At 35.7% G+C, this 72,089-nt stretch overlaps 4 protein-coding genes across 7 annotated transcripts; 2 read left to right on the top strand and 2 right to left on the bottom strand.

Annotated features, from left to right (window-relative positions):
• The first annotated feature begins 18,692 nt into the window (after positions 1 to 18,692).
• LOC138891811 (uncharacterized) lies at positions 18,693 to 24,429 on the top strand. Its single transcript, XM_070175524.1, has 8 exons — positions 18,693 to 18,959; positions 19,278 to 19,511; positions 20,912 to 21,137; positions 21,279 to 21,702; positions 21,763 to 22,131; positions 22,543 to 22,699; positions 23,339 to 23,550; positions 24,399 to 24,429. Exons 1-8 carry the CDS (start codon positions 18,693 to 18,695, stop codon positions 24,427 to 24,429), a joined length of 1,920 nt encoding a protein of 639 aa, XP_070031625.1.
• A 10,799-nt stretch (positions 24,430 to 35,228) lies between these two features.
• LOC104091314 (clathrin interactor EPSIN 1-like) lies at positions 35,229 to 43,645 on the top strand. Of its 2 annotated transcripts, none has more exons than XM_009596628.4 (12): positions 35,229 to 35,333; positions 35,470 to 35,517; positions 35,652 to 35,703; positions 37,561 to 37,640; positions 37,750 to 37,828; positions 38,032 to 38,115; positions 38,251 to 38,396; positions 38,499 to 38,711; positions 40,284 to 40,444; positions 42,059 to 42,231; positions 42,339 to 42,735; positions 43,127 to 43,645. In XM_009596628.4, the coding sequence occupies exons 2-12, from the start codon at positions 35,477 to 35,479 to the stop codon at positions 43,336 to 43,338; spliced, it is 1,638 nt and encodes a 545-aa protein (XP_009594923.1). In that variant the 5' UTR covers positions 35,229 to 35,333; positions 35,470 to 35,476; the 3' UTR covers positions 43,339 to 43,645. The 2 variants fall into 2 exon arrangements, with proteins under 2 accessions (XP_009594923.1, XP_009594924.1); XM_009596629.4 differs by lacking the exon at positions 35,229 to 35,333 and adding an exon at positions 35,358 to 35,375.
• Positions 43,646 to 44,864: 1,219 nt separating this feature from the next.
• On the bottom strand, positions 44,865 to 50,360 carry LOC104091313 (protein EARLY FLOWERING 3-like). 2 transcript variants are annotated; one of them, XM_009596625.4, is made up of 6 exons: positions 48,937 to 50,360; positions 48,048 to 48,092; positions 47,237 to 47,780; positions 46,987 to 47,161; positions 46,190 to 46,241; positions 44,865 to 46,074 (listed from the first exon to the last, which is right to left on the bottom strand). In XM_009596625.4, the coding sequence occupies exons 1-6, from the start codon at positions 49,141 to 49,143 to the stop codon at positions 45,133 to 45,135; spliced, it is 1,965 nt and encodes a 654-aa protein (XP_009594920.1). In that variant the 5' UTR covers positions 49,144 to 50,360; the 3' UTR covers positions 44,865 to 45,132. The 2 variants fall into 2 exon arrangements, with proteins under 2 accessions (XP_009594920.1, XP_009594922.1); XM_009596627.4 differs by lacking the exon at positions 48,048 to 48,092.
• A 6,185-nt stretch (positions 50,361 to 56,545) lies between these two features.
• LOC104091326 (protein neprosin-like) lies at positions 56,546 to 62,157 on the bottom strand. 2 transcript variants are annotated; one of them, XM_009596649.4, is made up of 7 exons: positions 61,991 to 62,157; positions 61,439 to 61,525; positions 60,512 to 60,760; positions 59,646 to 59,807; positions 58,987 to 59,040; positions 58,269 to 58,415; positions 56,546 to 57,138 (listed from the first exon to the last, which is right to left on the bottom strand). In XM_009596649.4, exons 1-7 carry the CDS (start codon positions 62,087 to 62,089, stop codon positions 56,755 to 56,757), a joined length of 1,182 nt encoding a protein of 393 aa, XP_009594944.1. In that variant the 5' UTR covers positions 62,090 to 62,157; the 3' UTR covers positions 56,546 to 56,754. The 2 variants fall into 2 exon arrangements, with proteins under 2 accessions (XP_009594944.1, XP_070035932.1); XM_070179831.1 differs by lacking the exon at positions 60,512 to 60,760.
• Between the last annotated feature and the right edge of the window lie 9,932 nt (positions 62,158 to 72,089).

The raw sequence follows: 72,089 nt of genomic DNA, 5'->3' as shown, positions 1-72,089 counted from the left end.
TTATTGGGTCTAGGTTTTCGTGTACATCTTCTGTATGTATGTATATATATTATGGGTGGGTCGGGGCCCTGTTCCGATCACAATATATCTATCAGTATAGGCTTGTAGAAATATCATGTTGGTTAGTGCAGTATGTTGGGTTTGTAGGCCTGGTATGTATATTTTGGTGGTTTGTCAGCTGTAGTAGTTATGACGGTCTTGTCGGCCTAGCTTTATATTGATGTTTAGTTAACGCTAGTTTCTATTCAGTTTTATAGTTTGCTTCGTAAATTATCTTGCAAGGTGGCCCCATGGACAAATTATGACATTATATGTTCAGAGTCCCTTAGTCGCAATTTGGTACGCCAGGTTAGGTGAAGCACCGGGTGCTGGTCTCGCTCTAAGTTCGGGGTGTGACAAACTTGGTATCAGAGCAGTTCTATCCTAGGGAGTCTATAAGTCGTGTCTAGTAGGATCTTGTTTATAGATGTGTTGTGCACCACATTATACAAGCAGGGAGCTACAGGGAATTTAGGAGTTGGTTACCCTTCTTTCAAATATAAATCGTGTTGTAGAACTGAGTTATAGGAAATTTGAGCTAAACTTACGTGTTGGTATTTTCATACACAAATGACGGTGACTAGGAAGACTATGACTATCCATAGGGGAGATACAACAACATGTGAGGGGACTAACAGGGTACCTCCAGTAGATTGGTCCCAGTCTGAGGCCCAAGCCGAGACCCCTACTCAGCCATTACCGGCTCCTCCACCACCTGAGGAGATTCCTAGGGATACCGCACATCCAGTTCCCCCTCCACTTCCACCATATCAGGAATTGAGTAGTGCGGTGTATTTGTTGACACAATTGGTAGCTACCTGGCAACAAGCTAGGGCATCAGCTAGTGGAGGATCTTCTGAGGGGTCTGGGAGTTCAAGGGTCCGAGAGTTTATTGCTTTGAGTCCCCAGAGTTTATGTGGTCAGATCAGAGGGAGGACCCGCAGGATTTCATAGATCAACTTCACAGGATCCCTCGGGTTATACATGTCACAGAGAAAGAAGCAGTTGAGCTGGCAGCTTTTTGACTTTGATATATAGCCACCCTTTGGTACAAGGGATGAGAGAGTTCCAGGGCACGTGATGCACCTCCAGCTAGTTGGGAGAATTTTTTAGATGCTTTCCTTGAACAGTACTTACCGCGAGAGATCCAACAGGCTCGAGTCGATCAGTTTCTAGCCCTTAAGCAGGGCAATATGAGTGTTCGAGAGTATAGTCTCCATTTTGACTCATTAGCTGGATATGCACCATCCATAGTTGCTACTATGCATGATAGGATCCACAGGCTTATAGCAGGGTTAGCCCCAGAGTTGACCGAGGCATGTGCCACCGCTGCATTGCATGATAATATGGATATCTCCTGGATTCAGGCATTCGCTTAGAATATAGAAAGGGGTAGGTGTCAACAACAGGGTACATAGAGGAATGAGCAAGGGCAACGTAAGAGGATGAGATTTCCTAGGTCTCAGGGTAGTTATAGGCCCCAGTACTTCATACGGCCACTTAGGCCTCTGCCACCTCAGTTACAGGTATAACCGCTATACTCAGTCAGGACCAGGTGAGAGCTCACATACGTCGGTTTTGCAATGACAACGAGGTTCAAGGCGGACATGGTCATTTCCGTCGCGGTGTGACATCTGTGGTAGAGGACACTTGGGCCAATGCTGAGTAGGTTCTGATGTTTGTTATACATGTGGGCGTCTGGGGCATATGGTGTGAGATAGCCCAAATAGAGATTCTGGGGGTATGGCACAACCAACAAGTTCAGCGACACGATCATCTATGTCTGTGCATCCTTCTGGGCGCGAGTCTCAATCTTCGGCTGGTAGAGGTCGAGACAGAGGTAGAGGTTCCAATTCAGGTGTTAATCAGAACCGTATCTATGCTTTAGCGGGTCGACAGGACCAAGAGTCTTCACCAGACATTGTGACATGTATATTGACCATATGCTCTCACGATGCTTATGCCTTGATAGACCCAAGATCTACTTTATCATATATTACCCCATTTGTCGCGAGGAAGTTTGGTATAGTGCCTGAAATACTAAGTGATCCTTTTGCGGTATCTACACCGGTTGGAGAATCGATTATTGCTAGACGAGTTTACCGAGGTTGTACGGTGACAGTTTGTAGTCGTCAGACCTCAGCCGACCTAGTTGTGCTAGAGATGATGGATTTTGATACTATCATAGGCATGGATTGGTTGGAAACTTGCTATGCCACAGTTGATTGCCGAGCAAAGGCAGCCAGATTTCATTTTTTGGGTGAGGCAGTCCTTGTGGGTAGGTAATACAGTGACACCCAGAGGTAGGTTTATTTCCTATCTGAAGGCAAGGAAAATGATTGAAAAAGGATGCATTTATCATATTGTGCGAGTTAGAGATGCAGATGCTGAGATACCTACACTTCAGTCTATTCTCATAGTCAAAGAGTATGCATATGTGTTTCCAGATGAGCTTCCAAGTATTCCTCCAGAGCGAGAGATTGATTTTAGCATTAATTTGCTTCCAGGAACTCAACCAATATCCATCCCTCCGTATATAATGGCACCTTCCGAATTAAAGGAGTTGAAGGAGCAGTTAAAAGATTTGCTGGAGAAAGGTTTCATCATGCCCAGTACCTCACCTTGGGGTGCACCGATACTCTTTGTGCGAAAGAAAGACGGCTCGTTGAGGATGTGTATCGATTATAGGCAGCTGAACAAGGTAACTATTAAGAATAAGTATCCACTTCCAAGGATCGATGACTTGTTTGATCAGTTGCAGAGGGCTAGATTCTTTTCAAAGATAGATTTGAGGTCGAGGTACCACGAGGTCAGAGTTCGGGAAAAAGATATTCCGAAGACAGCCTTCAAGACCGGATATGGCCACTTCGAGTTCCTTGTCATGTACTTTGGGTTGACGAATGCACCCACCGTATTTATGGACTTGATGAATAGCCTATTCTGTCCATTTTTAGATATGTTCGTGATAGTATTTATTGATGATATTCTAGTCTATTCAAGTTCAGAGGATGAGCATGTGGACCAATTGCGAGCGGTACTCCAAACCCTCTGTGATCGTAAGTTGTATGCTAAGTTTTCTAAATGTGAGTTCTGGTTGAAGTCTATAGCATTATTGGGGCATATTGTATCCGATAAAGGTATAAAGGTAGACACTCAAAAGATTGAGGCCGTAAAATCTTGGCCTAGACCTACCACTCTCACAGAGGTTCATAACTTTCTAGGCTTAGCAGGATACTATCAGAGGTTCGTAGAGGGTTTTTCTTCCCTTTCAGCACCATTGACGAAGTTGACGCAGAAATCAACTAAGTTTCAGTGGACGGAGGCTTGTGAGCGGAGTTTCTAAGAGCTTAAGAACAGGTTGACCTCAAGGCCAGTTCTAACACTTCCAGAGGGTCTAGAGGGTTATGCCGTGTATTGTCATGCCTCAGGTGTCGGGTTAGGATGTGTCCTGATGAAACATGGGAACGTAATTGCGTATGCTTCAAGGCAGTTAAGGAAGCACGAGAAGAATTATCCAACCCACGATCTCGAGTTAGCTGCGGTTGTCCATGCACTTAAGATATGACAGCATTATTTATATGGTGTTCATGTTGATGTATTTACAGATCATAAAAATCTACAATATATATTCAAGAAAACAGAGTTGAATTTGCGACAGAAGCGATGACTTGAGTTATTGAAAGTTTATGATGTTAACATTCTCTACCATCCAGGGAAAGCTAATGTTGTAGCAGACGCCTTAAGCCGCCGATCTATGGGTAGCTTAGCATATGTAAAGGCCGAGAAAAGACAATTAACTAGAGAGATTCATCAATTAGCTTCTTTGGGGGTTCGGTAAGTAGATTCTGACGATGGTGGACTTGTACTCCAAAACACTGCAAAATCATCTCTCATAGCTGAAGTCAAGGAAAGGCAGTACGAGGACCCAGAGTTGGTCGAGTTGAGAGAGCGAGTTCCACAGTAAAAGAATCCATTGTTAGAGCTCAAGAGAGATGGGGTTCTCATATACAGGGGTCATTTATGTGTTCCAGATATAGCAGGGTTACGAGACAGGATTATGTCAGAGGCACATTATTCGTGGTACTCCATTCATCCTGGGTCGACGAAGATGTATCATGATATTAAGGATGTGTACTGGTGGAACGATATGAAGAAGAACATTATTGAGTTTGTCGCCTAGTGTCCAAGTTGCCAGCAGGTGAAAATAGAGCATTAGAAGCCCGGAGGGCTAATGCAGACTATAGAGATCCCGATATGGAAATGAGAGGCGATAAACATGGACTTTGTTACGGGTTTAACTCGTTCTCATCGTAAGTTCGATTCTATATGGGTGATAGTTGATAGGCTCACTAAATCAGCTCATTTTCTACCGGTCAGATCTATATATACAGCAGAAGATTATGCCAAGTTATATATTAAGGAGATAGTGCGGCTACACGGAGTACCAGTATCTATTATATCTGACAGTGGGGCTCAGTTTACAGCACATTTTTGGAGGTCATTTCAGAGAGGTCTAGGGACTCAGGTGAATCTCAGCACAACTTTTCATCCACAGATTGATAGACAAGCCGAGCGCACAATTCAGACGCTTGAGGATATGTTACCAGTATGTGTGTTGGATTTTAAAAGAAGTTGGGATGAACATCTACCTCTTTTTGAGTTTTCATATAATAACAGTTACCACTCCAGTATCCAGATGGCTCTGTACGAGGCTTTGTATGGGCGTACGTGCAAATCTCATATAGGGTGGTTTGATGTTGGAGAATCTGGGGTTACATGGGCCAGACCTAGTTCAGCAGGCCGTAGAGAAAGTAAAGCTTATCCGGGAGCGATTATTGACAGCTTAGAGTCGCCAGAAGTCATATTCTGACGTGTGGCGACGAGACTTAAAGTTCGAGGTTAATGACTGGGTATTCTTAAAGGTATCCCCTATGAAGGGCGTGATAAGGTTTGGCAAGAAAGGCAAGCTTAGCCCACGGTATATTGGGCCTTACAGGATTATTCGGAGAGTGGACAAATAGCTTATGAGTTAGAATTGCCCTCATAATTGGAGTCAGTTCATCCGGTTTTTCACGTATCTATGCTACGGAAGTGCATTGGCGATCCTACCAGAGTGGTGTCCACGGATGATGTACAGATTATGGAGGACTTGTCATACAAGGAAATTCCAGTTGCCATTTTAGACCGACAAATTCGCAAGCTACGAAATAAGGAGGTAACCTCCGTGAAGGTTTATGGAGAAGCAATAATGTGGAAGAGATGACATGGGAAGCGGAGGAAGAAATGAAGTATAAATACCCCCCGCCTATTTCAAACTGAAGATATGGCTCGAGATGGGATGCTACAACACAACTCTATTCAGGCTAGTAGGTCATCAGGTAAGCTCTTATTTTCTGACTTTCAGTATTTATGATTTATGACTCTTTGAAGCAAAGTATTAATATTTATAGACATTGGCCATGTGTGGCATGCATAGTATATTTTCTGGTTGCATGCAGGTTGGTTATAGTCTAGTGTATGGAGGAAACTCTAGCAAAGTTTTTCCAAAGTCTCTAAAAGTAAACATTCGAGGACGAATGTTCTCAAAGGGGGAATGATGTTACACCCTATATTTTCGTACACAAAACTGCGTCGTGAGCAAACTAATGTAGGACCCAAAAAAAAAGATTATCTTTGAAAATATATAAATCAAGTTAATCATGTTACCTTGGAAGTTAAAAATATTGAATATCATCAACAAGTACAAAGAGGGTTGGAAGGTTCAGAAGCTAAAGGAATTGAAGAAAATAATGTTTCGTCGAAAGCCGACAAGTTGGGAATGTTATAGCATGTACTTTTGGGGTGAGACCAGGGTGTTTAACATGATAAGGAGGTTATATTATGATTTATGTTATTCGTATGATAGTCGTGTGTTATATTTTTAAGTCAAGCGAGTGGTGGAACAAAAGTCGATGAAAGTCATCACAAGTTACGTTCATACGTTTTGCTGAAAATTTGGGTCACATGTAACTGCAATTTTCTCCCAATATAATTAGTGTTATGGGGTGTTCCACACATAAAATTAAAGAACTATGAGTCTGGTTTCCAAATCATTAAACCGTTTGTCAATACGATATCTGAGTAGAGAGATATGGGCGTGTTTGTGAGACTGCGCACTGTTACCTACTTGGTTAAACGAGAATCCAAAACTGGGCCAATTCGGGTCGTCCAAAATGGGCCAGTTCGGCTCGTTCAAAGAGGCCTTTTTAAAGTCCTATCCCCTTCATATATTAGGATGATAATAGGGCAAAATAACCAGACTTAATCTCTGTAAAAATCCTCCCAAAACTTCCCCACAAACCCCAATTGATTTTCTCTCCCTTTCAAGTTCTAATTGGAGGTAAAGGCTAGAGTTTGAAGAACCAAGATAGGAGGTGAGTTATCCCACAAATAAGGTAGGTTTAATTCTCTATTTCATCCATTCTTTATAGTTGTAAATGCTTGGTAAGTTGTTCTATATTTGTAAGAACTCACCGGACGGTGATCGAAAGCCGTGAGTTCGAGTTATTCACTTGTAGCAGATTGTATTGTGGATTGGTTGGTGTTGTTGTTGGGCTGCGTGATTTACTTTTTTTTGTGGAGTTTTGGAGGATTAAGGGTGTGGGAAAACACCACATAAATGCAGGATGTTGGGCTGGTCATTTGTCGTAACATTTTCGGGTTATTGACACTACTCCGGTGGTCGTTTTGTGTATGAAAAGATTGGGGTGTGTTAGGATATTTTGTAGTATTGTGTGGTGTACATAAGGTTGGAAAATAAAATATATATGTTGTTATTGTTGTTTTTGGTGTTGTTGGTGTTATATTGAATTTGGAGGAAGTAAGGATTATAGGGGAAATGCTATCCGTTTTAATACAAAATAAGCATGTTGTTCTTTGTGCGATAGTTATACGTTTCGTAACTTAATGATAGTATTATTATCGTTGTTGTAGATTAAGGTGAGAAGAGGCGAGTTCAACTTGGTGATTGGAAATATTGTGATAAGGTATGTTAAGGCTAAACCTTTCCTTCGTAGCTGAGGATGGTCTGGACCAACTCTACACTGCCTCAATCTTCTTCGGATCTACCTTGATCCCCTCGCTCGATACTATATGACCCAAGAATGCCGCTGAATCTAGCCAGAATTCACACTTTGAAAATTTTTCATATAACTTCTTTTCTCTCAAGGTCTAAAGCACATTCATCAAGTGTTTCTCATGATCCTCTCGACTCCGGGAATACACCATAATGTCATCAATAAACACAATGGCGAAAGAATCGAGATATGGGCTGAAATACATTGTTCATCAAGTGCATAAATGTTGCTAGGGCATTAGTCAGCCCAAAAGACATCACAAGGAACTTGTAATGACCGTACCGAGTCCTGAAAGCAGTCTTCGGGATATCTGGCTCCCGAATCTTTAATTGATGATAGCCTGAATGCAAGTCGATCTTAGAGAATACTCTGGCACCCTGAAGCTGATCAAATAGGTCATCAATATATGACAATGGATACATGTTCTTCACTGTAACCTTGTTCAACTGGCGATAATCAATACACATCCGCATAGAACCATCCTTCTTCTTCATAAATAAGACAGGAGCACCCCAAGGCGACACACTGGGCTGAATGAATCCCTTATCAAGCAACTCTTGCAACTGCTCATTTAATTCTATCAACTATGTTGGGGCCATATGATAAGGTGGAATAGAAATGGGTTGGGTGTCCGGTAACAAATGAATGCCAAAGTCAATATCTTTGTCGGGCAGCATGCCGGAAGATCTGCCGGGAATACATCTGAACTGACTCGATGGTAGGAGTATCAACACTAACATCTCTCACATAGGCCAGATACACATCACACCCCTTCTTAACCATTCGTTGAGCCTTAAGAAATGAAACAAACCTGCTCGGAACATAATCTAAGGTACCTCTCCACTCTAGCTGCGGTAGACCTAGCATAGCCAACGTCACCGTCTGCGGGAAACAACCAGTCCATGCCCAAAATAACATCGAAATCTACCATACTAAGCAATAATAAGTCATCTCCGGTCTCAAAACCACTAATAATAATCAAACACGGTTAATACATGCAGTCAACAATAATAGAATCACCCACGGGTGTCATTACATAAATAGAAGAACTCAAAGAATCATGGAATACGCCCATTTACGGGGCAAAATAAGATGAGACATAAGAATAAGTGGAGCTTAGATCAAATAAGACTAATGCATCTCTATGACAGACCGAACAATACATGTGATAACAGAATCGGATGAAACTGCCTCCATCTTAGCAAGAAGGGCATAATATGTCATGTCCCGAACCTAGGAGCGAGACCAGCACCCGGTGCTTCACCTAACCTGGCGTACCAAATTGCGACTAAGGGACTCTGAACATATAATGTCATAATTTGGCCATGGGGCCACCTTGCAAGACAATTTGTGAAGCAAAATATAAAACTGAATGAAAACTAGCGCTAACTAAACATCAATATAAAGCTAGGCCGACAAGGCCGTCATAACTACTACAGTTGACAAACCACCAAAATATACATACCAGGCATACAAACCCAACATACTGCACTAACCAATAGGATATGTCTACAAGCCTCTACTGATAGATATATTATGATAGGAATAGGGGCCCGACCTACCCATAATATACATACATACATACAGAAGATGTACACTAAAACCTAGACCAAATAACTCCGAAGGATGTGGAGCTTACCGATCAGGCTGAACTCTGGAAACACCTACTGAGGAGGTCTACCTGTCTGTCTATCTGAACCTGCATGCATGAAATGCAGCGTCCCCAGAAAAGGGACGTCAGTACGAAATAATGTACCGAGTATGTAACGCAATAACATAACTGAAAACTGAAACTGAACTGATAATATAATAGCTGGAAGTAACTAGGAGTCAAAGATGATATGGAGAGATACTTACCTGCTGATACTGACTCAACTCCTTCAATATATTAAGTAAGATAAATGTTCGACCCTATAAGTCTCGGTACATGTAATTGCTCGGCCGTAGTAGTCTCGCTCATAGGCGATTGGCCATACTAGGCTCTGTATCTCGACCATCATGGGCTTGCTCATAGGCGCTCGGCCACATTAAGCTCGGTATATAACTTACCATCTGATCAGAGGTTGCCCAATAGGGGCCTGCCCACCGATTATAGCTCGATGGTGGTAAAAATACTGTAATACTGTATATGTATAGGCCCTCTTCTCTCTTGACTGGAAGAAGACAGTACTAAATTGAATATAGAGTCCCGATAAGGGATAATACTGTAACTTATGAGACTAGGATAATGTATATAAATTCATGAATACGAACTTCCCTTTATGTCTCGTTATCAAACATATGTAGTTACGGGATCATGCCAAAATAGAGTATTACCGTCGATTTGTAGAGGGTTTTTCGTCTATTGCAGCACCTATGACCAGACTAACCCAGAAAGGTGCTTCGTTCACGTGGACCGAGGAGTGTGACGAGAGCTTTCAAAAGCTCAAGACTGCTTTGACTACAACACCAGTGTTGGTATTGCCTACAGGTTCAGGATCATATATGGTGTATTGTGATGCGTCGCGCATTGGTCTTGGCATAGTGTTGATGCAGGATGATAGGGTGATTGCCTATGCGTCTAGACAACTGAAGGTACATGAGAAGAAATATCATGTCCATGACCTCGAGTTAGCATCTATTGTTCATGCCTTGAAGATCTAGCGGCACTATTTATATGGTGTCCCTTGTGAGGTATACATCGATCACCAGAGCCTACAACATTTGTTTAAGCAGAAAGATCTTAATTTGCGGCAGCGGAGATGGTTGAAGTTCCTTAAGGATTATGACATCACCATTCTTTATCTTCCCGGGAAGTCCAATGCAGTGGCCGACGCCCTGAGTCGCAAGGCATAGAGTTTGGGCAGCTTAGCATATCTACCGGTAGCAGAGAGGCCTTTAGCGTTGGATGTCCAAGCCTTGGCCAACCAGTTCACTAGATTGGATGTTTCTAAGCCGAGTTTTGGCTTGTATGGTTTCTCAGTCTTCTCTTTATGATCGTATCAGGGAGCATCAGTATGATGACCCTCATATGTTTGTCTTAAAGACATGGTTCAGTACGGTGATGCTAAGGAAGTCACTATTGGAGATGACGATGTATTATGGATGCATGACAGGCTTTGTGTGCCTAATTTAGATGGATTACCTGAGTTGATTCTCCAGGAGGCTCACAGTTCGCGGTACTCCATTCATCTAGGTGTCGCGAAGATGTATCAGTATTTGAGGCAACACTATTGGTGGAGACAGATGAAGAAAGACATAGTGGAGTATGTTTCCCGGTGCCTAAATTGTCAGCAGGTGAAGTATGAGCATCAACGACCGGGTGGGTTGCTTCTTAAGTTAGAGATTTCAGAGTAAAAATGGGAGCGGATCACTATGGATTTTGTTGTTGGGCTCCCATAGAATCAGAGGAAGTTCGATGCAGTTTGGGTGATTGTGGATAGATTGACTAATTCAGCTCATTTCATTCCCGTGGTTACTACTTACACTTCTGAGCGCACTATTCCGATATTGGGGGATATGCTTCGTGCGTGTGTAATAGATTTTGGGGGTGCTTGAGATCAGTTTTTGTCACTTGCGGAGTTTTCTTACAACAACAGTTATCAGTCAATCATTCATATGGAACCGCATGAGGCCTTTTATGGTAGGCGGTGCCGGTCTCCAGTGGGTTGGTTTGATCCGGATGAGGCTAGACTATTGGGTACATATTTGGTTCAGGATGCTTTGAAAAAGGTTAAATTGATTCAGTATCGACTTCGTAAAACTCAGTCTAGACATAAGAGTTATGTGGATCGGAAGGTTCGCCACGTTGCATTCATGGTTGGGGAGAGGGTCTTGCTCCGCGTTTCGCCCATGAAGGGTGTTATGAGGTTCGGGAAGTAGAGCAAGTTGAACCCTAGGTATATAGGGCCTTTTGAGATTCTTGAGAGGGTTGGAGAGGTGGCATACACACTTGAACTACCTCCTAGTCTCTCTGCAGTGCATCCACTGTTCCATATTTCCATGCTTGACTTTTTGGGCAGAATTTTCAATTCTTTGCTAAAATCATAATTTTATTATTTAAATTAGTTTCTTGTAGATATATTTATAGTATGAAATTGCTTTGGCTATATTCGAGACAATCGATATTGGAAAATCGAGGGAAAGGCATACTGCTTGACTGATTGAGCGAGATTTGAGGTAAGTGGCTTGTCTAACCATATGTGGGGGAAATTTCCTTAGGATTTGATACTGTTTTAACATTTTGTGATATGTGAGTGCCATGTATGCGAGGTGACGAGTGCGTACATGGGCTAAATATGGAAATTTCGATTCTTGCTGAGTAGTCTCCTTTTTATTCCTTAACTGAGTTGCCTTAGTATGTGTAGCTATCATGTTTAGTCTAATAGTAATTTTATTATTTAAATTAGTTTCTTATAGATATATTTATAGTATGAAATTGCTTTGGCTATATTCGAGACGATCGATATTGGAAAATCGAGGGAAAGGCATACTACTTGACTGATTGAGCGAGATTTGAGGTAAGTGGCTTGTCTAACCATGTGTGGGGGATATCCCCTTAGGATTTGATACTGTTTTAACATTTTGTGATATGTGAGTGCCATGTATGCGAGGTGACGAGTGCGTACATGGGCTAAATGTGGAAATTTTGATTCTTGCTGAGTAGTCTCCTTTTTATTCCTTAACTGAGTTGCCTTAGTATGTGTAGCTATCATGTTTAGTCTAATATAGGGGTGGCAAGTGGGCTTCGTGGGTCCGGTCCTAAGTGGGCCGGTCCTATACGGTCCGGTCCTAAATGGTCCTGGGCCTTGCGGGCTTATTGCTGGGACCGGCTCGGGACCGGGACCATGAAATAACGGGCCCGGGTTTAGTGGGCCGGTTCCGGTTCCGGGCCCAAACGGGCCTAAACGGGCCCAACAAGAACTTTTTATTTTAATTTTTTTTTATAGAAGTTAGAGAAAAAAATAGTAATAAAGATATATAAGCTATATTCGATTTATATACTATATATACATCTTAAAATATATATATACTATATTATATATACATAGTAAACATCTTAAAATATATATATACTATATTATATATACATAGTATACATCTTAAAATATACTATATATACATCTTAAGATATACTATATTTATATATAGTATAGTATAGTAGATCTTAATATATATATACATCTTAAGATATATAAGCTATATTCAACAGGTTTATCACCTACTTTGGTAGAAATTGTGTGTAAGGATGCCGCACGATTTCTAGCTGGTCCATAGACTGGTTCAACAGGAGAAATATGTTGAATATCAGGTAACAGTCTACGATTGGTAAAGGAATGTCTGTTATAATCAGAACTAATAGTAGGTAATAGTCTATTATTCGAAAATGACTGTCTACTATAAGTGGAACTTTTATCGTCAAACTGAATACAAATCCTGCCATCTGGATTTTGAGTAATATGAGAATACTCAGTATTACTGACAGCATCAGTTATCTGACTTGGGGATATAACTGAATCTAAAGTCCATGTAGTTGGAAAATTAATTTCCTCCCACTTAATAGGTCTCCTCGTGGTGACCTTAGACTTTGCAAAATTCGTTTCTACTAGAATAGTCTGATCAGATGTATCATATAATTTATATCTGGGGTTTAACGTAGAAAGTAATTTAAAATAAATCATATATGATAAACATATAAGTTCAGAACCAGGAGCATAATTATAACCATGCGTTTTCACATTTAATGTTAAAGCATCTAGTATATTAACATCAGATAGAGATAATTGCAGATTGGGTTGGGTATTAAAATATACTGGGCCATAGGCGACAATAGATTCAATAGAACCCATCAGAGACTGTCTGAAATTTAAATTTCTGGCATCTCTGAGAGCAGCCAAAAATGTCTCTGGTAACCCTTTAAGGGTTAATGGTTTAAAAGCAATTTGAACCATACCAATATGCAAATAATTATACTGGTGTTTATAAATATCTATATCATGCTTGTTTAACAAGCGAATAGTCTGTTCAGACGAATTCAAAGCTAAAGACTGCTCAGTTGTTTTAACAAGTTGTTTAGAAGAGAGTTTATCAAACCATCCATAATCATAGATTGTTCTAATAGGGACTTTAGGAATAGTCCATTTGTTTAACAAATCAAGATTTTGAGGTATATCTACCTCTTCCAATCTAGTATTTTTCATACTAGTTTCTCCTAAATCCATATTTCAGAAACATATCTATGTCGAATATTTCATATCTATTTTATATATACCATGAAAGTACCTAGGCTCTGATACCATTTAACAGGATCAAGTGTCGGGCGGTAATCCGGATCAAGTGTCGGGCGGTAATCCGCCATGACTTCTCAATTAAATTAAAACAGAAATCACCGTTTGACCGGGAATTGGACTTGTTTCACACCTCACATCTGGATTTTATATGCCTGGAAGGTTTCCACCAGTTAAAGATTTCTATTTTAAAGTATTTGAGAATTCTTAATCTAGCTAATTCAGTACCCTTACATTTAAAGACTGGCGGTAATCCGCACAATCAGTAAGGATAAGAATAGAAATATACTTGAATTTTATATATAGTTTAATGACTGTATGGAAGGTTAAAAACCTTTACTCAAGCAAGGGGTCTGTCATGATATAATACATACTTTTATTGAGCCCAAGTGTCTAACAGTTCTAACCGTGAAAGAAGATGCCCCTTTAACTCATTTATCGGGCTGAGGTTCACGACTGGCTAGACGAAGCCACTAAGGCAAAGCCAATAAGAGTAGTGTTATATCAGACTGTACCGACCATCTTGACACCAAGTCAAAACTCTATATATAAAACTCATTTATATTTTAATAGATGTCGTCGCTTTCATGGTGTATATAAAAGAGAAGTTAGATACTCAACATAGATATGAAGTCTCTTAGCCGGACATTGTCGCGGCCAGAGAGGAGAGACTAGAAGAAAAACTAATTAAGAAAGAAGTATGTACCTTGTGGCCAAGAAGCAAGGCCCTGAAGATGAAGAACTGAAAACTTTTATTTACTTGTTCTTCTATTACAATCTACTATGAACAAACTTCACACTTCAAAACTAACTTAAAAACTTAGAGAGAGAGAGTCTAGAGAGATAGGGTCTCGAGAGTTCTTCCTCCTCAATTGAACGAATGAATTCTATTTATAGAAAAAGAAAAGGAATCTATGAACAGTAAAAGTGGGTCCCTGTGGGTCCCTGTAACAGTGTTTTTACTGTTGAAATAGTGTATTTACTGTTGATGAACAGTGTATCTACTATTTGAGTGGGTCCGGTGGCTTCACTGTGCTGTGGGTCCGGCGGCTTTACTGTTGAGAGGGGTCCAGCTGTTTCACTGTGCTGGCTTCTTTTCCGCCTTTTTTAATTTGCAGATGAATTCTTCTGCTTCTTGTAAATCTTCTTCGGATAGTATCCTTTCTGCTTCAATGGGCTGAGAATCTTCAGCAATATCATCGTTGCTTGTTTCACTTTGCATTGACGTATCTGACTTTTCATATTGATTAATGGAAGACAGTAAATTCCTTTTAACCTCTTCCAAGTAACTATTAATCATTTCTGTTTTATCTCCTTCTTGAAAGGAGATCCTTCTGGCAATATGCCTTATCGAACTGTCATCAAATACCTCTTTTTGAGGTTTACTGGAATATTCTTGGATCTTCATCTCGATTGTGTCCAAGAGCTCTTGACCATATAAGGTTTTTGTTTTGGGATCCTTCTTCATTAGTTTGTCCCAAAAATTGTTGTAAAATGTCCTATATAGGCAGGGGACTTGTTCTTCAGTGAATCCGACTTCCGGATTCCATTTGTGTATCCATGTGATAGAAAATTCCAGAAAGAAATATATTTGATTAATTTTTTCTGGGTAGCAGATATGGTCTGCGTGATATAGATCATTAATAAAAGGAGAAATCTTTACCCATTCTTTGTATAACATAAGAAATGGATCTTAAGATAGATAAGCTTAAGGAAAGAAACCAGTTAGGGGACTTTTGCACCCAGTTCGGTTTACCCGAGACTTCTACTCATAGGAAGAAGAAACATAAGTATCATAGATACCCCAACCAAGACAGTCCTTATAGGAGAAAGAGATCTAGATATAGATCCAAAGAAGAACGAGAAGCCAAGAAAGCACATCGCAAGTCTACTACATTTACCAAAAATAGATCTAAGCGAGATCTTGCTGACATTAAGTGTTATAAGTGTGGTAAATTTGGCCATATAGCCCCGAATTGTAAGCTTCAAAAGCTGAAAACCTTAGGACTAGACGAGGAACTTCGTGATAAGGTTTATGGTTTGTTATACACTTTTGGATCAGAATCCGATTATTATTCTGAATCAGATTCCGAAGCTGAAATTGACTTGCTTGATTTATCTGATAGTGATCAAAATATTGATAATACTTGTACAACTTGTAAAGGTGATACATGTACTTGTGATGATGAATTTTATAAATTACAATCACAATTTGAAGATCTAAACATGAAAACTATTACATCTGATAATGTGATAGAACTTTTAAAGGAAGTTACTGATGATAAACTCCGCGAAAAGATTATTAATTTGGCTGCTAGTTCAAGTTCTAATTCAAAATCAGGTATTGAAAAACCTTTTGAAAAAGAATTTGAATATTCCCCGCCTTATTCTTTACTAGAGGTTAATAACCGTCTTTTGAACAAAAATGCAACTCCAGCAAGAGATTCTTCTTTCGATGATTTAAAAATTGAAGTTGAAAACTTGAAACGAGAGATTAAATCTCTTAAACAAAATCAAATGATTTGTGATCATAGGATTACTCAGATTGAGAAAATCAATTCTCCAGCTGAGAAATCTAATGATAAAAACAAAGATATTTTTGAAAATGATATTGAAGAAAAACCTATTAGCTTTAATCCTAAACATGATATGTTTTTAGGAATGATGCAAATTATTACTGCTCATAAATGGTATATTAAATGTACTATTCTCATTAATAATGATTTCTCTATCACAAACATTGCTATGATTGATAGTGGAGCAGATGTTAGCTGCATTCAAGAAGGTTTAGTACCTACGAAATATTTTCAAAAAACTACTCATATGGTTAGATCTGCATCCGTACATGCTTTAGATATAAAGTATAAACTTCCTAATACGGGTATTTGTCAGAATAAAGTCTGTATTCCTCACTTCTTTTTCTTGGTAAAGAACCAGTTATACCCTCCAATTATACTTGAAACACCGTTTATTAACGTCGTTTATCCTTTTACTAGCATAGACTCAAAAGGTTTTACTGCTACTTATAAGGATAAAGAAATTAGTTATACTTTTGTTACAGATCTAGTAACTAGAGATATTAATGCTTTAATTGATATGAAGCAAAAACATGTTGATTCTCTGCAATTAGAATTATTTAGTATGAATATATTCGATACTTTAAATTCAACTATAGTACAAGAAAAAATCAAATTGATTTCCAAACAGATTGCTATTGATATTTGTGCTGAGCATCCTAGTGCTTTTTGGAATCGAAAAAAGCACATTGTCACTCTTCCATATGAAGATAATTTCACTGAGGATGATATTCCTACTAAATCTCGACCTTGTCAGATGAATGCAGAATTAGTAGAATTTTGCAAAAAAGAGATTGATAGTTTGCTATCAAAGGGTTTGATAAAACCCTCGAAATCTCCTTGGTCCTGTACAGCTTTCTATGTTAATAACGCGGCTGAAAAGGAACATGGTATTCCTAGGTTAGTCATAAAATTAACCCCAAGACAAATATTGTTCAGGATAGTGATAATATTTCTGATAAGGATATTCCTTCTGCGTCCGAAATGGACTTTGACCCCAATGATACTTAATGATTCCACACCAAATTGATTTTAGTCCAGGGTCACAAGCTAGAGGTTATATTCAAAAAGAATTTTTCACTGATAAATGGAACCAGTTTAAAACTTGGTTTTTTTATACTTATAGTAAAGAGGATTTAAATAATATTTCCCAAGAGTTTTATGAAACTTGTGCTTTACATAATCAAATTATGTATTTTGTTCCTTGGTTTATAACCACATATTTACCACTTTTTATAAAAGTTTTGGAAAGATCTTATAAAGACGGGAATGACAATATTACTAAAGCCATCTACCCTCCTCAATCATCTTTTGTTTTACCTAATAATACAGGTATTACTTTTAATGCATTTCAAAAATTTATTGATGAAGATATTGCCGCAGTCAGTATCACTAAGTTTATATGTTAAAGTTTTGGGAGAAAATATTACTTTTCTTAATAAGAAACTTGATGATAGTCATAAATTATAAGCCATTGAATAAATATTTGAAATGGATTAGGTATCCTATTCCTAACAAAAGAGATTTATTATCTAGATTATATGATGCCAATATATTTTCAAAATTTGATTTAAAATCTGGATATTGGCAGATTCAAATATTTAAAGAACACACTTATAGAACTGCTTTTAATGTCCCATTTGGGCAATATGAATGGAATGTTATGCCATTTGGTTTGAAAAATGCCCCTTCAGAATTTCAAAAAATTATGAATGATATTTTCAATCCTTATCTAGACTTCGTCATTGTATATATCGATGACATTTTAGTATTCTCTAAAACACTCGAAATGCATATCAAGCATTTAGATATTTTCAAAAGAATTGTTATACAAAATGGTTTGGTAATCTCAAAACAAAAAATGAGTTTATTTCAAACTAATATTCGATTCCTAGGACATTATATTAGTCAAGGAAAGATTACTCCTATTCAACGATCGATTGATTTCGCTTCTAAATTTCCCGATGTTATTACTGAAAGAACTCAGTTACAGAGATTTTTGGGAAGTTTAAATTATATTTCACCTTTCTACAAAGATCTATCACGTGATTTAGCCCCCTTATATGAAAGGCTAAAAAAGAATTATAAAAATCCTTGGACTGATAGTCACACTGCTTTAGTAAAAACTATTAAGCAACGTGTTAAATCTTTACCTTGCTTAACCTTAGCTAATCCTGCATGGCAAAAGATTATAGAAACTGATGCATCTAATATTGGTTACGGAGGGATTTTGAAACAAATAAATCCCAATGACAAACATGAATATCTGATTAGATTTTACTTTGGCAAATGGTCTGAAGCCCAGAGAAAATACGCTACTGTGGCACATGAAATGTTAACCATAGTAAAATGTGTTTTAAAATTTCAACACGATTTATACAACCAAAAGTTCTTGATTAAAACTGATGCACAGTCTGTTAAATATATGTTTAACAAAGATTTTAAACATGATGCCTCAAAGATGATATTTGCAAGATGGCAGGCTCAATTAGCCCCTTTTGATTTTGAAATACAATATAAAAAGGGAATTGATAATTCTCTGCCAGATTTCTTATCTCGTGAATATTTACAGGATGGAATCCCCCTGGGGTAGGGGAAGAGGTAGAGGTTGGGGAAGATCATCTCCACAGTCCAAAGGAAGGTCATCACCTTCAGGAACGTCATACGGATCCTCATCAAACTCCCCAGTTATACAAATGGGAAGAAGGAGTTTAGTCAATGAGAGGATATCTCTCAGAGAAGAATCATCTATTGGACCGTCCGTCCACCTGGAAGATATTCCTGAAGATAGTCCGTTATACGCACATTTGCAGGCATATTTAACTGCTCAAAAACAGAAAGAAACTTCTGTTAAGCAAAGTGATACCTTTGCTTCTATTGCTAGAGATGACAATGATGATATCAAGTCATACGAAAAGGTGCCAGATGTGAGGTGTGAAACAAGTCCAGTTCCCGGTCAAACGGTGATTTCTGTTTTAATTTAATTGAGAAGACATGGCGGATTACCGCCCGACACTTGATCCTGTTAAATGGTATCAGAGCCTAGGTACTTTCATGGTATATATAAAATAGATATGAAATATTCGACATAGATATGTTTCTGAAATATGGATTTAGGAGAAACTAGTATGAAAAATACTAGATTGGAAGAGGTAGATATACCTCAAAATCTTGATTTGTTAAACAAATGGACTATTCCTAAAGTCCCTATTAGAACAATCTATGATTATGGATGGTTTGATAAACTCTCTTCTAAACAACTTGTTAAAACAACTGAGCAGTCTTTAGCTTTGAATTCGTCTGAACAGACTATTCGCTTGTTAAACAAGCATGATATAGATATTTATAAACACCAGTATAATTATTTGCATATTGGTATGGTTCAAATTGCTTTTAAACCATTAACCCTTAAAGGGTTACCAGAGACATTTTTGGCTGCTCTCAGAGATGCCAGAAATTTAAATTTCAGACAGTCTCTGATGGGTTCTATTGAATCTATTGTCGCCTATGGCCCAGTATATTTTAATACCCAACCCAATCTGCAATTATCTCTATCTGATGTTAATATACTAGATGCTTTAACATTAAATGTGAAAACGCATGGTTATAATTATGCGCCTGGTTCTGAACTTATATGTTTATCATATAGGATTTATTTTAAATTACTTTCTACGTTAAACCCCAGATGTAAATTATATGATACATCTGATCAGACTATTCTAGTAGAAACGAATTTTGCAAAGTTTAAGGTCACCACGAGGAGACCTATTAAGTGGGAGGAAATTAATTTTCCAACTACATGGACTTTAGATTCAGTTATATCCCCAAGTCACATAACTGATGCTGTCAGTAATACTGAGTATTCTCATATTACTCAAAATCCAGATGGCAGGATTTGTATTCAGTTTGACGATAAAAGTTCCACTTATAGTAGGCAGTCATTTTCGAATAATAGACTGTTACCTACTATTAGTTCTGATTATAACAGACATTCCTTTACCAATCGTAGACTGTTACCTGATATTCAACATATTTCTCATGTTGAACCAGTCTATGGACCAGCTAGAAATCGTGCGGCATCCTTACACACAATTTCTACCAAAGTAGGTGATAAACCTGTTGAAAGGGTTAAAATTAACCCCAAGACAAATATTGTTCAGGATAGTGATAATATTTCTGATAAGGATATTCCTTCTGCGTCCGAAATGGACTTTGACCCCAATGATACTTAATGATTCCACACCAAATTGATTTTAGTCTAGGGTCATAAGCTAGAGGTTATATTCAAAAAGAATTTTTCACTGATAAATGGAACCAGTTTAAAACTTGGTTTTTTGATACTTATAGTAAAGAGGATTTAAATAATATTTCCCAAGAGTTTTATGAAACTTGTGCTTTACATAATCAAATTATGTATTTTGTTCCTTGGTTTATAACCACATATTTACCACTTTTTATAAAAGTTTTGGAAAGATCTTATAAAGACGGGAATGGCAATATTACTAAAGCCATCTACCCTCCTCAATCATCTTTTGTTTTACCTAATAATACAGGTATTACTTTTAATGCATTTCAAAAATTTATTGATGAAGATATTGCCGCAGTCAGTATCACAGAAATTAATAAACTAATTTCTCAAAATAACTATTTAAGTTTATATGTTAAAGTTTTGGGAGAAAATATTACTTTTCTTAATAAGAAACTTGATGATTTAACTGTCTTAATAAAAAATATGAGTACTAAAAGGACTTTAACTGATATTGCCTCTTCTTCAGGAAGCAAATCAGAACCTCAAATTGTTGTTACTCATATTCAAAGACCCCCTGATATTCAGGATTTTAAATTTAAATCTTTTGGTGACTTAGAAGAACTTCTTGATAAAAAGTTATCCGGTTTGAATATCAAACCCATTGATTTATCAAATGATTTTGCTGATAAATTAGATTCTACTTTTGACTATAAAAAGGATGTTTTGTCAGAGTTTAATAAACTCCGTAGTTACCCCAAAAAGAATAGTAAGTTTGCAGATAGCAGATATGCTGATAAACCTAGAATGCAGACTTATTATTACAATCGTCCTACTCCTCAAGATGTTTTAATAGAGGAACGTGATTGGAATCAGACTAATACGTCTTATAGTGGTTCCGAAATCTATGAATGGAATCTTGATGGTTTGACTGATAGGCAATTAACAATTCTTGTACATAGAATGCTTATGTATGCAACTATCTGTAAAAGCGTAAAAAATACAGATAGGAATATTTGCAGAATGATTGTTGCAGGTTTTACTGGCCAATTGCGTGGCTGGTGGGACAATTATTTGACTATAGAAGAAAGAGCAATGGTTATTAATGCTCAAGCCACTGACGAAGGAGTTGATAACTTAGGCATGGCCCTAGTTGCAAATAGGGAAGATGCCGTTTATACCCTTATTCTTACTATATTAAAACACTTTAATGGTAGATTTACCAACCAGAACGAAACTGTTCGTACTCTCCTTAATAGCCTTAGATGTAAGACTTTAAGTGAATTTAGGTGGTATAAAGACACCTTTATGAGTAGAGTGATGGAACTACCGGAAAATAAGTTTGAACATTGGAAAGCTAAGTTCATAGATGGCCTTCCCTCTTTATTTGCAGAAAGAGTTAGAAAAGTTTTAAGAGGCAATTATGGTGAAATCCCATACGTAGATTATACCTATGGTAAGTTAATAGGAATTTGCACACAAGAAGGGTTAAACCTGTGCAATGAATTAAGATTATCTAGACAGCTTAAGATGGATAAGCTTAAGGAAAGAAACCAGTTAGGGGACTTTTGCACCCAGTTCGGTTTACCCGAGACTTCTACTCATAGGAAGAAGAAACATAAGTATCATAGATACCCCAACCAAGAGAGTCCTTATAGGAAAAAGAGATCTATATATAGATCCAAAGAAGAACGAGAAGCCAAGAAAGCACATCGCAAGTCTACTAGATTTACCAAAAATAGATCTAAGCGAGATCTTGCTGACATTAAGTGTTATAAGTGTGGTAAATTTGGCCATATAGCCCCGAATTGTAAGCTTCAAAAGCTGAAAACCTTAGGACTAGACGAGGAACTTCGTGATAAGGTTTATGGTTTGTTATACACTTCTGGATCAGAATCCGATTATTATTCTGAATCAGATTCCGAAGCTGAAATTGACTTGCTTGATTTATCTGATAGTGATCAAAATATTGATAATACTTGTACAACTTGTAAAGGTGATACATGTACTTGTGATGATGAATTTTATAAATTACAATCACAATTTGAAGATCTAAACATGAAAACTATTACATCTGATAATGTGATAGAACTTTTAAAGGAAGTTACTGATGATAAACTCCGCGAAAAGATTATAAATTTGGCTGCTAGTTCAAGTTCTAATTCAAAATCAGGTATTGAAAAACCTTTTGAAAAAGAATTTGAATATTCCCCGCCTTATTCTTTACTAGAGGTTAATAACCGTCTTTTGAACAAAAATGCAACTCCAGTAAGAGATTCTTCTTTCGATGATTTAAAAATTGAAGTTGAAAACTTGAAACGAGAGATTAAATCTCTTAAACAAAATCAAATGATTTGTGATCATAGGATTACTCAGATTGAGAAAATCAATTCTCCAGCTGAGAAATCTAATGATAAAAACAAAGGTATATTTGAAAATGATATTGAAGAAAAACCTATTAGCTTTAATCCTAAACATGATATGTTTTTAGGAATGATGCAAATTATTACTGCTCATAAATGGTATATTAAATGTACTATTCTCATTAATAATGATTTCTCTATCACAAACGTTGCTATGATTGATAGTGGAGCAGATGTTAGCTGCATTCAAGAAGGTTTAGTACCTACGAAATATTTTCAAAAAACTACTCATATGGTTAGATCTGCATCCGGACATGCTTTAGATATAAAGTATAAACTTCCTAATACGGGTATTTGTCAGAATAAAGTCTGTATTCCTCACTTCTTTTTCTTGGTAAAGAACCAGTTATACCCTCCAATTATACTTGGAACACCGTTTATTAACGTCGTTTATCCTTTTACTAGCATAGACTCAAAAGGTTTTACTGCTACTTATAAGGATAAAGAAATTAGTTATACTTTTGTTACAGATCCAGTAACTAGAGATATTAATGCTTTAATTGATATGAAACAAAAACATGTTGATTCTCTGCAATTAGAATTATTTAGTATGAATATATTCGATACTTTAAATTCTACTAAAGTACAAGAAAAAATCAAATTGATTTCCAAACAGATTGCTATTGATATTTGTGCTGAGCATCCTAGTGCTTTTTGGAATCGAAAAAAGCACATTGTCACTCTTCCATATGAAGATAATTTCACTGAGGATGATATTCCTACTAAATCTCGACCTTGTCAGATGAATGCAGAATTAGTAGAATTTTGCAAAAAAGAGATTGATAGTTTGCTATCAAAGGGTTTGATAAAACCCTCGAAATCTCCTTGGTCCTGTACAGCTTTCTATGTTAATAACGCAGCTGAAAAGGAACGTGGTATTCCTAGGTTAGTCATAAATTATAAGCCATTGAATAAATATTTGAAATGGATTAGGTATCCTATTCCTAACAAAAGAGATTTATTATCTAGATTATATGATGCCAATATATTTTCAAAATTTGATTTAAAATCTGGATATTGGCAGATTCAAATATTTAAAGAGCACACTTATAGAACTGCTTTTAATGTCCCATTTGGGCAATATGAATGGAATGTTATGCCATTTGGTTTGAAAAATGCCCCTTCAGAATTTCAAAAAATTATGAATGATATTTTCAATCCTTATCTAGACTTCGTCATTGTATATATCGATGACATTTTAGTATTCTCTAAAACACTCGAAATGCATATCAAGCATTTAGATATTTTCAAAAGAATTGTTATACAAAATGGTTTGGTAATCTCAAAACAAAAAATGATTTTATTTCAAACTAATATTCGATTCCTAGGACATTATATTAGTCAAGGAAAGATTACTCCTATTCAACGATCGATTGATTTCGCTTCAAAATTTCCCGATGTTATTACTGAAAGAACTCAGTTACAGAGATTTTTGGGAAGTTTAAATTATATTTCACCCTTCTACAAAGATCTATCACTTGATTTAGCCCCCTTATATGAAAGGCTAAAAAAGAATTATAAAAATCCTTGGACTGATAGTCACACTGCTTTAGTAAAAATTATTAAGCAACGTGTTAAATCTTTACCTTGCTTAACCTTAGCTAATCCTGCATGGCAAAAGATTATAGAAACTGATGCATCTAATATTGGTTACGGAGGGATTTTGAAACAAATAAATTCCAATGACAAACATGAATATCTGATTAGATTTTACTCTGGCAAATGGTCTGAAGCCCAGAGAAAATACGCTACTGTGGCACATGAAATGTTAACCATAGTAAAATGTGTTTTAAAATTTCAAGACGATTTATACAACCAAAAGTTCTTGATTAAAACTGATGCACAGTCTGTTAAATATATGTTTAACAAAGATTTTAAACATGATGCCTCAAAGATGATATTTGCAAGATGGCAGGCTCAATTAGCCCCTTTTGATTTTGAAATACAATATAAAAAGGGAATTGATAATTCTCTGCCAGATTTCTTATCTCGTGAATATTTACAGGATGGAATCCCCCTGGGGTAGGGGAAGAGGTAGAGGTTGGGGAAGATCATCCCCACAGTCCAAAGGAAGGTCATCACCTTCAGGATCGTCATACGGATCCTCATCAAACTCCCCAGTTATACAAATGGGAAGAAGGAGTTTAGTCAATGAGAGGATATCTCTCAGAGAAGAATCATCTATTGGACCGTCCGTCCACCTGGAAGATATTCCTGAAGATAGTCCGTTATACGCACATTTGCAGGCATATTTAACTGCTAAAAAACAGAAAGAAACTTCTGTTAAGCAAAGTGATACCTTTGCTTCTATTGCTAGAGATGACAATGATGATATCAAGTCATACGAAAAGGTGCCAAAAAGAGAAATAATATTTCTCTTAGAAAACTCTGACATTCAGAGAAAAGAAGAACCATGGAAGATATTCCAAAGATATTTGATAAATGGGTTATATTACCCGGGTGAGTCATACAAAACCCGTTCTTACTATGAAACAATACTAACTAGTACGGGAAGTGCAGATTTTTAGCACTTTTCTGGATATAGTACAGACTATAACGTTTATAATTTCTCAAAAATCATAATTAAACAGATTATATCTGTTGAAGAATGGGGTATATCCACAATGAAAGAAAGGCAGATAAGCCTTAACAAAGTAAAAATGAATTTTACTTATTGGGATTATATCCAAGCTTTTGATAAAGCATTATATTACAACAATGACAAATATAAACATACTTGGTTTATAAAAGTATGTGCAAAGATATTTGCAACAACTATTCCTAATTGGTTTCTAAACTGGTGGTCTTACCACGGTCCAACGATAAAGATTTTACCAGATCCATTTCTTATGTTATACAAAGAATGGGTAAAGATTTCTCCTTTTGTTAATGATCTATATCACGCAGACCATATCTGCTACCCAGAAAAAATTAATCAAATATATTTCTTTCTGGAATTTTCTATCCCATGGATACACAAATGGAATCCGGAAGTCGGATTCACTGAAGAACAAGTCCCTTGCCTATATAGGACATTTTACAACAATTTTTGGGACAAACTAATGAAGAAGGATCCCAAAACAAAAACCTTATATGGTCAAGAGCTCTTGGACACAATCGAGATGAAGATCCAAGAATATTCCAGTAAACCTCAAAAAGAGGTAATTGATGACAGTTCGATGAGGCATATTGCCAGAAGGATCTCCTTTCAAGAAGGAGATAAAACAGAGATGATTAACAGTTACTTGGAAGAGGTTAAAAGGAATTTACTGTCTTCCATTAATCAATATGAAAAGTCAGATACGTCAATGCAAAGTGAAACAAGCAACGATGATATTGCTGAAGATTCTCAGCCCATTGAAGCAGAAAAGATACTATCTGAAGAAGATTTACAAGAAGCAGAAGAATTCATCCGCAAATTAAAAAAGGCGGAAAAGAAGCCAGCACAGTGAAATAGCTGGACCCCTCTCAACAGTGAAGCCGCCAGACCCACAGCACAGTGAAGCCACCGGACCCACTCAAACAGTAGATACACTGTTCATCAACAGTAAAAACACTGTTTCAACAGTAGAAACACTATTACAGGGACCCACGGGGACCCACTTTTACTGTTCATAGATTCCTTTTCTTTTTCTATAAATAGAATTCATTCGTTCAATTAAAGGGGCAGAACTCTCGAGACCCTATCTCTCTAGACTCTCTCTCTCTAAGTTTTTAAGTTAGTTTTGAAGTTTGAAGTTTGTTCATAGTAGATTGTAATAGAAGAACAAGTAAATAAAAGTTTTCAGTTCTTCATCTTCAGGGCCTTGCTTCTTGGCCACAAGGTACATACTTCTGTCTTTCTTAATTAGTTTTTCTTCTAGTCTCTCCTCTCTGGCCGCGACAATGTCCGGCTAAGAGACTTCATATCTATGTTGAGTATCTAACTTCTCTTTTATATACACCATGAAAGCGACGACATCTATTAAAATATAAATGAGTTTTATATATAGAGTTTTGACTTGGTGTCAAGATGGTCGGTACAGTCTGATATAACACTACTCTTATTGGCTTTGCCTTAGTGGCTTCGTCTAGCCAGCCGTGAACCTCATCCCGATAAATGAGTTAAAAGGGCATCTTCTTTCACGGTTAGAACTGTTAGACACTTGGGCTCAATAAAAGTATGTATTATATCATGACAGACCCCTTGCTTGAGTAAAGGTTTTTTAACCTTCCATACAGTCATTAAACTATATATAAAATTCAAGTATATTTCTATTCTTATCCTTACTGATTGTGCGGATTACCGCCAGTCTTTAAATATAAGGGTACTGAATTAGCTAGATTAAGAATTCTCAAATAAGATGTGAAGTCTGAAACAAGTCCAGTTCCCGGTCAAACGGTGATTTCTGTTTTAATTTAATTGAGAAGACATGGCGGATTACCGCCCGACACTTGATCCTGTTAAATGGTATCAGAGCCTAGGTACTTTCATGGTATATATAAAATAGACATGAAATATTCGACGTAGATATGTTTCTGAAATAAGGATTTAGGAGAAACTAGTATGAAAAATACTAGATTGGAAGAGGTAGATATACCTCAAAATCTTGATTTGTTAAACAAATGGACTATTCCTAAAGTCCTTATTAGAACAATCTATGATTATGGATGGTTTGATAAACTCTCTTCTAAACAACTTGTTAAAACAACTGAGCAGTCTTTAGCTTTGAATTCGTCTGAACAGACTATTCGCTTGTTAAACAAGCATGATATAGATATTTATAAACACCAGTATAATTATTTGCATATTGGTATGGTTCAAATTGCTTTTAAACCATTAACCCTTAAAGGGTTACCAGAGACATTTTTGGCTGCTCTCAGAGATGCCAGAAATTTAAATTTCAGACAGTCTCTGATGGGTTCTATTGAATCTATTGTCGCCTATGGCCCAATATATTTTAATACCCAACCCAATCTGCAATTATCTCTATCTGATGTTAATATACTAGATGCTTTAACATTAAATGTGAAAACGCATGGTTATAATTATGCGCCTGGTTCTGAACTTATATGTTTATCATATAGGATTTATTTTAAATTACTTTCTACGTTAAACCCCAGATGTAAATTATATGATACATCTGATCAGACTATTCTAGTAGAAACGAATTTTGCAAAGTTTAAGGTCACCACGAGGAGACCTATTAAGTGGGAGGAAATTAATTTTCCAACTACATGGACTTTAGATTCAGTTATATCCCCAAGTCACATAACTGATGCTGTCAGTAATACTGAGTATTCTCATATTACTCAAAATCCAGATGGCAGGATTTGTATTCAGTTTGACGATAAAAGTTCCACTTATAGTAGGCAGTCATTTTCGAATAATAGACTGTTACCTACTATTAGTTCTGATTATAACAGACATTCCTTTACCAATCGTAGACTGTTACCTGATATTCAACATATTTCTCATGTTGAACCAGTCTATGGACCAGCTAGAAATCGTGCGGCATCCTTACACACAATTTCTACCAAAGTAGGTGATAAACCTGTTGAAAGGGTTAAAATTAACCCCAAGACAAATATTGTTCAGGATAGTGATAATATTTCTGATAAGGATATTCCTTCTGCGTCCGAAATGGACTTTGACCCCAATGATACTTAATGATTCTTCTCTGAGAGATATCCTCTCATTGACTAAACTCCTTCTTCCCATTTGTATAACTGGGAGTTTGGTGAGGATCCGTATGACGATCCTGAAGGTGATGACCTTCCTTTGGACTGTGGGGATGATCTTCCCCAACCTCTACCTCTTCCCCTACCCCAGGGGGATTCCATCCTGTAAATATTCACGAGATAAGAAATCTGGCAGAGAATTATCAATTCCCTTTTTATATTGTATTTCAAAATCAAAAGGGGCTAATTGAGCCTGCCATCTTGCAAATATCATCTTTGAGGCATCATGTTTAAAATCTTTGTTAAACATATATTTAACAGACTGTGCATCAGTTTTAATCAAGAACTTTTGGTTGTATAAATCGTCTTGAAATTTTAAAACACATTTTACTATGGTTAATATTTCATGTGCCACAGTAGCGTATTTTCTCTGGGCTTCAGACCATTTGCCAGAGTAAAATCTAATCAGATATTCATGTTTGTCATTGGAATTTATTTGTTTCAAAATCCCTCCGTAACCAATATTAGATGCATCAGTTTCTATAATCTTTTGCCATGCAGGATTAGCTAAGGTTAAGCAAGGTAAAGATTTAACACGTTGCTTAATAATTTTTACTAAAGCAGTGTGACTATCAGTCCAAGGATTTTTATAATTCTTTTTTAGCCTTTCATATAAGGGGGCTAAATCAAGTGATAGATCTTTGTAGAAGGGTGAAATATAATTTAAACTTCCCAAAAATCTCTGTAACTGAGTTCTTTCAGTAATAACATCGGGAAATTTTGAAGCGAAATCAATCGATCGTTGAATATGAGTAATCTTTACTTGACTAATATAATGTCCTAGGAATCGAATATTAGTTTGAAATAAAATCATTTTTTGTTTTGAGATTACCAAACCATTTTGTATAACAATTCTTTTGAAAATATCTAAATGCTTGATATGCATTTCGAGTGTTTTAGAGAATACTAAAATGTCATCGATATATACAATGACGAAGTCTAGATAAGGATTGAAAATATCATTCATAATTTTTTGAAATTCTGAAGGGGCATTTTTCAAACCAAATGGCATAACATTCCATTCATATTGCCCAAATGGGACATTAAAAGCAGTTCTATAAGTGTGCTCTTTAAATATTTGAATCTGCCAATATCCAGATTTTAAATCAAATTTTGAAAATATATTGGCATCATATAATCTAGATAATAAATCTCTTTTGTTAGGAATAGGATACCTAATCCATTTCAAATATTTATTCAATGGCTTATAATTTATGACTAACCTAGGAATACCACGTTCCTTTTCAGCTGCGTTATTAACATAGAAAGCTGTACAGGACCAAGGAGATTTCGAGGGTTTTATCAAACCCTTTGATAGCAAACTATCAATCTCTTTTTTGCAAAATTCTACTAATTCTGCATTCATCTGACAAGGTTGAGATTTAGTAGGAATATCATCCTCAGTGAAATTATCTTCATATGGAAGAGTGACAATGTGCTTTTTTCGATTCCAAAAAGCACTAGGATGCTCAGCACAAATATCAATAGCAATCTGTTTGGAAATCAATTTGATTTTTTCTTGTACTTTAGTAGAATTTAAAGTATCGAATATATTCATACTAAATAATTCTAATTGCAGAGAATCAACATGTTTTTGCTTCATATCAATTAAAGCATTAATATCTCTAGTTACTGGATCTGTAACAAAAGTATAACTTATCTCTTTATCCTTATAAGTAGCAGTAAAACCTTTCGAGTCTATGCTAGTAAAAGGATAAACGGCGTTAATAAACGGTGTTCCAAGTATAATTGGAGGGTATAACTGGTTTTTTACCAAGAAAAAGAAGTGAGGAATACAGACTTTATTCTGACAAATACCCGTATTAGGAAGTTTATACTTTATATCTAAAGCATGTCCGGATGCAGATCTAACCATATGAGTAGTTTTTTGAAAATATTTCGTAGGTACTAAACCTTCTTGAATGCAGCTAACATCTGCTCCACTATCAATCATAGCAACGTTTGTGATAGAGAAATTATTATTAATGAGAATAGTACATTTAATATACCATTTATGAGCAGTAATAATTTGCATCATTCCTAAAAACATATCATGTTTAGGATTAAAGCTAATAGGTTTTTTTTCAATATCATTTTCAAAAATACCTTTGTTTTTATCATTAGATTTCTCAGCTGGAGAATTGATTTTCTCAATCTGAGTAATCCTATGATCACAAATCATTTGATTTTGTTTAAGAGATTTAATCTCTCGTTTCAAGTTTTCAACTTCAATTTTTAAATCATCGAAAGAAGAATCTCTTACTGGAGTTGCATTTTTGTTCAAAAGACGGTTATTAACCTCTAGTAAAGAATAAGGCGGGGAATATTTAAATTCTTTTTCAAAAGGTTTTTCAATACCTGATTTTGAATTAGAACTTGAACTAGCAGCCAAATTAATAATCTTTTCGCGGAGTTTATCATCAGTAACTTCCTTTAAAAGTTCTATCACATTATCAGATGTAATAGTTTTCATGTTTAGATCTTCAAATTGTGATTGTAATTTATAAAATTCATCATCACAAGTACATGTATCACCTTTACAAGTTGTACAAGTATTATCAATATTTTGATCACTATCAGATAAATCAAGCAAGTCAATTTCAGCTTCGGAATCTGATTCAGAATAATAATCGGATTCTGATCCAGAAGTGTATAACAAACCATAAACCTTATCACGAAGTTCCTCGTCTAGTCCTAAGGTTTTCAGCTTTTGAAGCTTACAATTCGGGGCTATATGGCCAAATTTACCACACTTATAACACTTAATGTCAGCAAGATCTCGCTTAGATCTATTTTTGGTAAATCTAGTAGACTTGCGATGTGCTTTCTTGGCTTCTCGTTCTTCTTTGGATCTAGATCTAGATCTCTTTCTCCTATAAGGACTGTCTTGGTTGGGGTATCTATGATACTTATGTTTCTTCTTCCTATGAGTAGAAGTCTCGGGTAAACCGAACTGGGTGCAAAAGTCCCCTAACTGGTTTCTTTCCTTAAGCTTATCCATCTTAAGCTGTCTAGATAATCTTAATTCATTGCACAGGTTTAACCCTTCTTGTGTGCAAATTCCTATTAACTTACCATAGGTATAATCTACGTATGGGATTTCACCATAATATCCTCTTAAAACTTTTCTAACTCTTTCGGCAAATAAAGAGGGAAGGCCATCTATGAACTTAGCTTTCCAATGTTCAAACTTATTTTCCGGTAGTTCCATCACTCTACTCATAAAGGTGTCTTTATACCACCTAAATTCACTTAAAGTCTTACATCTAAGGCTATTAAGGAGAGTACGAACAGTTTCGTTCTGGTTGGTAAATCTACCATTAAAGTGTTCTAATATAGTAAGAATAAGGGTATAAACGGCATCTTCCCTATTTGCAACTAGGGCCATGCCTAAGTTATCAACTCCTTCGTCAGTGGCTTGAGCATTAATAACCATTGTTCTTTCTTCTATAGTCAAATAATTGTCCCACCAGCCACGCAATTAGCCAGTAAAACCTGCAACAATCATTCTGCAAATATTCCTATCTGTATTTTTTACGCTTTTACAGATAGTTGCATACATAAGCATTCTATGTACAAGAATAGTTAATTGCCTATCAGTCAAACCATCAAGATTCCATTCATAGATTTCGGAACCACTATAAGACGTATTAGTCTGATTCCACACCAAATTGATTTTAGTCCAGGGTCACAAGCTAGAGGTTATATTCAAAAAGAATTTTTCACTGATAAATGGAACCAGTTTAAAACTTGGTTTTTTGATACTTATAGTAAAGAGGATTTAAATAATATTTCCCAAGAGTTTTATGAAACTTGTGCTTTACATAATCAAATTATGTATTTTGTTCCTTGGTTTATAACCACATATTTACCACTTTTTATAAAAGTTTTGGAAAGATCTTATAAAGACGGGAGTGGCAATATTACTAAAGCCATTTACCCTCCTCAATCATCTTTTGTTTTACCTAATAATACAGGTATTACTTTTACTGCATTTCAAAAATTTATTGATGAAGATGTTGCTGTATCTTATGAGATGTATATATAGTATAGACTATAGTATAGTATAAATATATATATATGTATATTATACTATATGTATAGCTTAAGATATACTATATATACATATATATCTACTATATATATCTAGTATACTATGTATATATAGTATATCTTAAGATGTATATGTAGTATAGTATATATAGTATAATATATATAGTATATCTTAAGATGTATATATAGTATATCGAATATAGTTTATATATCTTATGAGATGTATATATAGTATAGACTATAGTATAGTATAAACATCTTTCATGTTATACTATATGTATAGCTTAAGATATACTATATATACATATATATCTACTATATATATCTAGTATACTATGTATATATAGTATATCTTAAGATGTATATGTAGTATAGTATATATAGTATAGTATATATAGTATATCTTAAGATGTATATATAGTATAGCGAATATAGTTTATATATCTTATGAGATGTATATATAGTATAGACTATAGCATAGTATAAATATAAGATTATATGTATACTATACTATAATATATATACATCTTACTATATATAAGTTATATTCGATTTATATACTATATAGTATATCTTAAGATGTATTTGACAGTCCAACGCCTATTTTTGACAGTCCAACGTTTTTTTTAAAAACAAAAATATAAAAAAAATAGTCGTTGGGCCCTCTAGGCCCGCTAAGGGTCCCGGGCCGGTCCCGGGCCCTGGTGGGCCAAACGGTCCCGGGCCTGACGGGCTCAATCATAGGACCGGCCCACGAGACCGGACCAGGCCCGCTAAAACCGGACCAAACGGTCCTGGCCCGTTTAGCCGTTTGGCCTGCCTGGCCCGCGGTCCTGGACCGGTCCCGGGCCTGGACCGGCCCACTTGCCAGGCCTAGTCTAATATCGCATGCCTACGTGCCTTAACTATTACTTGCAACCTGTGCAACATGCTTAGCTGAATTACTTATTTTCTTGATTTTGAATTAAATCTTTAATTAAAGGATTTCTTGGTGTAAATTCGTTGTTTCTTCGGTTATCTGCTGCATATTTACTTTTGGGACTACGAGGCGGTTCCTCGGGAGACCCCCTGTCATATATTAACTTTTGGGACTACAAGGGGTTTACTAGGGAGATCCCTCTGTTTGCATATTTACTTTTGGGACTACGAGACGATTCCTTGGGAGATCCCCCCTGCTATTGCATATTTACTTTTAGGACTACGAGGTAATTCCTCGGGATTATCCCCTGTCACATATTTAGTTTTGGGACTACGAGGTGGTTCCTCGGGAGATCCCTTATGACATATTTACTTTTGGGACTACAAGGCATTTACTCGGGAGATTCTCCTTGTTTGCATATTTACTTTTGGTACTACGAGGCGGTTACTCGGGAGCGCCCTTGTTGTTTACCTCTATTTGCTGTGTTGTTGTCTTCCTGTAAATTCTCATTGTTCACTTCTCAGTCATTTCATTACATTATTAAATCTTCTGTCTTATTTTCCTATTATTTCCAGTAGGGTCGGCCTGACTTGACCTCGTCACTACTCTAATGAGGTTAGGCTTGACATTTACTGGGTACCGTTGTGGTGTACTCATGCTACTCTTTTGCACATCTTTTTGTGCAGATCCAGGTTCTTCCTATCATGCCAAATACCAGTGAGATAGTCGTATGTGGAGACTTCAAGGTACATCTGCAGTGTCCACAGACCTCGGAGTCCCCCTCTATCCCTATCATGTTGTTTCCCTTATTTTGAGTAGACTCTGATATATAGAGATACTTAGTATTTCTCTTAGAAAATTGTGACTTATTTGTACCGGGTTTTGGGATTTTGTAGTTATTTGAATTGCAGTTTTCATTTATTTCAGCTATTGAGGTTTGAGTTTCAGACTCTTGTTATGTTATTCCGCAAATTGCTAGGCTTACCTAGTCTTAGAGACTAGGTGCCATTACGACATCCTACGGGAGGGTGAATTGGGGTCGTGACAATGATGAATTATGAAAACATGAAAGATGGTTATAGTATAGATCAATCAACTACTCTACCACTGCGTAAAAGAAACCATGCAAAGACAAAGAAAGGATAAATCACACAAGTAGAAAGATATTAACCAAGTTGAGACTAAAAAATAAAGTCCGTCAAAGATTAAATATTCAAAAAGATAAATCTAAATCATACGAAAGGAATCATATTCAATACATTGTAGTTTGCTATTCATAATCGTTAGAATACTTTGTTTCTTGCCAGTGAGTATGCTGGAAATAATTTAGTTTCAATATGAGTAGCATAGTATGTTTGGGAATTAGGTTTTTGATCTTAATTACTTGTTGGCTTGTAACAATTTTCATAATGTAAGACCCAAGAAAAAATTTAGTACTTTATTATTTTTAAACTCAATATATAAATATATTTTTCATAAGTAAATTTATTCGGTACGGTTCGATATTTTTCGATTTATTTTCATAAAATAAAGAACTTACCCTAATTATCGGTACAGTTGTAAATTTATAGAAAAATCTATAATTTTATTAAAAGAAATCTAAAAATCGATTAAGTGCGATAGGAGTTCGGTCTAGTTATTTTTTAAACATTCATTGACACCCCCTAGTTCTAGGCGACCTATTGTTAAACTAATTTTGGAATTTAAGGAAGTATAGAAAATATTTTAAAAGCAAATCGCTGGATTTCAGGGACGTTAAAATAGTTTTTCAATAAAAAAAAAAAAAGAATTAGAGAAAAATATTTTAAGCAGGTAGTCGGATGTACTAGCGACCTACTACTAAAATAATTTTACAAATATCAAAAGAATTTTAGGAATAACGAATTATGATAACAAACTTCGTCTTCTTCTGCTGCTTCTCTCTTTATTAGTATTAGTATAATAATTTTTTTTACAAAAGTCTCATCTGTTTCACGTATTTCTCTCAACCCAATATATTTTCCCCCAAATTATCAAAGTCATTAGAAAAATTCATTAACTTTAAATTTCAGATTCGATTTACATATTTTACGAATTCAAATTCAATTTTTTTCGAATTTTGTGATTTGCAGGTTCAATATGGATTTCATGAAGGTATTCGATCAAACAGTTCGCGAAATGTAAGCTATTTTCCTCTCTTACCTCTTAATTCATCGTGTTTTTTTTGTGTGAAAATTTCAATTTGTCCCCAATATCTTACGTTTTTTTTTTTTTTTTTTTCTTTTTGAAAATTGGTGAACTGTGTGTTTTGCAGAAAGAGGGAGGTGAATTTGAAAGTGTTGAAGGTTCCTGAGATTGAGCAGAAGGTAAAAAAGCTTAAAATAAATACTTTCAGCTTTAACTTTTAGCATTAATATTTGTAGAATACACATAAAGTACATGACATAATCAAGTAACATAGAAATCAATTCAGTATTTTAAGTCAATGAGTGCAGAGTGCAAAGAGCCGCGGGTCTACCGGAAACAAACTCTCTATCTTCATAAGTTAGGGGTAGGTTCTGCGTACTCACTACCCTCCCCAGATTTTACTTGTGGGATTACACTGGGTTTGTTGTTGTTGTAAGTCAATGAGTGCAAAGTATCGGTACGTGCACCCATTACACAATAGACGCACGTCACGAGTTTGAACCCTGCCACAAACAAAAACTTGGTATTTAAGTAGAGAAGAGTAGAGAACCGGACCCATTAGTTTCGAATCGCGTGCCACTAGACCTCAGAGATTTCTCAGTTATCAAAAAAAAGAAAAGTATCGGTGCACCCATTCTCAGAAAAGGAGTAGCACGTGTCGTTTCAAAGGACTAAAAAAAGGTGAACTCAAATTGTTGTTTTTCGATATCAAGGGATCATGTGTTTTAGTTTGGAAATAATATTTATTCCTTGATCTTATATAGTAATGGATGATTAACAAAGAACTAGATGGCTCAAGGAAAGCACATTGACTGATTAGTAAACTAAGGATTTGTCTGAAGTTTATTGGTTTTTCTGAACTAGATTCGGTCTTTCTGTTTCCTACTTGTTGATCAATAAATTTCTACTTAATTATGTTGTGGTAGATGCCAATAACCACTTTCTCACATGCATTGTGAAGTGTAATATCTATCATTTGATGCAGAAATGAGATTCGTGAAAGTCATAATTATGTCTGTGCTGAAATGCCAATGACGAGATGTCTGGGCATATGATCATGGTGCTTTTTGCTGTTTTTCTTTCGACATGTATTCAATAGAATCAGATAGTGATGAACGTAGACTACATGGTGAGATTACTGGGGAAACTTTAGTTGTATGGACTGTATGTCTGTATCATATGTACACAGTTATTAACAGTAATTTCGACCGAGCATGCGAAGTGAGGGACTTATCATGGGTTAAATGAAGCGATTCAGAAGAAGTCTGCGCTTCGGACAGCGAGGCACAAAGTAATGGAGAAGCTATCATTTCTTTGAATTTGATCCTAAAGATTTAAGAGATAGGTAAAGGGAGGATAAGGAAATAGGGCATTCTCTTGTGAGTGCTAGGACTCCTCTCCCGACATACTTCAGTGTATTTTTTGTTGTCTTCTTCTTCTGTGGGTTGCAGCAATTCTTCTTTAACTATTACTGTTTCACTAGTTCTCAGATTTGCTTTTTAGCTTCCTATTTTCCCTTTGAAATGACTCTTTCTTCTTCATTTTTTTGTCAAGTCCTCCTCTTATGCTAGTTCTACTTTTGGATTTTCTTTTGCTTTTTTCTTCTACTTAATCCACTCTTGTCTTTTCTCTATCTCAATTATCAAAAAATTCTGTAGCTCTACAGGTTGTTAGGAAATAATCTTTCAATTAAAGTTATTATAGTATAAGAGGCGGATCCAGAATTTAAATTTAATTGGTTCAACTTTGCATTGAACTCACTGTACAGTTAAAATTATGGGTTCATATCTAATATTTCTTAAGATTTTAGTAGGTTTTTACATAAATATCTATATTTCGTGTCAAAAATTCTGGGTTCAGATGAAGCCGTAGCCAAAAGACTATATCCGCCTATGTGTAGTACAATCCTAAAGCAATTGAGGCCTATTTCTTATTTGTGCTTTTTCACTTTCAAAAACTATGGATTTGCATCCTATGATCTTTTTGTCCTTTCCCCTTCATATTCTGATTATAATGTAATATTTTAACATGAATAGGTATTGGACGCTACGGATGATGAACCTTGGGGCCCCCATGGTACTGCATTGGCTGAGATAGCTCAGGCTACAAAAAAATTGTACAACCTCATCAATATAGTTGCTAATTCTTAACTATTTGGATTTTCTCATTTGTTCTCATCATAAAGGTAAGTTCATTGACCTATCAATTACTGGTGTATCCTGCAGCTCTGAGTGTCAGATGGTTATGAATGTCCTGTGGACAAGATTGACTGAAACAGGAAAGAATTGGCGTTATGTTTATAAGGTGTGTACTATATCCTTTTGTGGTATCAACTTTTTGTAGTTAAGTGTGTAAAAACCTAAGAACCTGTAGAAAACTGAAGAAAAGTTTAAAATATCAAGCTCCCGATAGTCAGTTCATTGTTTAAATTTTGAGTTTCATTTCTGTACCTTCTCGAACAACTTCTTATATAAGGTCTAATAGTTGTGAAATACTTCTGGTACCAGTCTTTGGCTGTTATTGAGTATTTGGTGGCACACGGATCTGAACGCGCTGTTGATGAGATCGTAGAACATACCTATCAGATATCTGTATGTATTTTTGTGTCATTGCGTTAAATTTCCTTGCCAATGACAGTTGTGCCATGGTCATACTTAAAGGAGTGTGGTCCTTCCCCTCCTCCCCGTGTATCTTACCTCTTTCCCTCTTTCCTTTTGCTACTCAAGTCTCTCACAAGTTTCGAGTATGTTGAACCCAACGGGAAAGATATGGGGATCAATGTGAGGAAGAAAGCAGAAAATATTGTGGCACTATTGAATAACAAGGAAAAGATCGAAGACGCTAGAAATAAAGCTGCTGCAAATCGCGACAAGTAAGTTAATCCTGTAGGGTCTGACTTTACTCTTGATTATTCAAAGAGTCCCTGGTAACTAGTTGCATAGTTGCACGGTCATGATGGAATGCCACCTTTTAGGTACTTTGGATTGTCATCTTCTGGAGTAACATTTAAATCGAGCTCTGCCTCCCTAAATAGCAGCAGCAACTTTCAGAGTGGCGATCGATATGGAGGTTTTGGAAATAAAAGTGATGGCGATTCAGTTAAGGATAGTTACAGGGAAAAGGATCGGTATGGTGAAGATAAAATTGACCAGTTTAAATCAAAGAAGGGGTCTTCTCGTTTTGGAAGGTCAGTATGATTATTTTTTCTCTACTATGCTTCACTTTATCCTTCTATTTTATTGTACTCTGAGCTTTTTAACCATGTACTGTTGGTTGAAAAAATCGTGATTCGTATTTGGGGTTTGTGGCATAGGTGTTTTTACTATTGGTTTCGTTACAGTTGCAACAGCCTGTTATGCACTGATGTATAACCATTCAATTGCATATATCTTCTTTTTTAATAAATAAAAGTACCTTTTTAAAAATAAACAAAATGATCAGTAAAGGAAAGGGCCAAAAGTTTTTTTTTAAATTACCAAAAAAGTACCCTTTTTAAAATAAACAAAATGATCAGTAAAGGAAAGGGCCAAAAGTTCTATTTCTGGCAGCATTTGGGACTGAAGATCTTTTGTTATTGTCCTTTCACTTTATCATTTCATTGGTATTGCGTGACTTTTCACTCCAAGTTCTTTTTTGCATATTCTAGATTTACGGGAAGAAGCAATTTTAAACCCTGATTCTTTGATTGCCTCGGCAAACCCATGTTAAATGAAGTATACATGATTATGGTCACTCTCTATGGACGAACAATGCACTAAAATCTTTTTAGTAACTTAACATATCCATCAGTTAATCATACCTGAGTTAATCATACTTTTTGTTGTTTGACAAGAGTGGGTTGCTCTAGTGGTGAGCACCCTCCACTTCCAACCAAAAGGTTGTGAGTTCGAGTCACCCCAAAAGCAAGGTGGGAGTTCTTGGAGGGACGGAGCTGGGGGTCTATCGGAAACAGCCTCTCTACCCCAAGGTAGGGGTAAGGTCTACGTGCACACTACCTTCCCCAAACCCCACTAGTGGAATTATACTGGGTTGTTGTTGTTGTTGTTGTTGTTGTTGTTGTTGTTGTTGTTGTTATCTAATCAAGAAGGTCATTATAATTGACAAAGAACTTCTAGAGCCAGTGGACTTGTTTCTTCTTTCCTCACTTTTCTTCGGGAAGTATCATCACCAACTTGTGGGCCTAGAATCTTCTACAAGAAACAAAGTAACAAACTGCATTAGGATGGTCTAGTACTCTAGTTACCAAATCCAGTAGCTTTCTTTATTGCCATAAGCAGGTTAATGGGTTTGTAGGCTATGGTATGTGAAGAGAGTGATGCGAGTGAAGAATGTGAATTAGAGAGAGTGTGGTGTTATCTGGTTTCTATTGAGGGAGAAGTGTAATAAAGCATAAAGAGAGAGAGGGGGGGGGGGGGGGTTATAAAGTTTTACTAATTGCTTTTGATTCTAAAAGAGAGAAACTTGTCTCTTTTTCTTCATTGGTTCTCTCCCCAATTGGGTCTTCAATTTTCTGAATTGGTTACTGCATAGTGTACTCTATGCATACTTTTGGGCCTCAATTGTTGTGTAGTTCTCTGTCCGGCATGTTTAGGCAGCTTATACGTACCTGTTCGAACTTTATTTTCCTCTTTATATCACTGTTAGATTTAGCATTCAAATTGACTAAAGTTTAAGTGGCAATCATCTCCACAATGGTTCTACTGTTGCACTTTAAACTCCATTATATCTCCGTTTTCTTAAACTCAAGGACATTTTGCAGCAAGGTTCAAGACACTGTTTCATCTAGTGGATCAAAGACGTCAAAGAGGGTAGGTAAACCTGATAAAGCTACTTCTAATCCTCCACATAGCGCAGCTGTATCGTTAAGCAAATATGAGGAAGATTTTGATGATTTTGATCCTCGAGGGACTTCAAGTACTAGTAAGTATCTGTATATCTGTAATAGATGCAATGCTATTCTACTTTATGTTTTCTAGAAGGCCCTTTCCAAGTCTTTTGCCTAATGTTTGCATAAAAAGGTGAAGTATCACTAGGTTCCATTTCATTTCTTTTTGCCCCTGGGGGTTAGCTCAATTGGCAAAGGTTGAGGGACTTGTGTCTTAGCACGTTTGAGCCTTGCACCAACCGAACTAACTCTGGTATTTAAGTGGAGAAAGGTAGGAGTGGGCCCATCACCGTGAGTTTCGAAGGCTGCGGTTGGCCCAAAGGGCCGGCTCCAGCCAAACTTCTCGGTCATAAAAAAAAGTGAAGTATCACCAATGTTTTGCATACAAAGGCAAAGTTTCACTTTTACAAACTTTTGGTGGTATGTGCCAAAGAACTTAACTGGTCTTTTTATCTATCATATATCCACTTGGGGGATCCAAAAGATAGGAAGAATTTTTCTTTCGCCTCACAAAAGCTTAGGTTTCCAAGTGGGAAATTAGTAAATTTTAAAAAGATGTCCTTTTGATGCCTTCAAAAGAAAAAAAGAAGAAAGAGGTTGGCTGGACTACAAAATACTAACGCTATTTATTGGTTATGAAAAGCCAAAGATAAGGTTTGCTTGTCCGGATGTCGTTTTGTTTCATAGAGAAGACATTTATCTTTAAATTAATCTTTTATCTAATGAAGTGGTGTGCCGAACATTTTGGATGTTTCGAACAATGCAACTTTTTACATGAAATACATTTTCTTTTTGGTTTTTTTTTTTGGGTGGGTGGGAGGTGTGACAGGAACTTCCAAATTGCAGAGTTGTGACAATATATGTGGTGAAAAGTAAGACATGGAGGATTCTAAACTTGGGCATTCCTGGAACGTATTTTCTTATTTCCTAGGAAATTACTTCTATATAAAGGTAAATAAGTAACTCCCCAACAACTTGGGAGCAAACAAAAGAGACGTCCTCAAACATTTCAAAGAAATGAAAAATAAATCAAGTGAAATCTTCATTATGGTCATGTAACTTGAGCAGCCTTTTCTCATGATTATGTACGTCTCATTTTTATATGCTTTATGATGTAGCATTAATATTACATTTTGGTGCTAAAGTCACAACATACAGATTTCCTTGTGCAACTTTCACTTTTAGTTTGTTTACCCTTTTCTTTTCTCTATCATGTTTATACCCGCTTCCACGCACACCCTTGCCTTTTGGTACTTGTGCATGTAGTCAACCTATTGTTTGTGTGATTAAGGGCCTTCAATGAAGCCTTTCTTTAGTTGACCTGTCTGGTTGATTGTTTTTCTGATTTGACGAAGATAATGCCAGTAAAATCTTAAGGACTCGATTTACCGAAAAATGGAAAGAAAGCCTAAGTACCTTGAAATTTTGTTCTCAACAACCTGCCAGGAATTCCAATGGGGCAAATCCTAAGCAAATATATATATATTTGGATTTGGTTTCTGTGATGCAAAATATTTAAAGAAAGATCCTTACTTATAATAAATTCATCTGGAACCTATTCCATGTAGAATGCTTCTTCTAGTTAGTTTTGGATTGAGGCTCAGTTGTTGTTTCTTTGCAATTTACTATTTCTTTTGATTGTCAAGCAGAGCCTTCCACCGAAAAATCTGACCAAGTAGATCTATTTGGACAAAATTTGATTGGTGACCTCTTGGATGTACCAACATCTGTTCCGGCTGATAATTCTACTGTCACCAGTCATCCATCAGAGGTTGATTTATTTGCTGACGCCAATTTTGTATCGGCGAAACCACAGTCTGAGGTGAGGGTAACTTCTCAGGCTCCAGTGTGCAACACTCCATCATGTTTTTTTTGCAATTTTGCTTTTTGGTTTGTTAGTTAAAAATTGGCCATATGTCTTTTCTGCAGATAAGTGTAGATCTGTTTGCTTCTCAGCCTGCCTCTTCATCTACAGCTTCTTCAACCATAGATTTTTTTTCTGCACCAGATCCTGTTGTACAATGCGATATCAGATCTTCTAAATCAGACAAGATAAATGCTACTACGGTTGATCCATTTGCTGCAGTTCCACTAAATACCTTTGATAGTTCTGATCCTTTTGGTACATTTGTTTCTCATGCTGATCCTGTATCAGTAGCCAGTGAAAATGCTAACCGTGGTGGGAATCAGGAGGAGACTCCTAGCAAATTAGATAAATCTCCTGTCGAAGCTAAGCCCGCACCAAAGAAGGATGATTTTCAAGTCAGGTCTGGAATATGGGCTGATTCATTGAGCCGTGGACTGATTGATCTGAATATCTCTGCACGTAAGTTTCTGTTCTCTGTCATCACTGGCAACATTCTGTTGAACAACTACATGTTTTTTTGGTTTAACCATACGGTGCCTGGAAGCCAGTGGTCCGATTAATTTGGAAGTTGTAGAAGCTCACTATGGGAGTTTTAGTGCTCCCTAGTCCCTACCAAAGAGGACTCCATTCTCAGGGCTCAAACCCGAGTCCTCTGGTTAAGGGTAGAGGAACCTTTACAGTTCCACCAGTGACCAGACCCTTTGGTGGTTGAACAATTGTACATAGTATGCTTACCATTAGATATTAGGTTTGAATCTGTTAGCTTTATACAGTAGAACTAGGCTATAGTTACTTATCTTATAGGTGTTTGTACTTATTCTGTCCCCCCCCCCCCCCCCCAAATTTGCAGCCAAAAAGGTCAACCTTGCAGATGTAGGCATCGTGGGTGGATTGACCGATGGGTCAGATGTGAAAGAAAAAGGGCCTACTACATTTTACATGGGTAGAGCCATGGGTCAAGGAACCGGGCTTGGCCAATCCGGGTTCACGTCCACATCAACGGGCGGCGATGACTTTATTTCAAGTCACCAGAACTATCAATTTGGCAGCTTCCAAAAGTGATTTCGCATATCACCACAACTGAGATTCATTCCTCCCAGTTCCCACTAAATATTCATTTGTGAATTTCACCTCTAAATAGAAGTAGAGAGCAGTAGTGTTTTGGTGCACATTAGGAAAGTGATCAATGTTATGTCATTAACAGGCTACTAGTTTATATATACACACACACACCATGCGGCTATCCTGCAGAGTGCAAAATATTTTTTTGTTGTGCCTCTTTTACTACTATACAGAATTTCCTTGTACTTGATCTTATAAATCATGTCTTATGCTTTTCCTATATACAAATTTGGCATATGATTGTGTACACTGCCTGGTACTAGTCTGACTCATGGTGATCTAGTGAGAAGATCATTGCATTGCTCCTAGTGGTTTGATTGCGACGGTTCAAAAATCGAGTGGCAATGTTGACCACCGAATCAGATGTTTCAGGGTGTGCTGGAATGGTCGGGATTTATCCACCTTGAATCAGATGTCTCAAGTTGAAATCATTGAAATAGAGAATCTTTTTTGTAAGAAGCTAATTTACCCCCTTAGTGGGCTTGCCTGATGCGGATTCGGATTAGTTGAGCAGTGGGCTCGGATATTGGATGGTTAAACCGGAAAAGAAATAAGTGACAATGTAGAGTTTTCTCTCACCCTTCACAATATCTCAAGTACTAGAATTAAATCAATCTTTCCTGGAAACTGTGTTTGCGACTTTGCGTTCAGAAACCGATAGCTGGGAATGAAAGAGAGAATCGTCTATCAATCGGTTTCATCAACAAAGGGATCTAACTTGTTTACAATGCTTTTGATTTACTAGTTACTACCATATTTTCTTGAAGACTTTCTGAGCTTAGCTTTTTCTAGTCAGCCATTGAATTCTCAAGTTTAAGCTATCATTTGAAGGTGTGTGAAATACGGAAAAGCACCATACCGAAAACATTTTTAGAATCATATTCAAAACATTTTAACCCATTCTTTTTCATAGAGCCCGTGTATTGTAAGTGATCCAAACTTGCTCGAAGCGAGCTTCCCATAGAAGCAAATAAAATTGGTGAGTTGTATGAACCAAGTTATGAGCAATATGAAGCCAAACCGGCAAGACCAAGGAACGAACGGGTGACTTGCACAAATAGGATACTTTGGTACCACTATTGATTTTTTTGACTCCGCTTAGCCCAATGGGCATAACTTCAAGTTTAACAAGTGTTGCCCCCCGCTTACCCCATGGTCAACACTATGGCCAAACCGTTGATCAAAAAATCAAGACCATCCATTTTTTAAGTCATTTGGTATAATTTTCCACGAACACGAATGTACAAGGGACAAGAGCCCCAAACATAGAATGAGTTCGCAATTACTACCACTAAAAATTGTCAGAATCACCCTTTAAAGATAGGGATGCAACAGAAAGTATTCAAAGATATGCTTCTTTACAGTTAGATGCTAAATTAATTTGTTCACATCATCCATAAAACCAATCAGTTGTAGCAACACATGCAAATGGAAAATTTAACCTCAAATACATACGAAAGAAGAGGTCTACAGCAGGTTCCAAATTTCTTTTTCATTTATCCAAACTCCGAAGTCTGAACGAAGACATCTTAAGAGAGCTCTGTCCATTTTCAAAATGAGGACCAACAACAAAATGGATTCAAGTGTACAGCATGGGAAGAAGCACTCGTTGTACACTGTATATTATCTAAAAAGTGGCTCACCGATCGAGTTATCAAAGGTACATGGTCACCCACTAGATGAGGGAAAAAGAGTCAATTCTATTCTCTGTATAGCAGATGATGGAAATCCGAGTCATTGTTGTTTTCTCTCTTCTTGAATCGACTGAAAAATCCGAGCAGCAGATTCTGTAGCAGACCTCGCATTATGAGGCACAACTTTGATGACTTTGGTAGGACTACTAGGAAAATGTTGCTGCCGCTTAAGATCAGGGTTGCTAGCTGGAGAAGTCGGGAAAAGAGGAAACACAATTCTTCCTCCCGTGGAGTTTACCACGTCTACTCTACGACTTCTTTCACTTGGACTACTTGCAGTGCTGGCCTGCAACTCAGAATCTCTAGAGAGATACAATCTCACGTCTGGCATGGTTACATTATTCTCACTGGCAACGTTACTTGAGTTCTGGTGTTGAATGTTAAAATTAGCTCTCCCTTCTGAGAACTGACCTTGAGAACTCGTTTCAGCAATCTGGTCCGGTTGATCAATAGCTGGAGACGGGATTACTGGATTCATAACTGACATGCCAAACGGAGGAAAGTAGCCATGACCAGTTGGAGGCGCGAAAGGAGCTCCCATTCTTTGATAGTATGCTGGAGCTAAAAAGTTTGGATTCGGGGGTCCACAACCTCCATATACTGGACTCGTGAATGCAGGTCCGGGGTGTGGCTTGTATACGAGTCCTTCAGAAGGAGACATCACGGGTATTAACCATTGCTGCCCTGAAGATTGATTGAAGAGCCACGGACCCATGTGAGAGTCGTGTTTTACCGGTGTTGGTGATGCGATTTCTGAAAGTGGTCTGCGGCTAGAAAGAGATGTCTCTCCTACATTTTCGGCATTGGATTCCGTCCTAGAGTTAGGCTTCTCAGAATCATTCTTCTGTTTCGAAACATTTTCAGGTGCTTTGACATTATACTCCAATGCAAGTCTTTTAGTAGACAACCTCTTTAAAGGTTTGCCTAAAGAAGAACCATCTCCGAGCATACTATTTGGCGAACTAGCTATCAGTTTCTGGACCTAATTAGTAATAAACAGAAAAACTTGAGCAAAATACTAAGTCCAAAGAAAAACAGGGAATGCAAAATCTCAAAGATGATAAATTGAAGTTATTCAGTCTCTATAGCTGCTTTACCTTGAGTAGTCGATGCAACTCGAATACTTGAACTGCAAGCACTCTCTGTTGGCTGTAACCAGGACAATAGGGACAGCATCAAGAAAACAAATAACAGATTAAAAGAGATTAGCTCTGTAACATTCATGCAGCTGAAAGTACCGATACAAAATAAAACTAATATAAGACTGATGTACAGATGAAAATCAGCTGGAAGATGAATACCACTCTAAATTATACAATGATTACTACCATTACTAAAAGAAGAATATAAATTATATCTAATTCTCCTTGGTGCTTACACAAATTGAAGGCTTCCCCAATCACATCGAATTGCAATAACCAGTGAACTCTAGATTGTTAAACTTTTTTTCTTTTTTTAAAGATTTTTAAAACTAAAAAGACAAACTCAAGCAAACGAAAAGCGGGGCTATCAATACAAAATTGTTAGGTCTAAGCGTTCAACAAAGCCTATCAGCATTAAAAAGCATGATGAAGTACACTACAGAATTTTACTGTAGAAATATTTGAGGAGAACATCCCTCTTATTTTTCCAAAAAGAAAAATACCATAAGGATACACAAAAGGGACAATTTTACTTTCACTATACAAGTCATGATCTTTGTGATACTTGAAAGTACATCATCAGCAAGTAAATGTCGGGTTCAAAACAAAGCCAACTAATAATATCCCCAAAAACCCATCTGCCAAAGAGAATGTTACGTCTCATTTTTGCACAACGTGATAAGAAAATGAAGATATCAACCTCAAGCATATGCAACAATCAATCAAAGCTTGCACCAAGAAACTGAACTTACTTGGCAATAGCTCGTCTTGCTCTCCAGAAACGCTTTTGTCCTATTATTCTAACAATATCATCGGGAGATATGTCCATTTCAGGTACATACTCCACCATAGAAGTCTCTGATAAGTCATCACTCCGGCCCATATCTCCTGTTTGTGATGATTTACATGTCTTGTCTTCCGGGGATTCTGTATCATTAATAAGGTTATTAGGATTTATACTCTTTTTTGATACAAATTCCTTCAAATGCAATGAAGAATTACCATTATCGACATCCACGGCAGATCCGGAAAAGACAGTGCAATCACCTCGAGAATCAGGTCTGAATTGTAACCGTACAATATTGGTAGTCTGTAATTCACCAAAGGTATTTGCATGATTCTTTCTCGGTTTGAAATGCAACAATTTATCAGTTTGCTTCAAAATACCTTCTGCCTTATCCAAAGATAAAGAATCTGAGGTAGATTTACGGCTTATTGCACCAGCTTTGGAGTTCTCTCCATGCTGGATTTTACCAAGCTGTCTCGTAATCAGACATGTAATTTCTTTCGATTCTTTGTTTGAGCACCCTGAAATCGCTTGATTAGAGGGAGAGAGCTTTTCCATATCAAGAATGTTATAAGATTTCACATGTCCCTGATCCACCTTGATACCAAACGTGGGAATTCTAAAATCATTCTTTTCTGTTTGCTTTCTAGACTTAACTTTCTGCAACGGGGTATTTGAATCACAACTGCTGCCATGTGGCTTCTCAACTGGATCAGGAAGCTGTCTCGAGAAAAATACACCTCTTTCATGATCATTCCCCTACACAATTTAGTTGCTGAACTCAGATATAACAAATTCAAACAACCACAAACTTACTATCCATGCACTAAAAATAGAAATAACAGCTCAGTCAGGAAAGATAAAGTTTGACATCAAGAAACCCTCTAAACCAGCAACTAGGGAGTACCACCTCACAACTTAAGTACACAGTTACCTTAACTGTAACTATGACCACAAGGAGAAAAATGGAAGAATGGAAACGACATATTTTACGTGGAAGAAGGGATCAAACTTGCATAAAGAGACCTTTAAGAAAATGGAATCGCATCGACAGAGTTGAATAGCATCCTCCTGGAGCATTAAAGTGAAACATTTGGGAATTAGTTGTAGTTATTGGTACTTGATACTTGGTAAAGAGGAAAAATTCCAATGTAAGCCTTACTCGAACTGAACACCCCCCCCCCCCCCTTTTTCTGTAAAAAGAAAAAAACAGACACACAAGAACAAAAAGTGCAGATAACATAGACAAGCAGCAATGCCATGATACCAAATCATAAAGTGATGACAGTTGATTCATTTTTCATCGTCAAGCAATGCACCGGAATTCAAGCTCAATGCAAAAATATTTATACTACCATTTATCTTAACAAGAAGAACAACCTATTATCTTTTTTCTTTCTTTTGTTTTTGGTTTTTTTAAGGGGAGCCTCGGCGTAACAATAAAAGTTGTATCTATGTTACCGCTAGGTCACATGTTCAAGCCGTGGTAAACAGCCTCTTGCATAAATACAAGGTAAGGCTGCGTACATAAGACTCAATGTGATCCGGTCCTTTCCAAACCCCACGATATTGGGAGCTTAGTGCATCAGGTTGTCCCCCCCTCTTTTTTTCTCCTTTCCTTTTTTTTGGGTTTGCTTTTGGGGTTTGGGGGGGGGGGGGGGTTTACTCAACAACAAAAGCTACTTCTCAGTAGAGGTGGAATCAAAATTTAAAGACAAATGGTGCACCTCTTAACATATATAAATATTTTTAAATTGGATTTTATATATACACATGTAGAGTCTCCCGTTGTTTGTATGTTGGATCTGCTTCTGCTTACCATAACAATGTAAATTCAAGCAGAATGTTCTGACCTAAAACCACTGACAAAGTTTAGAATATAGAAATAAAAAACAGCTATGTGAACTTGGTTTACCTGACTTGAGTAAGGAGGTACAGTGTTAGTATTATTGTTAAGAGGCAAATCACCAGGGTTGAATCTTTGAGAAGGAATACTAAGCTGTTCATAAAGAGCCATCTTGTTCCTTGGAGGTGCTCTTGGACCTCCTTTTTCTGTATCATTCACATGAAGCCTTGGAAACATTGGCCCCATTACTCTCTCTTCACTTTTCCCTCTCTTCATCCTCTTCCACCTCACCACTCCAATTCTAGTACTTCTTTTTTATGACCGAGAACTCCGTCTAGGGCCAACCGCAGCCCTCGAAACTCTTGAGTGATGGACCCGCCCCTCTACCTTTCTCCACTTACACTTCTTCTGGTCGAAACTCCGGATAATGGGTCCGACCGTCCTCCTCCGCTTACTCCCCTTGTAGTCTTGTAAGAGATACAACAAAGTACTGTATTTTTTATTTTTTTTATTTTTACGAGGGAGGTGTCCGGGCCAGCTTGTACGCAACTCGATTATTACACTAAATATCTACTACCTCCCATCAGTACAAATGCAACAAAGCACTATTTGTTTTATGATGGTGTTGTCCAAGCCAACTTGCTTGCACCTCGACTATTTGCTATTTCTCACTAGCACAATACAACAACGTACTATTTCCTTTTTATGACCATGGTTTACACGACAACTTGCTTGCACTTGACTATTGCACCGGATACTTGCTACTACTCACCGGCACAAATACAACAAAGTACTATTTCCTTTCTATGACGATGGTTTTTGTGACAGCTTGCTCGCAGCTCGACTATTCCACCGGGTTCGTGCTAACTCTCGCCCGCACAATACAACAAAGTAGTATTTAATATTGACTAATTCAAGAATCCTCCAAGAGCTGCCATCAACTATTCAGATGATTTTATCTCGTAACCCCATAAACCAAAATCAATCCATGTCCTCAAATGAGTAGAAAATTCAAATTTCACTAGCACTAACACTAGAAACTGAAAAAGTCTATTCTGTTATACCTGCTCGAAACTAATCTGACCCACTTGAGAAAACACTGAAATCCATATATCCAGAAATAAAAAAGCCTAGTTCTTTTACCTCAAATCAAGCACTTTTAGAAGTACCCAGAAGCAAAAAGACATGAACTTTGCTTTGAACAAGAAGAAACCCCCTTCAGTACTTGTCCATCATAGTACAATGATGAACAGAAGGCTAAAATGTTGGGAACAACAAAGAAGGAAAAAAAGAGTTAATTAAAGTGAAAAAACAAGAAGTGATTCTTAAAATAGGAAAAGGGAGATTCTTGAAGGAAAAAATCCAAGCCAAAAAAGTTCGGCCATGGACCCAATTTTTGGCAGAATATAGAGATAGTTTATGGGAGTACAAAAATTATTGGGACTGTGATTGAGATTTCTTTCAATTTTTTATGTCAGATTGGCAACTTGGTCATTATAATAATTAAGTGTATGCCTCTTTTAATATACAAGTAATTTTTGATTGGTAGACAATAAGACAAAGAATGATTCATCGGAGAGACGGTGGCCTACATTTTTTATCATTGGATAATATGTACTACAAAGGTCTAATTGCATAGCAACAAGTATAGTCAAAATTGTTACAATTGTCATGAAAATAATTATATCGTGGATGTTCATTTATTACTCCGTTATTTATTTAGTACTCTGTTAAATTTTATCTATAAACAGCTGATGCAGGCAGGTTACAAGCAGCTCAATGAAATGATTTGCAGCAACTTCTTATTAAACAGACAGGTTGCAAGCAGCTCATGCAGACAGCTTACAAGCAGCTAAAGAAAATCCTTGCAGCTGCTTCCTGAAAAGCCTCGCAGCTGCTTCCTTTCTTCTATAAATAAAGGAGTTTTCAATTCGTTATGTACATGAATTTGAAGTTGAATAATATATCAGTTTCTCTCTATACTTGTCTTCAGTTTATCTACTTTATAGTATTTATTTTATAACACGTTATCAGCACGGGACTCTGCCATCTCGAGAAAATACTTTGAAAGTATCAGAGGTACGGACTTTCTTTTTCTAAATAATGTCAAATCTTTCTAAACTTGAGTTTGTAGCCCTGGATATATCGGGCAAAAGTTACATGTCTTGGGTGCTTGATGCCGAAATTCATCTTGATGCGATGGGTCTGGCAGACACCATCAAAGATAAAAATCAGGCATCAAACCAAGACCGTGCCAAAGCAATGATATTCCTACGCCATCACCTTGATGAGGGCCTGAAAATGGAATATCTTACTGTTAAAGATCCAGTCATACTGTGAAATAATTTGAAAGATAGATATGACCACCTGAAGATGGTCGTTCTTCCACATGCACGTTATGATTGGACTCATCTAAGGCTACAAGATTTTAAATCTATCAGTGAGTATAATTCTGCTATGTTCAGAATTATTTCCAAATTGAAACTATGTGGTGATAATATTACTGATCATGATATGTTGGAGAAAACTTTCACCACTTTTCATGCCTCGAATATGCTCCTGCAGCAGCAATATCTAGAGATGGGATTTAAAAAGTATTCTGAACTTATCTCACATCTTCTTGTAGCCGAGCAACATAATGGGCTATTAATGAAAAATCATGAAAGCCGACCTATTGGTTCTTGTCCATTCCCTGAAGTGAATGAGACGAACTTCCACCAAGCTAAGTGTGGAAGAGGACGTGGCCTCAGTCGTGGTCATGGCCGTGGTCGGGGAGGAAACTCTAATCGTGGTAATAACAATGCACCAAAGAACCCTCCTCACCACCAATAGTAGAAAAGGAAGGAACAAAAGCATGAAGCGATACAAGAAGCAAAGCCAGAAAATGCTGGTTGAGCTGTATCAAGCCTCCCTGAAGAAGACAGAGAAAAATACTGAAGCAAATTTTATTTCTGAAGATAATTTAGACTTCATGCATTTGGATGTAGCTGATTATTTTGCACTCCCAGAAGGAAAAACAAGTCATGTGATCGGTAGTGAATCTGTAGAAATGTAAATATTTTAATTTTTTATGTTTGTAGTAGATAGTATGGTTATGTAATTGTTGTACATAAATAAAAGTTATGCTTAGATAATAATGTTTACTATCATATTTATTTTGTTTATGTCATTTTGAAGAATATGGATAATCCTCAAATTATGTTTGGATCAAAGATCAATCATGAAGATATTTGTGTAATTGATAGTGGAACAACTCATGCCATATTCAAAGATCAGAAATACTTTTCTTATTTGCATAAGGAAAAAGCAAATGTTTCTACAATTTCTGGTAATATAAGTTTGATTGAAGGCTTTAGAAGAGCTATTGTATTTCTGTCTAAGGGAACAAAACTTATTATAGACAATGCATTATTCTCCTCCAAGTCCCGAAGAAACTTGTTGAGTTTTATAGATATCCGCCGAAATGGGTATCATGTTGAGACAATAGATGAAATGAACGTGGAATATCTTTGTATTACAAAGAATATTTCTGGCCAGAAATGCATTGTAGAAAAGTTACCAACTTTATCTTCTGGCTTATACTATTCAAAGATTAGTACAGTTGAAGCACACTCTATCGTAAACCAGAAGTTTACTGATTCAAATACTTTTGTGCTTTAGCATGGCCGTTTGGGTCATCCTGGATCAATAATGATGAGACGAATTACTGAAAATTCGAGTGGGCATCCATTAAAGAACCTGAAGATTCTTACAAATGATGAATTTTCTTGTGATGCTTGTTATCAAAGCAAAATGATCACTAGACCATCACCAATGAAGGTTGGCATTGAGTCCCCTACCTTTTTAGAACGTATACATGGGGATATATGTGGACCTATTCACCTACCAAGTGGGCTGTTTAGATATTTTATGGTCCTAATAGATGCATCTTCAAGATGGTCTCATGTTTGCCTACTATCATCTCGCAACCTGGCGTTTGCAAAGTTATTAGCCCAAATAATTCGATTAAGGGCACAATTCTCAGATTATCCTATAAAGGCTATTCGCCTTGATAATGCTGTAGAATTCTCATCTCAAGCTTTTGATAATTACTGTCTATCAGTTGGAATAAAAGTTGAACATCCTGTAGCTTATGTTCATACTCAAAATGGCCTTGTAGAGTCATTTATTAAACAACTACAATTGATAGCAAGACCACTACTTATGAAAATAAAATTATCCACTACTGTTTGGGGGCATGCTATCTTGCACGCAACATCACTTATCCGTCCCAGACCAACATATTATAATAAATATTCTCCGTCACAATTAGTTTTTGGTCATGAACCAAATATTGCCTATCTACGAATTTTTGGATGTGTTGTATATGTGCCAGTAGCACTACCACATCGCAGTAAGATGAGCCCCCAAAGAAGGTTAGGAATATATATTGGGTTTGAATCATCCTCTATTAGTCGCTATCTTGAACCATTGATAGGAGATTTATTTACTGCTCGATTTGCAGATTGTCGATTTGATGAAACAAATTTCCCACAATTAGGGGGAGAGAAAAGGAAATCAAAAGAGAAATTGTGTGGAAAGTTTCATCATTATCTCACTTTGATCCACGTACCCCTATATGTAATCAGGAGGTCCAGAAGATCATCCATTTACAGAATATAGCAAATCAAATGCCAGATGCATTTACTGATTTGAAAAAGATAACTAAGTCACATATCCCTGCAGAGAATGTGCCTATCCGAATTGATGTCCCAGCAGGACTATCTACTAGCATGAGAGCTAGTGAACCTAAAGCACGCCTGAAGCGTGGTAGGCCTATAGGTTCTAAGGATCGAAATCCTAGAAAAAGAAAATCGACAAATGATCAAAATGATATTATGAAGGGATCTCCTGAAGAGACCCAAGATCTTATTAGTTATGAGATTCCTGAAGAAATCAATAAACCCGAGACTCAAGTGAGTGAGGAACTTTTAATAAGTTCTACTGGTGATGGGATTAATTTAAATCGATCTGAAATAGTGGTGGATAATATTTTTGCATATAATATTGCACTTAACATTATGCAAGATAGTGAGGATTTTGAACCCCGATTTGTCGAACAATGTCAACAAAGATATGATTGGCCAAAATGGCAAGGGGCAATTCAATCAGAATTGATCGCACTTGCTAAAAGAGATGTCTTTGGACCAGTAGTCCAAACACCTACTGGTATAAAATCAGTTGGTCATAAATGGTTTTTTGTGCGAAAAAGGAATGACCAAAATTAAGTTGAAAGATACAAGGCTCGCCTTGTCGCACAAGGATTCTCACAACGACCTGGAGTCGATTATGAAGAAACATATTTACCAGTTATGGATGTCATAACATTTCGATATCTCATCAGTTTAGCCTTACGTAAAAGACTTGAAATACATATGATGGATGTGGTTACAGCTTATCTGTACGGGTCACTTGATAATGAGATTTACATGAAAATTCCTGAAGGATATAAAATGCCTGAAGCATATTCGAAATCTCGGGAAATGTGTTCAATCAGATTACAAAGATCTTTGTACGGTTTAAAGCAATCTGGGCGCATGTGGTATAATCGCCTTAGTGAATATTTACTGAAAGAGGGTTACATAAATGATGTTATTTGTCCATATATTTTTATAAAGAAAATGACATCAGAATTTGTTATACTTGCTATTTATGTTGATGACATAAATCTTGTTGGAACTTCAGAAGAGCTTCAAAAGGCAATTGAATATCTTAAGAAAGAATTTGAGATGAAAGATCTTGGAAAAACAAAACTTTGTCTTGGATTGCAAATTGAACATTTAGCAAACGGGATCTTTATGCATCAATCTGCCTATACAGAAAGGGTCTTAAAACGCTTTTACATGGACAAAGCGCACCCATTGAGTACACCAATGGTTGTTCGATCACTTGAAGTGAATAAGGACCCGTTCCGACCTCCAGAAGAGGATGAGGAACTCCTTGGTCCTGAAACACCCTATCTCAGTGCAATTGGTGCACTTATGTATCTTGTTAATGCTACAAGGCCTGACATAGCATTTTCTGTTAATTTACTAGCAAGATATAGTTCTTCTCCTACTCGGAGACATTGGAATGGGATTAAGCATATTTTGCGATATTTAAAGGGAACTCTTGATATGGGTTTATTTTATGCTAACAAATGTAGTGCAGATCTTGTTGGTTATGCAGATGCAGGTTATTTATCTGATCCCCATAAAGCTCGATCTCAAACCGGGTACGTGTTTACATGTGGAGGTACTGTCATATCATGACGCTCCATAAAGCAGTCAATTATTGCTACTTCTTCAAATCATACTGAGATAATAGCTATTCATGAAGCAAGTAGGGAATGCGTATGGTTGAGATCAATGATTCATTTTATTCAAGAAAAATGTGGTTTGGAGTGTGATAAAAGATCCACAATTTTATACGAAGATAATGCTGCATGCATAGCCCAATTGAAGGGAGGATTTATAAAAGGAGATAGAACGAAGCACATTTCACCAAAATTATTCTACACACACGATCTTCAGAAAAATGGTGACATTGATGTGCAGCAAATCCGTTCAAGTGACAATCCGGCAGATTTATTCACTAAATCTTTGCCAACTTTAACTTTGAGAAGATGGTATACAAGATTGGAATGCGGAGACTCAAATATTTGAAATAAGGTTTTCATCAGGGGGAGTAAAATACGCGATGTACTCTTTTTTTTCCTTACTAAGGTTTTTTCCCACAGGGTTTTCCTTATAAGGTTTTTAATGAGGCATCTAAAAATGCGTATTACTAAATATGTGTACTCTTTTTCCTTCACTAGGATTTTTCCCACTGAATATTTTCTAGTAAGGTTTTAACGAGGCACAATACCTTTTAATGAATATCCAAGGGGGAGTGTTATGAAAATAATTATATTATAGATGTTCATTTATTACTCCGCTATAGATAATTTTCCTGAAGAAGATTATCCATTTAGTACTTTGTTGAAGTTTATCTACAAGCAGCTGATGCAGGCAGGTTTCAAGCAGCTCAATGAAATGATTTGCAGCAGCTTCTTATTAAGCAGGCAGGTTGCAAGCAGCTTATGCAGACAGCTTACAAGCAACTAAAGAAAAGCCTTGCAGCTGCTTCCTTTCTTCTATAAATAGAGGAGTTTTCAATTCATTATGTACATGAATTTGAAGTTGAATAATATATCAGTTTCTCTCTACACTTATCTTCAGTTTATCTACTTTATAGTATTTATTTTATAACAACAATTGATTTATCCTCCACCGTTACTTTTATATTCTAGTTTATCATGTTGATTTGGTAGTGAAATTTTAAATACATTTGCTTTTGGAAAACAAGTGAGCCTTGACGTAACTGGTAAAGTTGATGTCATGTGACTAGGAGGTCACGAGTTCAAGCTGTGAAAATAGTCTCTTGCAGAATTGCAGGGTAAGACTGCATACAATATACTCTTGTGGTCCGGTCCTTCCCTGCACCTTGCACATAGCGAGAGCTTAGTGCACCGGGCTGTAGCGCAAAAGATAAAATAATTTTAGTTAATAATAAGGAAGGGCAAGATGAGGAAAAAATTAGGTAACGACACGACCACATCAAATTGATCGTTACATAAAGTGGCACTCTTCGTCTTTACATAACGACAAATCTAACGATGTGATATAATAAATTAAGTAATGATCAAAATAAGTATTGTATTTAAAGCAACAATACAATACTATACAATACAATAGATAACAATCATCCAAACAAGCTGTTAAAGCGAATTCAAGATTGATAATAAACTCAACAAAATTCAAAATTAGTAACAATTCATACAACCGACCTCGACTTGTTTGGAACTGAAGCTAGCGTAACAATGTGCTTTTAAGGGCATATTGGATTCCTTCCCGGTCCTCCAAAGTGAAATTCAGGTTCTTCAACATAATCACCCATATACTGAGTACGATAACAATCATATTCCTCAGAATAAGCATCAACATATTCTGGAAATCTCAACTCCATTGAATTTTGAAGAACTCTCATTCTTTTCATAAAACCTGTATTTGCATATATGAAAACAGGAAAAGCTCCACTTCCCATTTGTGTTTTTGTATGTGGATGTGTCCCTACTTTGCTGCTATAAACTTCACCACCCCATTGAACTGTTTCTGCATGGTATTTTAGCCCACCTTCAAATATCTCTGATGGCCAATATCCTATGTTTATTGTTTCTCCATATTGTAGCCACCAGTTGCTTGTATTTAAATCCTAATTAGGTGAAAAATAAGGAGAAATTATAAGATAAAAGAAAAAAAGAGACAGTCATTGTCAAATGTGAGCAAGTTATCTTTATTCGAAAAGGAAGGCACGTAAATTGAATTAATAATATTTTTTTTCTGACATGAATTTGGATATGCATGCCGACGAGAAATAATACAAGAATGATTTAAAGAATTTAATGATGTATATTTATAGTGTTAATAATTTTTATGTTGTTAGGGAAATTTTACTAGATATAATTTGAAAATTGTTGTTCTATTTTTTTAGTAATTAACTTATCAGATTTGCTATGAAAAGTTACTTGTAGGTCAACAAAACCTAGATGTAATAAAAAAGTAAGTTATGTGTAAATATCATTTTTATACTATCGAGTTAAGTTAACCTATAAATTGTAATCAACTTTTCATTGCAAACTTTATATGATAGCCTGCTATGCCCAATTAAATTACGGTGATAGTATAAAATTATTACATTATCAATATATATATAACTTAAATTCATAATATAATGTGTGTCGACGTGTATTTGCAAAAGCATCCGAGAAACTTGACAAAAATAAGACTCATGTTTGTGTGGCAAATGCAAGCAAACCATTCTTATTTGAAAAAGAAAAATAATAATAGAATGTAAATGTCTAATATCAAAGATGTTTATATTTCGAGATGTTGTCGTATAAATCGTAGTACGATATATATATATATATATATATATATATATATATATATATATATATGATCTCTTCATTCTTAATCAAAGACTTCAGATTTGAATATAGGAAATTAAAAAAATAGAGTGTTTTCTTCTATAATGAAGCGTATACGACGCACAGTGGCGGACGCACGTGGTGGCAAGCGGGTTCAATTGAACCCGCTTCATCAAAAAATAATATTGTGTATATATATAAATTAGGATTAAAGTTGTGTAAATTTTGTATAAATATTTTATTTGAATCCACTTGACAACTACTATTTTACGACTAAAGTTATGTACTTCTAAAATTAAACTCGCTTGCACAAAATCCTGGGTCCGCCACTAACGACGCAGATCCGAATTAGTTTGGACCCAATATGAATATGGAACCGAATGGAAAACCAAAAAATATATATGATGTTACTAACCTTGTAAATGTAAACAGTAATTGAATAAGGGAGGCCATTTTGGGTTGAGATTGGGTATATAGCTGCACCAAGTGCTATCTCATGACTTGTTTGTACAAAACCAGGGCATGTCAGGTCAAAGCAACCTGTTTCTTTTGAGCCATCAGTCTATCATTTGAACATCCAAACACACAGTAAGTTCACACAGAAAAAATTATCATAAATTACATTAATTTAACATGGTTATTAATTGAGTTTAAGTTATATATATTATCAATATAAATAATTTTTACACTATTAGGTTACCAAGGCTTTTTACAAGTAAGCCTCTTTAAAATATGGGGTATGTAATCTAGAAAATAAAATAAATGTTCGTTGTCAAAGATAAGGATGATCTTTGATAGTGTAAAGATTATTTACACTGATAATGTATATTCCTAAACTCATAACTTAGATCCTATACTTAATCCGTTTAACGGTTTAAGTTATATGTATTAATGGTGTAAAAGACTATATACAATCAAGTCACTCAAAAACCAGTTACAAGTAATTCTTTATGATTATATTGTTTGGTAACCTTTAAAAAGTGATACTATTTCTTTGTAATAATGCTGTTAAAGTATAATGGAGTAATTGTCAAAATAATTAATATTAGGTTGAACTTAGGAATTTTCATAAGTAGAAAACGAGATAATTTAAACAAAATGACTAAGAAATGAAGATATCTAAATATACTTACAGTCCAATAAGTGAAAAATCTCGTTTGCCTATCGCCATAAACCCTTGGATTAACCTAAAATGTTGAAATTAATCAACCATTTAGTAAATGCTACAAATTATTAATAACACGCAAGTTTAATTCTATGAAACTACACTGACAGTTTAAAGAATTTTTACAATGGCAATGTATATAACTAGAGCACAACACCAGAAACTTTGTTGTGCGGACTCTTAAAAAATATTGCCACACCCGTGTCGAATCCGCCAAAATACATTATTTTTGGAGGATCCGATGATATTTTTGGAGAGTCTTAATTAGTAACATAAACTAGAAGTATGAACAATATTAGCTAAAAGCTATGTTGCGTGGACTCTCTAATAATGTTGTCGTATCCGTGTAGAATCCGCCAAAATGTACTATTATGGAGGATTCAACGTGCTTCCGGTGATATTTTTGGAGAGTCTTAGCAACATAAACTAGAAGTATGAATAATACTAGAAGTTATGTTGCGCGGACTCTCCAAAAAATGCTATCACACCCTTATCGAATCCGTCAAAATACACTACTTTTTTAAAGATTCTAATACGTATCTGGCGATATCTTTGAAAAATCCGAGCAACGTACTATGGGATATATTTAAAGAAAAAAGATAAGGTAAGAGAAACTATTATACTAACTGCCCATCCAGATTCAATGTCTTGATAGTCATAGTAAGCTCCACTGATAAGTGCAACTCGAGAAGTGCTATACTCATCATCTGCTTCCACATGAGGATTCCACGTTACCATGTCTGTTTTTGCTCCTAAATATCTATATCCTTCTGTATGCAGTATAGCCAACTACATATTCATGTCAACAAAACCAAAAAGAAATAAAAATATTAGGTTTAGAAAGGAAGGAAGAATTTCTCTACAATATTTATATTACATAATCAAATCACTTATAATGTAGGGAAAATATTTAAATTTACTCTTTTTCTATACTAAATATATATCTCAATGGCGTACCCTTAATTTGTCGTACTTTGGTGTTAAACATAAATAATATTTTTAAATAACAGACATTCATATAATCCATTACATAAAATGTACGACATAACACTTTCGAAAAAACATATATTTAAATTTTTAATATTTAGTGTTCATACCGTTATCGTTAGTAAAATATTGCCCTTGACAATTTAATAGAGTTGTAACTTGAATTGAGTGGATTTCGTGTATCGATCAAAATATTTGAAAAGGCCCTATTTATCCTTTACTTTTGACTATGGTTTAGAACTATCTATTCTCAGTTATACTTCAGATTTGAACTCATTTAACGTCAAGGTTTGCTAACGACAATGATATGAGGGTCCAAAATATAATGATGGATAAAATTAAATATAACTTTCGTATAGTAGAGGGTCATTGTTTTTTACCCCTTTTCTAAAATGTACTCTCATTACTAGTAAATATATATATGATAAGCATAATTAGTAACCCAATAAAAATAGTAACTAACCCGTCATCATATATTAAACTACATTGATAGAAAAATTACTCACTGAGTGATTCATCTGTGAAAGGTAGATATCCTTTTTGCTCCTCAATCCATTATCTCTATGAAAGAAGCTAGGCTTCTTCAATTGATCCTTCTTCTTCTTCTGTGTTCTTCGAATGGGAATTGTCCCTTTTGGACAATTTCCATCTTTTTGCCAGATTTGTGTCGTGACAAACTTGTAGGATTCTTGGTCTGTTTTTGTATTTTTTGGTGTGAGAAAATTCTCCATCACTGGTTTATCACTTGGTGTCATCTGATCAGTGAAGCAAAATGGTTTTAATCTGCAGCTTTGCTTTATGAATGAAATATATGTATCTTTTTTTTTTCCTATAATTAAATGATATAACTTATATCCCCATTTAATCTTATATAAAGTTGTTTGATTCGGCACGGATTTAAGAAAAGATAAATTTTAGATTTGTGGTCTTAAACATATTGTTGAATTAGCGATTGATGCTTGCATCAAGGTAGGTTGCCTACATCACACTCCTTGGAGTGTGGCGGCCCTTCCTCGGATCCTGCCTGAACGCGGGATGCTTTGTGCACGGGGCTGAGCTTTTTTTTTTTTGTGGTCTTGGACATGCCATGTATATTTATATAGCCATAAAATCATGTCACTAAGGATAAAACGAGAAATTTAAATTAGATTTTTTCCAAATATAGAATGTATCATTCTTTTTTGGAGCAAATATAATAAAATAGTATCATATAAAATGTAACGCGTAGAGTATATACGTGAAGTATAACATGGTGTAGTAGATAGATAATTAATCTTCCCTGTTTTTCAGGTTACTACCTCTTCATTTTATGGATGATTACTTAAGTTATCGTTATTTCAGCGACATGATAGTATAAAAATTCTTTTACACTTTAATATTTATAATTGTATTAATAAACTCTTCCTGTAATTGTTAATGTCAGTTGAACAGACCTGGATTTTGTGGTTCTTCAAAGCAGGATGAGACAAAGCTGGCTGCTTGAAAATGTCAATGCAGTCAATGACATCTCCATCTTCACTCTAACAAAAAATCAAAAGAATTTAAAAAAAAAAAAAACATCAAGTAACAACTCAATGTATAGAAAAACTATTATATTCGATATATAAGAAAATATAGTTGTGTAGAAAAAATGGTCTGGTGATAACTGATATAAGTATTAGAGAAAGGGAAAAATTTATAATGCCACTATCTACTAATAATACTTGATACTACCTTGGTGAAAGGGAAAAGGAAATGGCACTAGTAGACTATATGTTGCTACGACTTTTTAAAAATATTGTCGAGTGCGTGTCAGATTCATCAAAAACAACTTATTTTTTAAAGATATGAGACATATGCAATATTTTTTGAAAAGTCTGAACAATGTATATAGAGGAATATCCATTCTTCCTTCTTTTGGTATCAACGAAAGTAGGTTTCAGAAGAAACTGGGAAATGTTTTTTAAAAATTATATATATAATGTACATAAAAATATTACCCATACCTGAATGCTTTTAACTGCAAAAACATTTCCTTCCCTGCCAAATAATGCAAGATTTATTTCCAGTAACAATATGGCTATCAATTTGAATGCCATTATCATTTTAGAAAGCAAACTAAAAATCCAATCAATCTGTTGAATAATTATTCTTCATTTTCTGGTGGGGTGAATAATTGTAATGATTATGTTATATGAAGAATAGCAGGTTTAAACTAATCTCTATATAGATTTGCATGACTTACCTACCAGTCTAATTTCTAACACCATTTACAATGCATTTTGTTATATCTTCTTTCTATTTTCATTTGATTACTTGTTTCTGCAGTCTTGCATTATCAGTCCAATAAATAAGTATGTATTCATGGTTAAGTTGCTTGAAACTTTGTTCAGTATATATTTCATGAGTTTGAGTTATATGCACTGTTAGTATAAATAATTTTGGACATTAACAAGTCATGCTAACGTTATTACATATAAGCTTCCATGAGACTTGTAATCTTGAAAATAAGATACGTCAAAGGTAAAACTGATTTAATAGTGTAAAATAATTTCTTACAATGACACTATATATAATTTAAATTTATAATTTATACTGTCAACCTTTTTGTGTAATAGCAGTTTCATGTCGGAGACAGGGGTAGTCGTTACATCATTCGTGTAGGTCGCTACTTATGCGGCAAGATATTTCGCTACCCCTCCCAATTTTTTTGGGTCAAGGCTTCTTCTTTATATGCATAAGTAGTCATTTTCTTTGGACATTAACATCAATCTTTTCATCAAATTTGGATACTAAAAAGCATAAAAAGATTAAAAGAATCCGCAAAGTAGATAAACAACCATTCAATAATTCATTAGTTGAGAATTTGAGATTGAGATGTCAATCGATTTTTATTTCGATTTTGACCATTCAATATTCATAGTCGTCCGACTTATTCTGATTTACACGAATAAACCTAATTATAGGATATAAAGAGCTCTCTATCGAGAAGTCAGTCATTTGTCCAATAGAGAAAGGTAGAATAGTGCAAATTCATACTTTATTCATTTTACTTACTTTGAAGGTCGTTAGAATTCAATTTTGTATATACTTAACATGTGATTAGTTGGGAAATCTTTCATATACAAAATATAAATGGTATATATTGTATATATTTTGTATATAAGTTATATATAAATTTTAGTATTTTTGACCAGATTCTATACAAAATATTTGTATACAAGTTGTATATAAATTATAACTTTTGGTCAGATTCTGTATAATAAAAAATTATATTCAAGTTATATATAAAGTGTAGCTTTGACCGAATTTGTGTATATTTTATTTTAAAAAAACTTTTGTTACTTTAAGTAAATAGAAAAATCTAGCTAAAATCAGGTAAACAAGTTTAAAATTTCATATATAAACGAAATTTTAAGAAAGTAAGGCCTATATGAAAGATTTGTAGTTTATACCTGAGAAAAACTATTTTTTGTTTCGAACATATATATTTGAGATATTAGTAGTTAAAACTTTAGATATACATATTTATTAAACGTATATGTCGAAAATTTGTTGCACAAGCAATAGCTAAAGTTCAAGCAAAACTTCGGATGCATATTTTTATAACTTCGTTTCCGAAGTGGCTAAACTTACCAAAATTTATAATCTTCGATTATAGGGTGAAATTCAAAAATAGCCAGATTTATAAGTGATAATTAAAAAATAGTCACAGTTTCAAAAGTAGTCGAAATTTAGCCACTTTTTATGTAAAGATAAATCTGAACGAGAACACTGTTCAAAATCCGGAAAATATTCCAGTATAATATACTGGAATTCAAAATTTTTACATGTGAACTTCTAGTTCCACTATATTATGTTGGAACTCCAGTATATTATGATGGAGTTCCAGTATAAATATGTTGGAACTCCATCATAATATACTGGAGTTCCAGCATAATATATCGGTCCACCATAATATGATGGAAGTTCATACACAAATGCTCCAATATCCAGTATACTATGCTGGAACTTTCCGTGTGCTCGAGTTCCAGCATAATATGCTGAAAGTTCATACATAGGTGCACCAATCTACAGTATATTATGCTAGAACTTTTCGTGTTGCAGCAAAATAGTGGCTATTTTTCAATGACTTTACAAACGGTGATTATTTTTTAATTACCAGTCCGAAAACTGGCTAGCCCGTGCTATTTTTACTCGATTATGTCTTAAATGGGTCCCAAACATGTAGAAATGACATCATATGTGATGACCCAAAATGTCATCTTTAAATTTAATAAGTAATTCTGTGTTCTAAAACCTCGAAAAGCACTATTTATCATTCTTCAACTTGCGTGCGCAGTCTGTAAAAATTTTCGAAAAGTTTTTATGTGAAAAATGGATTAAAATATGAAATAGAGCCTTAAAACTCAATTGAGTTGATTTTGGTTAACATTTTGAGTAAACGGACCCGTATCAATATTTTGACAGTTCCGGTAGGTCCGTATTGTGATTTGGGATTTTGGCGTATGCCCGAAATTTAATTTGGAAGTCCCTAACTCAAGTTATGACCATTTAACGGAAAACAGTAATTTAAAGGCTAAAGATTCCAAGTTTGACCACGGGGTTGACTTTTTGATAACGGAGCCGGAATTCGATTCTGGAAATTTGAATAGCTCTGGTATGTTATTTAGGACTTGTGTGCCAAATTTGAAGTCATTCCGGATTTATTTAATATATTTTGGCACGAGATTTGTAAATTAAAAAGTTTAAAACTCAAAGTTTGAATCAGGGTGTGAATTATAATTTCAGCATTGTTTGACGTGATTTTAGACCCTGAGTAAGTCTGTATTATGTTACGGAACTTGTTGGCATATTCGAACGGGGTTCCGAGTACCCCGAGTGTGATTCGAATCGAAATCGGAACAAGAATTGGACTTAAGCAAAATTTGAAATTTGGCCTTCTAGTGTAATCGCACCAGCGGATTTTTGACCGTAGGTGCGAGCTCGCAGAAGCGAGCCTTCCATCGCAGATGCGCCCAGGCGTGGCTGGGCAAAAGTCCGCTGGTGCGGAAACCTGCACGCACCCGCGCGTCCGGAGAAGCAGACACAACAATCGCAGAAGCGGAGGTCAGCGTTTGTGCGCATTTTTCCTCCGCAGATGCGAGGCCTCGCCTGGCAGCCCCATTTCGCAGATGCGAGATTTTTCTCTCAAATGCAAGCTCGCAAGTGCGAGCCCATGCACCACATGTGCGAAAATGCCTGGGTAGTGTATAAATCAAAGATTCCGAGGTTTTTACTCATTTTGGTCATTTTGAGCTCGGGTAAGGCGAATTCTTGGGCGATTTTTACGGAAAAAATTGGGGTAAGTGTTCCTTATCCTATAGTGATTATATTTCATGAATCCATGTCTATAATCATCCTTTATTTCGGATTTAGATGCAAGAAATAGGAAGTTTTGTAAAACTTTCTAAAAACGGAAAATTTAGATTTGAAGGTCCATTTGACATCGCAATTTGATAATTTTTGTATGGTTGGACTCGTCTCGGAATGAGTGTTCGGATTTCATAAGTTTTTCCGAAAATTAGTAAATTCATATGGAATTAATTCCTATGATTCGTATTGAGTATATCAAATTATTTGTGAATAGATTTGAAACTTTTGCAGACAAATTTAAAAGGAAAAGCTTTGGTCGAGTAATTGATTGGAATTTGCAAAGCGAGGTAAGTGTCGTGGTTAACCTTGACTTGAGAGAATAGAACCCTTAAATTATTTGTTATGTGAAATGCATGTGAATGACGTATAGGCGAGGTGACGAGTGTCTATACGTCGTCAAATTAATTGTTTGCATATTTACTTGAAAAATCATAAATTATTTTAAATCATGAATTAACTGTTATAATAATTATTTCTCTCATATTCTTTGTCAAATATTAATTCTTGAATTCCTGCATTAATTGTTACATCTTATTTGAATTATGTGTATTAATTGTTACTTGGCATTTAGCATATTAAAATTTAAACTGCCTATTTTCTACCTGATTTCTATAATAAATTGCTATTTGTCATTGTTAGTTTCATAATTAAATCATAATTATTATATGCGTGTTGTCTTAAAATTTTATATTAATTGTTGCATTTATTGGGGCAATTTCTTCTATAAGAATTGGTAAATGAATATGTTGGAGGAGCGGGTTGTACGCCGCAACAGACTTATTAAAAAGTCCATATACTTAACAGAATAGATTGAAATGAATATATTGGGGGATCGGGTTGCACTCCGCAATATACTTATTAAAAAGTCCATATACGTAACTGAATTGATTGAAATGAATATATTGGGGGATCGGGTTGCACGCCGCAACAGACTTATTAAAAAGTCTATATTGGAGTATTGGGTTGCAAGCCACAACAGACTTGTTAAAGTCTATATATACTTGAATAAAATAAATATATTGGAGGATTGAATATGAATATATTGTGGGAGCGGTTTGCACGCTGCAATGGAAATTGGTTGAAATAATAATGGGTTATGACTGCTGAGTTGGCTCCAATTATTATAAATGAGTTATCTCATATATTTCTATTATTTGTTGTTGTTACTAATATTGCGTACAAGTTAATGTAAGTGAATCGCCTTAGCCTCGTCACTACTTCATCGAGGTTAGGCTCAGCACTTACCAGTACATGGGGTCGGTTGTACTGATACTACACTCTGCACTTCTTGTGCAGATTTCGGAGTTGGTCCCATCGACGTACCATAGACTTACTCGGATTTCAGCTACCAGAGGAGACTTGAGGTATAACTGCACGGCGTCCGCGGTTCTGAAGTCCCCGTCTACTTTACTTTAGCTGTGTGTTTGTTTCCAGGCAGCTTTATTTTATTTAGACCTTTATCTGTATTATTCTAGAAGCTCGTGCACTTATGACACCAATTCTGGGATGGTATTTAGACACCGTTATTTTTATGGATTATTCACTATATTTCAGACCTTACTTCCGCATTTATTTCTTTGTTATTAATAAATTTTAAAATTATTTTAAAAATGGCTAATATTATTATAACGTTGGCTTGCCTAGCAAGTGAAATGTTAGGCGCCATCATGGTCCGAAGGTAAAAATTTCGGGTCGTGACACCCTGTAGTTAATCTAAAGGGCTGCTATTTAGGAATTAACAGTGGGTCCTGAATTTTAGTTTTTCAGGATAAAAATATCCTGAATTGTCTTGAAGTTAAGGTTTTTAGTAGTGTTTTAAAAGGTTTGGGCATAAGACGAGGCGTAAGCCCCATGAGTATTTAATTTTTAATCTTTTATAAAATAATATAATTACAGCAAATATTTATAAACAAGTAAAATTGCATAAAATTTGAGAAAAATTATATATATATATATATATATATATATATATATATATATATAAAATAGAGAGAGAGAGAGAGAGAGATGTGCTCCATCCCCATAAAAAACTATATATATATATAAAATAGAGAGAGAGAGAGAGAGAGAGAGAGAGAGAGAGAGAGATGTGCTCCATCCCCATAAAAAACTAGTCAAAACAATCTATTATACGCTACTTGCAAGCACAAGTAGCTTGAGTCGAAAAGAATAAATTTTTTTACACGGAGGAACAAATATGATGATTAACCTGCAATTTGAACTTTGAACTTGTTGCTATGAAGGAGAATGAAAGTTTCTTTATATTTGTAAGGAAAATTGAATATTCATTATTTTTGGGATATATTTGCAAACTAGCAGACAAGATAAAAAATCAGAAAAGACCATAAATTAGGGCTTCAATCATTAAAAAAGATTTTGACTTTTAAATTTAATATATTTTATTTCCTTTTTAAATTTTTTGAGTAATTACAAGATAACTTTTGAGAATTTGGGTATTATATAAAGGATTTATTCAACAAAATTTGTTTTAATTTGAACGTCTCTGTGGCTTACTGTAATGACCCAAAATGTTATTTTTAAATTTAATAATTAATTTTGTATTCTAAGACCTTGAAAAGCACTATTTATCATTTCTCGACTTGCGTGCGCAGTCCGTAAAATTTTTCGAAAAGTTTTCAGGTGAAAAATGAATTAAAATGTGAATTAGATTTAAAACTTAACTAAGTTGAATTTGGTCAATATTTTGAGCAAACAGACTCGGATAAGTGTTTTGACAGTTTCATAGGCCCGTATCGTTATTTGGGACTTAGGCGTATGCCCGGAATCAAATTTCGAGGTCCCTAGCCCGAGATATGGAATTTTGATGAAAAATTTAAAGTTTAAGTTCAAATAGTGACCGGATGTCGAATTATGTGCAAATGACCCCGGAATAGAATTTTAATAATTCCAGCAGCTCCGTATGGTGATTTTGGACTTAGGAGCGTGATCGAAATTTTATTTGAAATCCGTAGTGGAATTAGGCTTGAAATGCCAAAATTGAATTTTTGAGAAGTTTGACCGAGGGGTTGACTTTTTGATATCAGGGTCGAAATCTGATTCTGAAAATTTTCATAAATCCATTATGTCATTTATGACTTGTGTGCAAAATTTGAGGTCAGTCGGAATTAATTTTATATGTTTCGGCGCAAAATATAGAAGTTGGAAGATTTGAAAACTCATAATTCGATTCGATGCGCGATTCGTAATTTCGGCGTTGTTTGGCATGGTTTGAAGCCTCAACTAAGTTCATATTGTATTTTGTGACATGTTGGTATATTTGGTTAAGGTCCCGAGGGCCTCGGGTGTATTTCGAAAGGTTAACGGAATGGATTGCGGACAAAAAGGAACTGCTGGAATATTTCTGCTGGAGAAGCTATTTTTGGACAGCAACCGGTACAATCGCAGAGCTGATTTTGGAAGCTTATATCTCGAAATTTATAAGGAATCTGAACATTATCAGAACATGAAAGTTATAGCTCTTTGATTCTAGTTTCCAAAATGATAAACTATTTATCATTCAGACATTTATACAAAATGTTATGATCGATTGACTGAAGCAGGTACTGCAGATTTTGGCTACAGCAGTGTGCATTGCCAGAAATTTCTGTTGCACAGGGCTGACTTTGGGAGCTTATATCTCGCAATCTATAAGGAGTTGGACAATGAAAAAAACATGAAAGTTGTAGTACTTTGTATCTTGTTTGCATAACTTTGAACCGTTTGGCAGTAGGAGTGATATGGAAAGTTTGGTCTAATTTCATCAAGTCGCGATTGAGTTTTAAGCGCGAAATATGAGTTAATTGTTTAACGAGAGAAATTGGTATCACATTGAGCAAATGAGCTCCGAATTGAGTTTCGATTGAATGAATGGGTTCGTAGTTTTATTTGTGACTCATAGGAATAAGAATCGTCGAATTCCGAGTTCGTATGATGGAGTTAGAGCCTTTTTAGTGAAATAAAACTGCTGGTGTAAATAGTCCTGGTGTGCACCTTTAGCGACCAGATGTGACAGTTTTAGCGACGGGATTGGACTTTTAGCGACCGGAATAGTGTTTTTGGGGCAGAAACTTAAGGACCAAAAATTGTCATTTTCTTCATTTCGTTTTGGAGTTTTGGAGCACGGTTCTTGGGCGATTTTGAAGATTTCTTCAAGACTTCAACTTGGGTAAGTGTCCTATATCCAAATGTGATTATATTTCATAAATCCATCGGCATATTCATCATTAATTTCGGATTTAAATGGAAGAAATCAAGATTTTTGTAAAATCTTCCAAAAATAAAAATTTAAGATTTGGAGGTCGAGTTGTTATCGGATTTTGGTAAAATTAGTATGTGTGGACTCGTAATTGAATGAGTTGTCGGATTTTATAAGTTTCGTCGGATTCCGAGATGTGGGTCCCACGGATAAATTTTGAGCTAATTTCGGATTTTAATGAAAATGTAATATTTTCTTATGAAAGTGATTACTATAATTTTTGTTGACTGTATCGAATTAATTATGACTAGATACGAGTCGATCGGAGTCGGAAATTCGAGGGAAAAAGCATAATACTTGATTAAATTGGAGCAAGTCGAGGTGAGTGACTTGTCTAACCTTGTGTGGGGGAAATTTTCCCTAGGATTGGAATTGACGTGATTATTGAAATGTGTTGAAAGTCGTGTGCACGAGGTGATGAGTGTGTACACGGTCTAAATTGCGAAAGATTATATTTTTAAATTGTGTAGATCAATGTTGCGCATTTATTATATTATTTTATCTTGTTATATTCTTCATCATTGATCTGAGATATATACTTCAAATTTGTTTGATCTTTTTTTGCTAATTGTTTTACCTGTTTAGTTGAAACTTGGTTTCTTTTATTCTGTGCATTATTTGAAGGTTGATTTTATTTAAATTAAATATTATTAATATGAAATATTTGACATTTTTAAACTTGATATTGAAGCAACGTAGTAAAGATTTTGAAATATTATTTTCCTAAATTATTTACTCCTGAATATTTTTATACTCATTGTGAGGGAGCCGTGAGCTCTTTATTGTGGAAAACTATTATTGATGATTTATTTTGGCATGAGCCATGAGCTCTTTATTGTGGAAAAATATTGTTGTTGAATTATTTTGACAAGTTAAATTATTTGAGCACTTGAGGTGCAAATTGTGATATATTGTGATATTGATACGCATGCGGTGGTATAAGGTCTGGGTGTTGAAACGCATGCGGTGAGATAAGGATGGCTTGATACGCGTGGCTAGTAGGGGAACTACTAGAAGTCATGCGGTGTGATAAGGGTGGCTAAAACGCGGGATGCTATTTCGGGAAAAAAATATTTTCTTTAAATAAATTGTGAAGGCTCCCGCGGTGATATAAGGAAATGAGATATTGTGAATTTATTTATGATTTAGGACTACGAGGCGGTATATCGTGAGTGCCCTTGTTGATATTGATTTATGGCCATAGTTGCTTTCGATTAATTGTTGTGATTTTCATAAAGTTGAAGAAAATTCTGTTTTGATTCCACGAGATATTATTTGTAATTATTTGATGTCATTAAATGTGACATACTATTTGATTCATTTCCAATGTCATTTTATTTTACTACATTGATAAATATTTTACCATGCCATTATTATATTTCAGTAGGGCCTCACCTGACCTCATCACTACTCTACCGAGGTTAGGCTTGGCACTTACTGGGTACTGCTGTGTTGTACTCATACTACGCTTCTACACATCTTTTTGTGTAGATCCAGGTATATTTTACCAACCTAGACGTCAGTGAGTGACTTGTGCACGGAGACTTCGAGGTTTATCTGCCAGCGTCCGCAGACTCCGGAGTCCCCTTCTATTATTTTTTGTTGCTTCCTTATATTTTATTTAGACTTTGACATATAGAGACATTGAGAATAAATTCTTAGAAGCTTGTGACTTATTTCTACCGGGTTTTGGGAGTTGAAATTATTTGAATTGTAGTTTATTTATTTCAGATATTTATTATTATTCCGCATTGATAGGCTTACCTAGTCTTAGAGACTAGGTGCCATCACGACATCCTACGGAGGGAATTTGGGGTCGTGACACTTACGCCCCGAATTGCTGGCGTACGTCTCTCAAGACTTTCGCCCTACACCATCGCCTCGAGATGTTTTTGGTACGTCTCGTCCCAGGGTTTGTCCCGAAAACGCTTTTTAAAATACTGGTTTTTAATTTAAATTACAGAAAAAATAAATCTGGCTAATCTCTAAATAGCGTATTGAGCCATATGTGCACTTGCTCCGTTAACCAGTATGCTTCAATTTTAGCCCAAAAGAATTGCAATCATTTCTTTTTCTAATCACTAGTATTAGAACCCGCGCGATGCGCAATCAATAATAAAAAATATTAATTATTTAAAATTATCATTTGTATTTTTAGTGTATTATATTACGTCGTAAATAAAATTTTAACTGACATTTACTTCTCGGTACAATATTTCATTAACTAAACTCTTGAAATATTTTTTGTATTTTGAAGTTTATTCAATAGTTCTCAATAATTGGCAATTTTTTTTATTATAGCTATTTTTTTTCTTCTTATTTTTGTTTTTTTATTTTAAAATAATTTTAAAACTTCAACTTGAAACTACTTTTAAATTTGAATGGCATTATATATATATATATATATATAATATTTTTTATATAGCTGATTATAA

The sequence above is a fragment of the Nicotiana tomentosiformis genome, chromosome 1 (assembly GCF_000390325.3).
Source record: "Nicotiana tomentosiformis chromosome 1, ASM39032v3, whole genome shotgun sequence".
Classification (NCBI taxonomy): domain Eukaryota; kingdom Viridiplantae; phylum Streptophyta; class Magnoliopsida; order Solanales; family Solanaceae; genus Nicotiana; species Nicotiana tomentosiformis.
The sequence above is the reverse complement of the archived record's forward strand: the minus strand, read 5'-3'. Positions and strand labels throughout refer to the sequence as shown.

Excerpts from the sequence above, each read along its gene's own strand:
- LOC138891811 (XM_070175524.1), top strand. The coding sequence starts at position 18,693 with ATGGGAAGAAGGAGTTTAGTCAATGAGAGGATATCTCTCAGAGAAGAA. Across the intron at positions 21,138-21,278 it reads GACTAATACGTCTTATAGTG|GTTTTACTGGCCAATTGCGT; the intron begins GTTCCGAAATCT and ends TGATTGTTGCAG. Across the intron at positions 22,700-23,338 it reads ATGATATTGAAGAAAAACCT|ATTGTCACTCTTCCATATGA; the intron begins ATTAGCTTTAAT and ends CGAAAAAAGCAC.
- LOC104091314 (XM_009596628.4), top strand. The coding sequence starts at position 35,477 with ATGGATTTCATGAAGGTATTCGATCAAACAGTTCGCGAAAT. Across the intron at positions 38,397-38,498 it reads GCTGCTGCAAATCGCGACAA|GTACTTTGGATTGTCATCTT; the intron begins GTAAGTTAATCC and ends GCCACCTTTTAG. Across the intron at positions 38,712-40,283 it reads GGGTCTTCTCGTTTTGGAAG|CAAGGTTCAAGACACTGTTT; the intron begins GTCAGTATGATT and ends GACATTTTGCAG.
- LOC104091313 (XM_009596625.4), bottom strand. The coding sequence starts at position 49,143 with ATGAAGAGAGGGAAAAGTGAAGAGAGAGTAATGGGGCCAATGTTTCCA. Across the intron at positions 48,093-48,936 it reads TACCTCCTTACTCAAGTCAG|GAGGATGCTATTCAACTCTG; the intron begins GTAAACCAAGTT and ends TTAATGCTCCAG. Across the intron at positions 47,162-47,236 it reads TGCCGTGGATGTCGATAATG|AATCCCCGGAAGACAAGACA; the intron begins GTAATTCTTCAT and ends TTAATGATACAG.
- LOC104091326 (XM_009596649.4), bottom strand. The coding sequence starts at position 62,089 with ATGATAATGGCATTCAAATTGATAGCCATATTGTTACTGGAAATAAAT. Across the intron at positions 59,041-59,645 it reads ACATTGAATCTGGATGGGCA|GTTAATCCAAGGGTTTATGG; the intron begins GTTAGTATAATA and ends TCAACATTTTAG. Across the intron at positions 58,416-58,986 it reads GATTTTTCACTTATTGGACT|ACTGATGGCTCAAAAGAAAC; the intron begins GTAAGTATATTT and ends TTCAAATGATAG.